This window comes from Bombus terrestris, chromosome 7 (assembly GCF_910591885.1).
Source record: "Bombus terrestris chromosome 7, iyBomTerr1.2, whole genome shotgun sequence".
In the NCBI taxonomy this organism is placed as follows: Eukaryota; Metazoa; Arthropoda; class Insecta; order Hymenoptera; family Apidae; genus Bombus; species Bombus terrestris.
In genome coordinates this window covers 5,240,992-5,313,080 of record NC_063275.1, presented here as the reverse complement: position 1 = coordinate 5,313,080, position 72,089 = coordinate 5,240,992, and positions in this window count along the sequence as shown.

The following is a 72,089-nucleotide window of genomic DNA, read 5'->3' as shown; positions in this document are numbered from 1 at the left end:
TCCAAGTTTTCTCAGCGATACTGGTACTCACGTTGCACTTTACTTCGTCGAACTATTACTCTTTGTGTAAAACTATTGATAACATGTAAACTTTGCTCAGTGGGCAATTCGATAAAAGCTTCCGGCTCCTCGGGCAGGTGCAAATATTTCTGTGTACCTACGTGCCAATCAATTGGTTTGAGATGCACGTTTAGGCATTGCTCGCTCGCTGCGCTCGCTCGAAAAACTATAGCCTAACCTAAAACCAATCCCACCTGCGTTCGTCCATCGATATGGAGGCGATTTACTTCAAATTTTCGAGCGAGCCGGATCGGTTGTGAGGTTGGACCATTTTTTTACGAGCGTGCGGAGCGAGCAACGATTACAATTCTATGCTACACACATTCTATATAATTCCTAACATATATTTTCATTAGTTTCAACTTCCTGGTTATACATATACTTTATATTTCCTTACATTTAGTTCCGGTTAGTTCCAAGTTTTCTCAGCGATACTGGCACTCACGTTGCACTGTACTTCGTCGAACTATTACTCTTTGTGTAAAACTATTGATAACATGTAAACTTTGCGCAGTGAGCAATTCGATAAAAGCTTCCGGCTCCTCGGGCAGGTGCAAATATTTCTGTGTACCTACGTGCTAATCAATTGGTTTGTGACGCACGTTTACGCATTGCTCGCTCGCTGCGCTCGCTCGAAAAACTATAGCCTAACCTAAAACCAATCCCACCTGCGTTCGTCCTTCGATATGGAGGCGATTTACTTCAAATTTGCGAGCGAGCCGGATCGGTTGTGAGGTTGGACCATTTTTTTACGAGCGTGCGGAGCGAGCAACGATTACAATTTTATGCTACACACATTCTATATAATTCCTAACATATATTTTCATTAGTTCCAACTTCCTGGTTATACATATACTTTATATTTCCTTACATTTAGTTCCGGCTAGTTCCAAGTTTTCTCAGCGATACTGGTACTCACGTTGCACTGTACTTCGTCGAACTATTACACTTTGTGTAAAACAATTGATAACATGTAAACTTTGCTCAGTGAGCAATTCGATAAAAGCTTCCGGCTCTTCGGGCAGGTGCAATTATTTCTATGTGCCTACGTGCCAATGAATTGGATTGAGACGCACGTTTAGGCATTGCTCGCTCGCTGCGCTCGCTCGAAAAACTAAAGCCTAACATAAAACCAATCCCACTGGCGTTCGACCTTCGATAAGAAGGCGATTTACTTCAAATTTGAGAGCGAGCCGCATCGGTTGTGAGGTTGGACTAGATTTTTACGAGCGCACGCTGCGAGCAAACAACGATTACAATTTTCATGCTACACACATACTTCATAGTTCCTAACATATATTTTCATTAGTTTCAACTTCCTGGTTATACATATACTTTATATTTCCTTACATTTAGTTCCGGTTAGTTCCAAGTTTTCTCAGCGATACTGGTACTCACGTTGCACTGTACTTCGTCGAACTATTACTCTTTGTGTAAAACAATTGATAACATGTAAACTTTGCACAGTGAGCAATTCGATAAAAGCTTCCGGCTCCTCGGGCAGGTGCAAATATTTCTGTGTACCTACGTGCTAATCAATTGGTTTGTGACGCACGTTTACGCATTGCTCGCTCGCTGCGCTCGCTCGAAAAACTATAGCCTAACCTAAAACCAATCCCACCTGCGTTCGTCCTTCGATATGGAGGCGATTTACTTCAAATTTGCGAGCGAGCCGGATCGGTTGTGAGGTTGGACCATTTTTTTACGAGCGTGCGGAGCGAGCAACGATTACAATTTTATGCTACACACATTCTATATAATTCCTAACATATATTTTCATTAGTTTCAACTTCCTGGTTATACATATACTTTATATTTCCTTACATTTAGTTCCGGTTATTTCCAAGTTTTCTCAGCGATACTGGTACTCACGTTGCACTGTACTTCGTCGAACTATTACTCTTTGTGTAAAACTATTGATAACATGTAAACTTTGCTCAGTGAGCAATTCGATAAAAGCTTCCGGCTCTTCGGGCAGGTGCAATTATTTCTATGTGCCTACGTGCCAATGAGTTGGATTGAGACGCACGTTTAGGCATTGCTCGCTCGCTGCGCTCGCTCGAAAAACTATAGCCTAACATAAAACCAATCCCACTGGCGTTCGACCTTCGATAAGAAGGCGATTTACTTCAAATTTGCGAGCGAGCCGGATCGGTTGTGAGGTTGGACCATTTTTTTACGAGCGTGCGGAGCGAGCAACGATTACAATTTTATGCTACACACATTCTATATAATTCCTAACATATATTTTCATTAGTTTCAACTTCCTGGTTATACATATACTTTATATTTCCTTACATATAGTTCCGGCTGGTTCCAAGTTTTCTCAGCGATACTGGTACTCACGTTGCACTGTACTTCGTCGAACTATTACACTTTGTGTAAAACAATTGATAACATGTAAACTTTGCTCAGTGAGCAATTCGATAAAAGCTTCCGGCTCCTCGGGCAGGTGCAAATATTTCTGTGTACCTACGTGCTAATCAATTGGTTTGTGACGCACGTTTACGCATTGCTCGCTCGCTGCGCTCGCTCGAAAAACTATAGCCTAACCTAAAACCAATCCCACCTGCGTTCGTCCTTCGATATGGAGGCGATTTACTTCAAATTTGCGAGCGAGCCGGATCGGTTGTGAGGTTGGACCATTTTTTTACGAGCGTGCGGAGCGAGCAACGATTACAATTTTATGCTACACACATTCTATATAATTCCTAACATATATTTTCATTAGTTCCAACTTCCTGGTTATACATATACTTTATATTTCCTTACATTTAGTTCCGGCTAGTTCCAAGTTTTCTCAGCGATACTGGTACTCACGTTGCACTGTACTTCGTCGAACTATTACACTTTGTGTAAAACAATTGATAACATGTAAACTTTGCTCAGTGAGCAATTCGATAAAAGCTTCCGGCTCTTCGGGCAGGTGCAATTATTTCTATGTGCCTACGTGCCAATGAATTGGATTGAGACGCACGTTTAGGCATTGCTCGCTCGCTGCGCTCGCTCGAAAAACTAAAGCCTAACATAAAACCAATCCCACTGGCGTTCGACCTTCGATAAGAAGGCGATTTACTTCAAATTTGAGAGCGAGCCGCATCGGTTGTGAGGTTGGACTAGATTTTTACGAGCGCACGCTGCGAGCAAACAACGATTACAATTTTCATGCTACACACATACTTCATAGTTCCTAACATATATTTTCATTAGTTTCAACTTCCTGGTTATACATATACTTTATATTTCCTTACATTTAGTTCCGGTTAGTTCCAAGTTTTCTCAGCGATACTGGTACTCACGTTGCACTGTACTTCGTCGAACTATTACTCTTTGTGTAAAACAATTGATAACATGTAAACTTTGCACAGTGAGCAATTCGATAAAAGCTTCCGGCTCCTCGGGCAGGTGCAAATATTTCTGTGTACCTACGTGCTAATCAATTGGTTTGTGACGCACGTTTACGCATTGCTCGCTCGCTGCGCTCGCTCGAAAAACTATAGCCTAACCTAAAACCAATCCCACCTGCGTTCGTCCTTCGATATGGAGGCGATTTACTTCAAATTTGCGAGCGAGCCGGATCGGTTGTGAGGTTGGACCATTTTTTTACGAGCGTGCGGAGCGAGCAACGATTACAATTTTATGCTACACACATTCTATATAATTCCTAACATATATTTTCATTAGTTTCAACTTCCTGGTTATACATATACTTTATATTTCCTTACATTTAGTTCCGGTTATTTCCAAGTTTCTCAGCGATACTGGTACTCACGTTGCACTGTACTTCGTCGAACTATTACTCTTTGTGTAAAACTATTGATAACATGTAAACTTTGCTCAGTGAGCAATTCGATAAAAGCTTCCGGCTCTTCGGGCAGGTGCAATTATTTCTATGTGCCTACGTGCCAATGAGTTGGATTGAGACGCACGTTTAGGCATTGCTCGCTCGCTGCGCTCGCTCGAAAAACTATAGCCTAACATAAAACCAATCCCACTGGCGTTCGACCTTCGATAAGAAGGCGATTTACTTCAAATTTGCGAGCGAGCCGGATCGGTTGTGAGGTTGGACCATTTTTTTACGAGCGTGCGGAGCGAGCAACGATTACAATTTTATGCTACACACATTCTATATAATTCCTAACATATATTTTCATTAGTTTCAACTTCCTGGTTATACATATACTTTATATTTCCTTACATATAGTTCCGGCTGGTTCCAAGTTTTCTCAGCGATACTGGTACTCACGTTGCACTGTACTTCGTCGAACTATTACACTTTGTGTAAAACAATTGATAACATGTAAACTTTGCTCAGTGAGCAATTCGATAAAAGCTTCCGGCTCCTCGGGCAGGTGCAAATATTTCTGTGTACCTACGTGCTAATCAATTGGTTTGTGACGCACGTTTACGCATTGCTCGCTCGCTGCGCTCGCTCGAAAAACTATAGCCTAACCTAAAACCAATCCCACCCGCGTTCGTCCTTCGATATGGAGGCGATTTACTTCAAATTTGCGAGCGAGCCGGATCGGTTGTGAGGTTGGACCATTTTTTTACGAGCGTGCGGAGCGAGCAACGATTACAATTTTATGCTACACACATTCTATATAATTCCTAACATATATTTTCATTAGTTCCAACTTCCTGGTTATACATATACTTTATATTTCCTTACATTTAGTTCCGGCTAGTTCCAAGTTTTCTCAGCGATACTGGTACTCACGTTGCACTGTACTTCGTCGAACTATTACACTTTGTGTAAAACAATTGATAACATGTAAACTTTGCTCAGTGAGCAATTCGATAAAAGCTTCCGGCTCTTCGGGCAGGTGCAATTATTTCTATGTGCCTACGTGCCAATGAATTGGATTGAGACGCACGTTTAGGCATTGCTCGCTCGCTGCGCTCGCTCGAAAAACTAAAGCCTAACATAAAACCAATCCCACTGGCGTTCGACCTTCGATAAGAAGGCGATTTACTTCAAATTTGAGAGCGAGCCGCATCGGTTGTGAGGTTGGACTAGATTTTTACGAGCGCACGCTGCGAGCAAACAACGATTACAATTTTCATGCTACACACATACTTCATAGTTCCTAACATATATTTTCATTAGTTTCAACTTCCTGGTTATACATATACTTTATATTTCCTTACATTTAGTTCCGGTTAGTTCCAAGTTTTCTCAGCGATACTGGTACTCACGTTGCACTGTACTTCGTCGAACTATTACTCTTTGTGTAAAACTATTGATAACATGTAAACTTTGCACAGTGAGCAATTCGATAAAAGCTTCCGGCTCCTCGGGCAGGTGCAAATATTTCTGTGTACCTACGTGCTAATCAATTGGTTTGTGACGCACGTTTACGCATTGCTCGCTCGCTGCGCTCGCTCGAAAAACTATAGCCTAACCTAAAACCAATCCCACCTGCGTTCGTCCTTCGATATGGAGGCGATTTACTTCAAATTTGCGAGCGAGCCGTATCGGTTGTGAGGTTGGACCATTTTTTTACGAGCGTGCGGAGCGAGCAACGATTACAATTTTATGCTACACACATTCTATATAATTCCTAACATATATTTTCATTAGTTTCAACTTCCTGGTTATACATATACTTTATATTTCCTTACATTTAGTTCCGGTTATTTCCAAGTTTTCTCAGCGATACTGGTACTCACGTTGCACTGTACTTCGTCGAACTATTACTCTTTGTGTAAAACTATTGATAACATGTAAACTTTGCTCAGTGAGCAATTCGATAAAAGCTTCCGGCTCTTCGGGCAGGTGCAATTATTTCTATGTGCCTACGTGCCAATGAGTTGGATTGAGACGCACGTTTAGGCATTGCTCGCTCGAAAAACTATAGCCTAACATAAAACCAATCCCACTGGCGTTCGACCTTCGATAAGAAGGCGATTTACTTCAAATTTGCGAGCGAGCCGGATCGGTTGTGAGGTTGGACCATTTTTTTACGAGCGTGCGGAGCGAGCAACGATTACAATTTTATGCTACACACATTCTATATAATTCCTAACATATATTTTCATTAGTTTCAACTTCCTGGTTATACATATACTTTATATTTCCTTACATATAGTTCCGGCTGGTTCCAAGTTTTCTCAGCGATACTGGTACTCACGTTGCACTGTACTTCGTCGAACTATTACTCTTTGTGTAAAACTATTGATAACATGTAAACTTTGCTCAGTGGGCAATTCGATAAAAGCTTCCGGCTCCTCGGGCAGGTGCAAATATTTCTGTGTACCTACGTGCTAATCAATTGGTTTGTGACGCACGTTTACGCATTGCTCGCTCGCTGCGCTCGCTCGAAAAACTATAGCCTAACCTAAAACCAATCCCACCTGCGTTCGTCCTTCGATATGGAGGCGATTTACTTCAAATTTGCGAGCGAGCCGGATCGGTTGTGAGGTTGGACCATTTTTTTACGAGCGTGCGGAGCGAGCAACGATTACAATTTTATGCTACACACATTCTATATAATTCCTAACATATATTTTCATTAGTTCCAACTTCCTGGTTATACATATACTTTATATTTCCTTACATTTAGTTCCGGCTAGTTCCAAGTTTTCTCAGCGATACTGGTACTCACGTTGCACTGTACTTCGTCGAACTATTACACTTTGTGTAAAACAATTGATAACATGTAAACTTTGCTCAGTGAGCAATTCGATAAAAGCTTCCGGCTCTTCGGGCAGGTGCAATTATTTCTATGTGCCTACGTGCCAATGAATTGGATTGAGACGCACGTTTAGGCATTGCTCGCTCGCTGCGCTCGCTCGAAAAACTATAGCCTAACATAAAACCAATCCCACTGGCGTTCGACCTTCGATAAGAAGGCGATTTACTTCAAATTTGAGAGCGAGCCGCATCGGTTGTGAGGTTGGACTAGATTTTTACGAGCGCACGCTGCGAGCAAGCAACGATTACAATTTTCATGCTACACACATACTTCATAGTTCCTAACATATATTTTCATTAGTTTCAACTTCCTGGTTATACATATACTTTATATTTCCTTACATTTAGTTCCGGTTAGTTCCAAGTTTTCTCAGCGATACTGGTACTCACGTTGCACTGTACTTCGTCGAACTATTACTCTTTGTGTAAAACTATTGATAACATGTAAACTTTGCACAGTGAGCAATTCGATAAAAGCTTCCGGCTCCTCGGGCAGGTGCAAATATTTCTGTGTACCTACGTGCTAATCAATTGGTTTGTGACGCACGTTTACGCATTGCTCGCTCGCTGCGCTCGCTCGAAAAACTATAGCCTAACCTAAAACCAATCCCACCTGCGTTCGTCCTTCGATAAGAAGGCGATTTACTTCAAATTTGCGAGCGAGCCGGATCGGTTGTGAGGTTGGACCATTTTTTTACGAGCGTGCGGAGCGAGCAACGATTACAATTTTATGCTACACACATTCTATATAATTCCTAACATATATTTTCATTAGTTTCAACTTCCTGGTTATACATATACTTTATATTTCCTTACATTTAGTTCCGGTTATTTCCAAGTTTTCTCAGCGATACTGGTACTCACGTTGCACTGTACTTCGTCGAACTATTACTCTTTGTGTAAAACTATTGATAACATGTAAACTTTGCTCAGTGAGCAATTCGATAAAAGCTTCCGGCTCTTCGGGCAGGTGCAATTATTTCTATGTGCCTACGTGCCAATGAGTTGGATTGAGACGCACGTTTAGGCATTGCTCGCTCGCTGCGCTCGCTCGAAAAACTATAGCCTAACATAAAACCAATCCCACTGGCGTTCGACCTTCGATAAGAAGGCGATTTACTTCAAATTTGCGAGCGAGCCGGATCGGTTGTGAGGTTGGACCATTTTTTTACGAGCGTGCGGAGCGAGCAACGATTACAATTTTATGCTACACACATTCTATATAATTCCTAACATATATTTTCATTAGTTTCAACTTCCTGGTTATACATATACTTTATATTTCCTTACATATAGTTCCGGCTGGTTCCAAGTTTTCTCAGCGATACTGGTACTCACGTTGCACTGTACTTCGTCGAACTATTACACTTTGTGTAAAACAATTGATAACATGTAAACTTTGCTCACTGAGCAATTCGATAAAAGCTTCCGGCTCCTCGGGCAGGTGCAAATATTTCTGTGTACCTACGTGCTAATCAATTGGTTTGTGACGCACGTTTACGCATTGCTCGCTCGCTGCGCTCGCTCGAAAAACTATAGCCTAACCTAAAACCAATCCCACCTGCGTTCGTCCTTCGATATGGAGGCGATTTACTTCAAATTTGCGAGCGAGCCGGATCGGTTGTGAGGTTGGACCATTTTTTTACGAGCGTGCGGAGCGAGCGACGATTACAATTTTATGCTACACACATTCTATATAATTCCTAACATATATTTTCATTAGTTCCAACTTCCTGGTTATACATATACTTTATATTTCCTTACATTTAGTTCCGGCTAGTTCCAAGTTTTCTCAGCGATACTGGTACTCACGTTGCACTGTACTTCGTCGAACTATTACACTTTGTGTAAAACAATTGATAACATGTAAACTTTGCTCAGTGAGCAATTCGATAAAAGCTTCCGGCTCTTCGGGCAGGTGCAATTATTTCTATGTGCCTACGTGCCAATGAATTGGATTGAGACGCACGTTTAGGCATTGCTCGCTCGCTGCGCTCGCTCGAAAAACTATAGCCTAACATAAAACCAATCCCACTGGCGTTCGACCTTCGATAAGAAGGCGATTTACTTCAAATTTGAGAGCGAGCCGCATCGGTTGTGAGGTTGGACTAGATTTTTACGAGCGCACGCTGCGAGCAAGCAACGATTACAATTTTCATGCTACACACATACTTCATAGTTCCTAACATATATTTTCATTAGTTTCAACTTCCTGGTTATACATATACTTTATATTTCCTTACATTTAGTTCCGGTTAGTTCCAAGTTTTCTCAGCGATACTGGTACTCACGTTGCACTGTACTTCGTCGAACTATTACTCTTTGTGTAAAACAATTGATAACATGTAAACTTTGCACAGTGAGCAATTCGATAAAAGCTTCCGGCTCCTCGGGCAGGTGCAAATATTTCTGTGTACCTACGTGCTAATCAATTGGTTTGTGACGCACGTTTACGCATTGCTCGCTCGCTGCGCTCGCTCGAAAAACTATAGCCTAACCTAAAACCAATCCCACCTGCGTTCGTCCTTCGATAAGAAGGCGATTTACTTCAAATTTGCGAGCGAGCCGGATCGGTTGTGAGGTTGGACCATTTTTTTACGAGCGTGCGGAGCGAGCAACGATTACAATTTTATGCTACACACATTCTATATAATTCCTAACATATATTTTCATTAGTTTCAACTTCCTGGTTATACATATACTTTATATTTCCTTACATTTAGTTCCGGTTATTTCCAAGTTTTCTCAGCGATACTGGTACTCACGTTGCACTGTACTTCGTCGAACTATTACTCTTTGTGTAAAACTATTGATAACATGTAAACTTTGCTCAGTGAGCAATTCGATAAAAGCTTCCGGCTCTTCGGGCAGGTGCAATTATTTCTATGTGCCTACGTGCCAATGAGTTGGATTGAGACGCACGTTTAGGCATTGCTCGCTCGCTGCGCTCGCTCGAAAAACTATAGCCTAACATAAAACCAATCCCACTGGCGTTCGACCTTCGATAAGAAGGCGATTTACTTCAAATTTGCGAGCGAGCCGGATCGGTTGTGAGGTTGGACCATTTTTTTACGAGCGTGCGGAGCGAGCAACGATTACAATTTTATGCTACACACATTCTATATAATTCCTAACATATATTTTCATTAGTTTCAACTTCCTGGTTATACATATACTTTATATTTCCTTACATATAGTTCCGGCTGGTTCCAAGTTTTCTCAGCGATACTGGTACTCACGTTGCACTGTACTTCGTCGAACTATTACACTTTGTGTAAAACAATTGATAACATGTAAACTTTGCTCACTGAGCAATTCGATAAAAGCTTCCGGCTCCTCGGGCAGGTGCAAATATTTCTGTGTACCTACGTGCTAATCAATTGGTTTGTGACGCACGTTTACGCATTGCTCGCTCGCTGCGCTCGCTCGAAAAACTATAGCCTAACCTAAAACCAATCCCACCTGCGTTCGTCCTTCGATATGGAGGCGATTTACTTCAAATTTGCGAGCGAGCCGGATCGGTTGTGAGGTTGGACCATTTTTTTACGAGCGTGCGGAGCGAGCAACGATTACAATTTTATGCTACACACATTCTATATAATTCCTAACATATATTTTCATTAGTTCCAACTTCCTGGTTATACATATACTTTATATTTCCTTACATTTAGTTCCGGCTAGTTCCAAGTTTTCTCAGCGATACTGGTACTCACGTTGCACTGTACTTCGTCGAACTATTACACTTTGTGTAAAACAATTGATAACATGTAAACTTTGCTCAGTGAGCAATTCGATAAAAGCTTCCGGCTCTTCGGGCAGGTGCAATTATTTCTATGTGCCTACGTGCCAATGAATTGGATTGAGACGCACGTTTAGGCATTGCTCGCTCGCTGCGCTCGCTCGAAAAACTATAGCCTAACATAAAACCAATCCCACTGGCGTTCGACCTTCGATAAGAAGGCGATTTACTTCAAATTTGAGAGCGAGCCGCATCGGTTGTGAGGTTGGACTAGATTTTTACGAGCGCACGCTGCGAGCAAGCAACGATTACAATTTTCATGCTACACACATACTTCATAGTTCCTAACATATATTTTCATTAGTTTCAACTTCCTGGTTATACATATACTTTATATTTCCTTACATTTAGTTCCGGTTATTTCCAAGTTTTCTCAGCGATACTGGTACTCACGTTGCACTTTACTTCGTCGAACTATTACTCTTTGTGTAAAACTATTGATAACATGTAAACTTTGCTCAGTGGGCAATTCGATAAAAGCTTCCGGCTCCTCGGGCAGGTGCAAATATTTCTGTGTACCTACGTGCCAATCAATTGGTTTGAGATGCACGTTTACGCATTGCTCGCTCGCTGCGCTCGCTCGAAAAACTATAGCCTAACCTAAAACCAATCCCACCTGCGTTCGTCCTTCGATATGGAGGCGATTTACTTCAAATTTGCGAGCGAGCCGGATCGGTTGTGAGGTTGGACCATTTTTTTACGAGCGTGCGGAGCGAGCAATGATTACAATTTTATGCTACACACATTCTATATAATTCCTAACATATATTTTCATTAGTTTCAACTTCCTGGTTATACATATACTTTATATTTCCTTACATTTAGTTCCGGTTATTTCCAAGTTTTCTCAGCGATACTGGTACTCACGTTGCACTGTACTTCGTCGAACTATTACTCTTTGTGTAAAACTATTGATAACATGTAAACTTTGCTCAGTGAGCAATTCGATAAAAGCTTCCGGCTCTTCGGGCAGGTGCAATTATTTCTATGTGCCTACGTGCCAATGAATTGGATTGAGACGCACGTTTAGGCATTGCTCGCTCGCTGCGCTCGCTCGAAAAACTAATGCCTAACATAAAACCAATCCCACTGGCGTTCGACCTTCGATAAGAAGGCGATTTACTTCAAATTTGAGAGCGAGCCGCATCGGTTGTGAGGTTGGACTAGATTTTTACGAGCGCACGCTGCGAGCAAGCAACGATTACAATTTTCATGCTACACACATACTTCATAGTTCCTAACATATATTTTCATTAGTTTCAACTTCCTGGTTATACATATACTTTATATTTCCTTACATTTAGTTCCGGTTAGTTCCAAGTTTTCTCAGCGATACTGGTACTCACGTTGCACTGTACTTCGTCGAACTATTACTCTTTGTGTAAAACAATTGATAACATGTAAACTTTGCTCAGTGAGCAATTCGATAAAAGCTTCCGGCTCCTCGGGCTGGTGCAAATATTTCTATGTACCTTCGTGCCAATCAATTGGTTTGTGACGCACGTTTACGCATTGCTCGCTCGCTGCGCTCGCTCGAAAAACTATAGCCTAACCTAAAACCAATCCCTCTTTCGTTCGTTTTTCGGTAAGGAGGCAATTCACTTCAAATTTGCGAACGTGCCGGATCGGTTGTGAGGTTGGACTATCTTTTTATGAGCGAGCGGAGCGAGCAACGATTACAATTTTATGCTACACACATTCTTTATAATTCCTAACATATATTTTCATTAGATTCAACTTCCTGGTCATACATATACTTTATATTTCCTTACATATATTTCCTGTTATTTCCATTTTTTCTCAGCGATATTGGTACTCACGTTGCACTGCACTTCGCCGAACTATTACTCCTTGTGTAAAACAATTGATAACATGTAAACTTTTCTCAGTGAGCAATTCGATAAAAGCTTCCGGCTCCTCGGGCAGGTGCAAATATTTCTGTGTACCTACGTGCTAATCAATTGGTTTGTGACGCACGTATACGCATTGCTCGCTCGCTGCGCTCGCTCGAAAAACTATAGCCTAACCTAAAACCAATCCCACCTGCGTTCGTCCTTCGATATGGAGGCGATTTACTTCAAATTTGCGAGCGAGCCGGATCGGTTGTGAGGTTGGACCATTTTTTTACGAGCGTGCGGAGCGAGCAACGATTACAATTTTATGCTACACACATTCTATATAATTCCTAACATATATTTTCATTAGTTTCAACTTCCTGGTTATACATATACTTTATATTTCCTTACATTTAGTTCCGGTTATTTCCAAGTTTTCTCAGCGATACTGGTACTCACGTTGCACTGTACTTCGTCGAACTATTACTCTTTGTGTAAAACTATTGATAACATGTAAACTTTGCTCAGTGAGCAATTCGATAAAATCTTCCGGCTCTTCGGGCAGGTGCAATTATTTCTATGTGCCTACGTGCCAATGAGTTGGATTGAGACGCACGTTTAGGCATTGCTCGCTCGCTGCGCTCGCTCGAAAAACTATAGCCTAACATAAAACCAATCCCACTGGCCTTCGACCTTCGATAAGAAGGCGATTTACTTCAAATTTGCGAGCGAGCCGGATCGGTTGTGAGGTTGGACCATTTTTTTACGAGCGTGCGGAGCGAGCAACGATTACAATTTTATGCTACACACATTCTATATAATTCCTAACATATATTTTCATTAGTTCCAACTTCCTGGTTATACATATACTTTATATTTCCTTACATTTAGTTCCGGCTAGTTCCAAGTTTTCTCAGCGATACTGGTACTCACGTTGCACTGTACTTCGTCGAACTATTACACTTTGTGTAAAACAATTGATAACATGTAAACTTTGCTCAGTGAGCAATTCGATAAAAGCTTCCGGCTCTTCGGGCAGGTGCAATTATTTCTATGTGCCTACGTGCCAATGAATTGGATTGAGACGCACGTTTAGGCATTGCTCGCTCGCTGCGCTCGCTCGAAAAACTATAGCCTAACATAAAACCAATCCCACTGGCGTTCGACCTTCGATAAGAAGGCGATTTACTTCAAATTTGAGAGCGAGCCGCATCGGTTGTGAGGTTGGACTAGATTTTTACGAGCGCACGCTGCGAGCAAGCAACGATTACAATTTTCATGCTACACACATACTTCATAGTTCCTAACATATATTTTCATTAGTTTCAACTTCCTGGTTATACATATACTTTATATTTCCTTACATTTAGTTCCGGTTATTTCCAAGTTTTCTCAGCGATACTGGTACTCACGTTGCACTTTACTTCGTCGAACTATTACTCTTTGTGTAAAACTATTGATAACATGTAAACTTTGCTCAGTGGGCAATTCGATAAAAGCTTCCGGCTCCTCGGGCTGGTGCAAATATTTCTATGTACCTTCGTGCCAATCAATTGGTTTGTGACGCACGTTTACGCATTGCTCGCTCGCTGCGCTCGCTCGAAAAACTATAGCCTAACCTAAAACCAATCCCACCTGCGTTCTTCCTTCGATATGGAGGCGATGTACTTCAAATTTGCGAGCGAGCCGGATCGGTTGTGAGGTTGGACCATTTTTTTACGAGCGTGCGGAGCGAGCAACGATTACAATTTTATGCTACACACATTCTATATAATTCCTAACATATATTTTCATTAGTTCCAACTTCCTGGTTATACATATACTTTATATTTCCTTACATTTAGTTCCGGCTAGTTCCAAGTTTTCTCAGCGATACTGGTACTCACGTTGCACTGTACTTCGTCGAACTATTACACTTTGTGTAAAACAATTGATAACATGTAAACTTTGCTCAGTGAGCAATTCGATAAAAGCTTCCGGCTCTTCGGGCAGGTGCAATTATTTCTATGTGCCTACGTGCCAATGAATTGGATTGAGACGCACGTTTAGGCATTGCTCGCTCGCTGCGCTCGCTCGAAAAACTATAGCCTAACATAAAACCAATCCCACTGGCGTTCGACCTTCGATAAGAAGGCGATTTACTTCAAATTTGAGAGCGAGCCGCATCGGTTGTGAGGTTGGACTAGATTTTTACGAGCGCACGCTGCGAGCAAGCAACGATTACAATTTTCATGCTACACACATACTTCATAGTTCCTAACATATATTTTCATTAGTTTCAACTTCCTGGTTATACATATACTTTATATTTCCTTACATTTAGTTCCGGTTATTTCCAAGTTTTCTCAGCGATACTGGTACTCACGTTGCACTTTACTTCGTCGAACTATTACTCTTTGTGTAAAACTATTGATAGCATGTAAACTTTGCTCAGTGGGCAATTCGATAAAAGCTTCCGGCTCCTCGGGCAGGTGCAAATATTTCTGTGTACCTACGTGCCAATCAATTGGTTTGAGATGCACGTTTACGCATTGCTCGCTCGCTGCGCTCGCTCGAAAAACTATAGCCTAACCTAAAACCAATCCCACCTGCGTTCGTCCTTCGATATGGAGGCGATTTACTTCAAATTTGCGAGCGAGCCGGATCGGTTGTGAGGTTGGACCATTTTTTTACGAGCGTGCGGAGCGAGCAATGATTACAATTTTATGCTACACACATTCTATATAATTCCTAACATATATTTTCATTAGTTTCAACTTCCTGGTTATACATATACTTTATATTTCCTTACATTTAGTTCCGGTTATTTCCAAGTTTTCTCAGCGATACTGGTACTCACGTTGCACTGTACTTCGTCGAACTATTACTCTTTGTGTAAAACTATTGATAACATGTAAACTTTGCTCAGTGAGCAATTCGATAAAAGCTTCCGGCTCTTCGGGCAGGTGCAATTATTTCTATGTGCCTACGTGCCAATGAATTGGATTGAGACGCACGTTTAGGCATTGCTCGCTCGCTGCGCTCGCTCGAAAAACTAATGCCTAACATAAAACCAATCCCACTGGCGTTCGACCTTCGATAAGAAGGCGATTTACTTCAAATTTGCGAGCGAGCCGCATCGGTTGTGAGGTTGGACTAGATTTTTACGAGCGCACGCTGCGAGCAAGCAACGATTACAATTTTCATGCTACACACATACTTCATAGTTCCTAACATATATTTTCATTAGTTTCAACTTCCTGGTTATACATATACTTTATATTTCCTTACATTTAGTTCCGGTTATTTCCAAGTTTTCTCAGCGATACTGGTACTCACGTTGCACTTTACTTCGTCGAACTATTACTCTTTGTGTAAAACTATTGATAACATGTAAACTTTGCTCAGTGGGCAATTCGATAAAAGCTTCCGGCTCCTCGGGCAGGTGCAAATATTTCTGTGTACCTACGTGCCAATCAATTGGTTTGAGATGCACGTTTACGCATTGCTCGCTCGCTGCGCTCGCTCGAAAAACTATAGCCTAACCTAAAACCAATCCCACCTGCGTTCGTCCTTCGATATGGAGGCGATTTACTTCAAATTTGCGAGCGAGCCGGATCGGTTGTGAGGTTGGACCATTTTTTTACGAGCGTGCGGAGCGAGCAATGATTACAATTTTATGCTACACACATTCTATATAATTCCTAACATATATTTTCATTAGTTTCAACTTCCTGGTTATACATATACTTTATATTTCCTTACATTTAGTTCCGGTTATTTCCAAGTTTTCTCAGCGATACTGGTACTCACGTTGCACTGTACTTCGTCGAACTATTACTCTTTGTGTAAAACTATTGATAACATGTGAACTTTGCTCAGTGAGCAATTCGATAAAAGCTTCCGGCTCTTCGGGCAGGTGCAATTATTTCTATGTGCCTACGTGCCAATGAATTGGATTGAGACGCACGTTTAGGCATTGCTCGCTCGCTGCGCTCGCTCGAAAAACTAATGCCTAACATAAAACCAATCCCACTGGCGTTCGACCTTCGATAAGAAGGCGATTTACTTCAAATTTGCGAGCGAGCCGGATCGGTTGTGAGGTTGGACCATTTTTTTACGAGCGTGCGGAGCGAGCAACGATTACAATTTTATGCTACACACATTCTATATAATTCCTAACATATATTTTCATTAGTTTCAACTTCCTGGTTATACATATACTTTATATTTCCTTACATTTAGTTCCGGTTATTTCCAAGTTTTCTCAGCGATACTGGTACTCACGTTGCACTGTACTTCGTCGAACTATTACTCTTTGTGTAAAACTATTGATAACATGTAAACTTTGCTCAGTGAGCAATTCGATAAAAGCTTCCGGCTCTTCGGGCAGGTGCAATTATTTCTATGTGCCTACGTGCCAATGAGTTGGTTTGAGACGCACGTTTAGGCATTGCTCGCTCGCTGCGCTCGCTCGAAAAACTATAGCCTAACATAAAACCAATCCCACTGGCCTTCGACCTTCGATAAGAAGGCGATTTACTTCAAATTTGCGAGCGAGCCGGATCGGTTGTGAGGTTGGACCATTTTTTTACGAGCGTGCGGAGCGAGCAACGATTACAATTTTAGGCTACACACATTCTATATAATTCCTAACATATATTTTCATTAGTTCCAACTTCCTGGTTATACATATACTTTATATTTCCTTACATTTAGTTCCGGCTAGTTCCAAGTTTTCTCAGCGATACTGGTACTCACGTTGCACTGTACTTCGTCGAACTATTACTCTTTGTGTAAAACTATTGATAACATGTAAACTTTGCTCAGTGAGCAATTCGATAAAAGCTTCCGGCTCTTCGGGCAGGTGCAATTATTTCTATGTGCCTACGTGCCAATGAATTGGATTGAGACGCACGTTTAGGCATTGCTCGCTCGCTGCGCCCGCTCGAAAAGCTATAGCCTAACATAAAACCAATCCCACTGGCGTTCGACCTTCGATAAGAAGGCGATTTACTTCAAATTTGAGAGCGAGCCGCATCGGTTGTGAGGTTGGACTAGATTTTTACGAGCGCACGCTGCGAGCAAGCAACGATTACAATTTTCATGCTACACACATACTTCATAGTTCCTAACATATATTTTCAATAGTTTCATCTTCCTGGTTATACATATACTTTATATTTCCTTACATTTAGTTCCGGTTATTTCCATGTTTTCTCAGCGATACTGGTACTCACGTTGCACTTTACTTCGTCGAACTATTACTCTTTGTGTAAAACTATTGATAACATGTAAACTTTGCTCAGTGAGCAATTCGATAAAAGCTTCCGGCTCCTCGGGCTGGTGCAAATATTTCTATGTACCTTCGTGCCAATCAATTGGTTTGTGACGTACGTTTACGCATTGCTCGCTCACTGCGCTCGCTCGAAAAACTATAGCCAAACCTAAAACCAATCCCTCTTTCGTTCGTTTTTCGGTAAGGAGGCAATTCACTTCAAATTTGCGAACGTGCCGGATCGGTTGTGAGGTTGGACTATCTTTTTATGAGCGAGCGGAGCGAGCAACGATTACAATTTTATGCAACACACATTCTTTATAATTCCTAACATATATTTTCATTAGATTCAACTTCCTGGTCATACATATACTTTATATTTCCTTACATATATTTCCTGTTATTTCCAAGTTTTCTCAGCGATATTGGTACTCACGTTGCACTGCACTTCGCCGAACTATTACTCTTTGTGTAAAACAATTGATAACATGTAAACTTTGCTCAGTGAGCAATTCGATAAAAGCTTCCGGCTCCTCGGGCTGGTGCAAATATTTCTATGTACCTTGGTGCCAATCAATTGGTTTGTGACGCACGTTTACGCATTGCTCGCTCGCTGCGCTCGCTCGAAAAACTATAGCCTAACCTAAAACCAATCCCACTGGCGTTCGACCTTCGAAAGAAGGCGATTTACTTCAAATTTGAGAGCGAGCCGCATCGGTTGCGAGGTTGGACTAGATTTTTACGAGCGCACGCTGCGAGCAAGCAACGATTACAATTTTCATGCTACACACATACTTCATAGTTCCTAACATATATTTTCATTAGTTTCAACTTCCTGGTTATACATATACTTTATATTTCCTTACATTTAGTTCCGGTTAGTTCCAAGTTTTCTCAGCGATACTGGTACTCACGTTGCACTGTACTTCGTCGAACTATTACTCTTTGTGTAAAACTATTGATAACATGTAAACTTTGCTCAGTGAGCAATTCGATAAAAGCTTCCGGCTCTTCGGGCAGGTGCAATTATTTCTATGTGCCTACGTGCCAATGAGTTGGATTGAGACGCACGTTTAGGCATTGCTCGCTCGCTGCGCTCGCTCGAAAAACTATAGCCTAACATAAAACCAATCCCACTGGCGTTCGACCTTCGATAAGAAGGCGATTTACTTCAAATTTGCGAGCGAGCCGGATCGGTTGTGACGTTGGACCATTTTTTTACGAGCGTGCGGAGCGAGCAACGATTACAATTTTATGCTACACACATTCTATATAATTCCTAACATATATTTTCATTAGTTTCAACTTCCTGGTTATACATATACTTTATATTTCCTTACATATAGTTCCGGCTGGTTCCAAGTTTTCTCAGCGATACTGGTACTCACGTTGCACTGTACTTCGTCGAACTATTACACTTTGTGTAAAACAATTGATAACATGTAAACTTTGCTCAGTGAGCAATTCGATAAAAGCTTCCGGCTCCTCGGGCAGGTGCAAATATTTCTGTGTACCTACGTGCTAATCAATTGGTTTGTGACGCACGTTTACGCATTGCTCGCTCGCTGCGCTCGCTCGAAAAACTATAGCCTAACCTAAAACCAATCCCACCTGCGTTCGTCCTTCGATATGGAGGCGATTTACTTCAAATTTGCGAGCGAGCCGGATCGGTTGTGAGGTTGGACCATTTTTTTACGAGCGTGCGGAGGGAGCAACGATTACAATTTTATGCTACACACATTCTATATAATTCCTAACATATATTTTCATTAGTTCCAACTTCCTGGTTATACATATACTTTATATTTCCTTACATTTAGTTCCGGCTAGTTCCAAGTTTTCTCAGCGATACTGGTACTCACGTTGCACTGTACTTCGTCGAACTATTACACTTTGTGTAAAACAATTGATAACATGTAAACTTTGCTCAGTGAGCAATTCGATAAAAGCTTCCGGCTCTTCGGGCAGGTGCAATTATTTCTATGTGCCTACGTGCCAATGAATTGGATTGAGACGCACGTTTAGGGATTGCTCGCTCGCTGCGCTCGCTCGAAAAGCTATAGCCTAACATAAAACCAATCCCACTGGCGTTCGACCTTCGATAAGAAGGCGATTTACTTCAAATTTGAGAGCGGGCCGCATCGGTTGTGAGGTTGGACTAGATTTTTACGAGCGCACGCTGCGAGCAAGCAACGATTACAATTTTCATGCTACACACATACTTCATAGTTCCTAACATATATTTTCATTAGTTTCAACTTCCTGGTTATACATATACTTTATATTTCCTTACATTTAGTTCCGGTTATTTCCAAGTTTTCTCAGCGATACTGGTACTCACGTTGCACTTTACTTCGTCGAACTATTACTCTTTGTGTAAAACTATTGATAACATGTAAACTTTGCTCAGTGGGCAATTCGATAAAAGCTTCCGGCTCCTCGGGCAGGTGCAAATATTTCTGTGTACCTACGTGCTAATCAATTGGTTTGTGACGCACGTTTACGCATTGCTCGCTCGCTGCGCTCGCTCGAAAAACTATAGCCTAACCTAAAACCAATCCCACCTGCGTTCGTCCTTCGATATGGAGGCGATTTACTTCAAATTTGCGAGCGAGCCGGATCGGTTGTGAGGTTGGACCATTTTTTTACGAGCGTGCGGAGCGAGCAATGATTACAATTTTATGCTACACACATTCTATATAATTCCTAACATATATTTTCATTAGTTTCAACTTCCTGGTTATACATATACTTTATATTTCCTTACATTTAGTTCCGGTTATTTCCAAGTTTTCTCAGCGATACTGGTACTCACGTTGCACTGTACTTCGTCGAACTATTACTCTTTGTGTAAAACTATTGATAACATGTAAACTTTGCTCAGTGAGCAATTCGATAAAAGCTTCCGGCTCTTCGGGCAGGTGCAATTATTTCTATGTGCCTACGTGCCAATGAATTGGATTGAGACGCACGTTTAGGCATTGCTCGCTCGCTGCGCTCGCTCGAAAAACTATAGCCTAACATAAAACCAATCCCACTGGCGTTCGACCTTCGATAAGAAGGCGATTTACTTCAAATTTGAGAGCGAGCCGCATCGGTTGTGAGGTTGGACTAGATTTTTACGAGCGCACGCTGCGAGCAAGGAACGATTACAATTTTCATGCTACACACATACTTCATAGTTCCTAACATATATTTTCATTAGTTTCAACTTCCTGGTTATACATATACTTTATATTTCCTTACATTTAGTTCCGGTTAGTTCCAAGTTTTCTCAGCGATACTGGTACTCACGTTGCACTGTACTTCGTCGAACTATTACTCTTTGTGTAAAACAATTGATAACATGTAAACTTTGCTCAGTGAGCAATTCGATAAAAGCTTCCGGCTCCTCGGGCAGGTGCAAATATTTCTGTGTACCTACGTGCTAATCAATTGGTTTGTGACGCACGTTTACGCATTGCTCGCTCGCTGCGCCCGCTCGAAAAACTAAAGCCTAACATAAAACCAATCCCACTGGCGTTCGACCTTCGATAAGAAGGCGATTTACTTCAAATTTGAGAGCGAGCCGCATCGGTTGTGAGGTTGGACTAGATTTTTACGAGCGCACGCTGCGAGCAAGCAACGATTACAATTTTCATGCTACACACATACTTCATAGTTCCTAACATATATTTTCAATAGTTTCATCTTCCTGGTTATACATATACTTTATATTTCCTTACATTTAGTTCCGGTTATTTCCATGTTTTCTCAGCGATACTGGTACTCACGTTGCACTTTACTTCGTCGAACTATTACTCTTTGTGTAAAACTATTGATAACATGTAAACTTTGCTCAGTGAGCAATTCGATAAAAGCTTCCGGCTCCTCGGGCTGGTGCAAATATTTCTATGTACCTTCGTGCCAATCAATTGGTTTGTGACGTACGTTTACGCATTGCTCGCTCACTGCGCTCGCTCGAAAAACTATAGCCAAACCTAAAACCAATCCCTCTTTCGTTCGTTTTTCGGTAAGGAGGCAATTCACTTCAAATTTGCGAACGTGCCGGATCGGTTGTGAGGTTGGACTATCTTTTTATGAGCGAGCGGAGCGAGCAACGATTACAATTTTATGCAACACACATTCTTTATAATTCCTAACATATATTTTCATTAGATTCAACTTCCTGGTCATACATATACTTTATATTTCCTTACATATATTTCCTGTTATTTCCAAGTTTTCTCAGCGATATTGGTACTCACGTTGCACTGCACTTCGCCGAACTATTACTCTTTGTGTAAAACAATTGATAACATGTAAACTTTGCTCAGTGAGCAATTCGATAAAAGCTTCCGGCTCCTCGGGCTGGTGCAAATATTTCTATGTACCTTGGTGCCAATCAATTGGTTTGTGACGCACGTTTACGCATTGCTCGCTCGCTGCGCTCGCTCGAAAAACTATAGCCTAACCTAAAACCAATCCCACTGGCGTTCGACCTTCGAAAGAAGGCGATTTACTTCAAATTTGAGAGCGAGCCGCATCGGTTGCGAGGTTGGACTAGATTTTTACGAGCGCACGCTGCGAGCAAGCAACGATTACAATTTTCATGCTACACACATACTTCATAGTTCCTAACATATATTTTCATTAGTTTCAACTTCCTGGTTATACATATACTTTATATTTCCTTACATTTAGTTCCGGTTAGTTCCAAGTTTTCTCAGCGATACTGGTACTCACGTTGCACTGTACTTCGTCGAACTATTACTCTTTGTGTAAAACTATTGATAACATGTAAACTTTGCTCAGTGAGCAATTCGATAAAAGCTTCCGGCTCTTCGGGCAGGTGCAATTATTTCTATGTGCCTACGTGCCAATGAGTTGGATTGAGACGCACGTTTAGGCATTGCTCGCTCGCTGCGCTCGCTCGAAAAACTATAGCCTAACATAAAACCAATCCCACTGGCGTTCGACCTTCGATAAGAAGGCGATTTACTTCAAATTTGCGAGCGAGCCGGATCGGTTGTGACGTTGGACCATTTTTTTACGAGCGTGCGGAGCGAGCAACGATTACAATTTTATGCTACACACATTCTATATAATTCCTAACATATATTTTCATTAGTTTCAACTTCCTGGTTATACATATACTTTATATTTCCTTACATATAGTTCCGGCTGGTTCCAAGTTTTCTCAGCGATACTGGTACTCACGTTGCACTGTACTTCGTCGAACTATTACACTTTGTGTAAAACAATTGATAACATGTAAACTTTGCTCAGTGAGCAATTCGATAAAAGCTTCCGGCTCCTCGGGCAGGTGCAAATATTTCTGTGTACCTACGTGCTAATCAATTGGTTTGTGACGCACGTTTACGCATTGCTCGCTCGCTGCGCTCGCTCGAAAAACTATAGCCTAACCTAAAACCAATCCCACCTGCGTTCGTCCTTCGATATGGAGGCGATTTACTTCAAATTTGCGAGCGAGCCGGATCGGTTGTGAGGTTGGACCATTTTTTTACGAGCGTGCGGAGGGAGCAACGATTACAATTTTATGCTACACACATTCTATATAATTCCTAACATATATTTTCATTAGTTCCAACTTCCTGGTTATACATATACTTTATATTTCCTTACATTTAGTTCCGGCTAGTTCCAAGTTTTCTCAGCGATACTGGTACTCACGTTGCACTGTACTTCGTCGAACTATTACACTTTGTGTAAAACAATTGATAACATGTAAACTTTGCTCAGTGAGCAATTCGATAAAAGCTTCCGGCTCTTCGGGCAGGTGCAATTATTTCTATGTGCCTACGTGCCAATGAATTGGATTGAGACGCACGTTTAGGGATTGCTCGCTCGCTGCGCTCGCTCGAAAAGCTATAGCCTAACATAAAACCAATCCCACTGGCGTTCGACCTTCGATAAGAAGGCGATTTACTTCAAATTTGAGAGCGGGCCGCATCGGTTGTGAGGTTGGACTAGATTTTTACGAGCGCACGCTGCGAGCAAGCAACGATTACAATTTTCATGCTACACACATACTTCATAGTTCCTAACATATATTTTCATTAGTTTCAACTTCCTGGTTATACATATACTTTATATTTCCTTACATTTAGTTCCGGTTATTTCCAAGTTTTCTCAGCGATACTGGTACTCACGTTGCACTTTACTTCGTCGAACTATTACTCTTTGTGTAAAACTATTGATAACATGTAAACTTTGCTCAGTGGGCAATTCGATAAAAGCTTCCGGCTCCTCGGGCAGGTGCAAATATTTCTGTGTACCTACGTGCTAATCAATTGGTTTGTGACGCACGTTTACGCATTGCTCGCTCGCTGCGCTCGCTCGAAAAACTATAGCCTAACCTAAAACCAATCCCACCTGCGTTCGTCCTTCGATATGGATGCGATTTACTTCAAATTTGCGAGCGAGCCGGATCGGTTGTGAGGTTGGACCATTTTTTTACGAGCGTGCGGAGCGAGCAATGATTACAATTTTATGCTACACACATTCTATATAATTCCTAACATATATTTTCATTAGTTTCAACTTCCTGGTTATACATATACTTTATATTTCCTTACATTTAGTTCCGGTTATTTCCAAGTTTTCTCAGCGATACTGGTACTCACGTTGCACTGTACTTCGTCGAACTATTACTCTTTGTGTAAAACTATTGATAACATGTAAACTTTGCTCAGTGAGCAATTCGATAAAAGCTTCCGGCTCTTCGGGCAGGTGCAATTATTTCTATGTGCCTACGTGCCAATGAATTGGATTGAGACGCACGTTTAGGCATTGCTCGCTCGCTGCGCTCGCTCGAAAAACTAATGTCTAACATAAAACCAATCCCACTGGCGTTCGACCTTCGATAAGAAGGCGATTTACTTCAAATTTGAGAGCGAGCCGCATCGGTTGTGAGGTTGGACTAGATTTTTACGAGCGCACGCTGCGAGCAAGGAACGATTACAATTTTCATGCTACACACATACTTCATAGTTCCTAACATATATTTTCATTAGTTTCAACTTCCTGGTTATACATATACTTTATATTTCCTTACATTTAGTTCCGGTTAGTTCCAAGTTTTCTCAGCGATACTGGTACTCACGTTGCACTGTACTTCGTCGAACTATTACTCTTTGTGTAAAACAATTGATAACATGTAATCTTTGCTCAGTGAGCAATTCGATAAAAGCTTCCGGCTCCTCGGGCAGGTGCAAATATTTCTGTGTACCTACGTGCTAATCAATTGGTTTGTGACGCACGTTTACGCATTGCTCGCTCGCTGCGCCCGCTCGAAAAACTATAGCCTAACCTAAAACCAATCCCACCTGCGTTCGTCCTTCGATATGGAGGCGATTTACTTCAAATTTGCGAGCGAGCCGGATCGGTTGTGAGGTTGGACCATTTTTTTACGAGCGTGCGGAGCGAGCAACGATTACAATTTTATGCTACACACATTCTATATAATTCCTAACATATATTTTCATTAGTTTCAACTTCCTGGTTATACATATACTTTATATTTCCTTACATTTAGTTCCGGTTATTTCCAAGTTTTCTCAGCGATACTGGTACTCACGTTGCACTGTACTTCGTCGAACTATTACTCTTTGTGTAAAACTATTGATAACATGTAAACTTTGCTCAGTGAGCAATTCGATAAAAGCTTCCGGCTCTTCGGGCAGGTGCAATTATTTCTATGTGCCTACGTGCCAATCAATTGGTTTGAGATGCACGTTTACGCATTGCTCGCTCGCTGCGCTCGCTCGAAAAACTATAGCCTAACCTAAAACCAATCCCACTGGCGTTCGACCTTCGATAAGAAGGCGATTTACTTCAAATTTGCGAGCGAGCCGGATCGGTTGTGAGGTTGGACCATTTTTTTACGAGCGTGCGGAGCGAGCAACGATTACAATTTTATGCTACACACATTCTATATAATTCCTAACATATATTTTCATTAGTTTCAACTTCCTGGTTATACATATACTTTATATTTCCTTACATTTAGTTCCGGTTATTTCCAAGTTTTCTCAGCGATACTGGTACTCACGTTGCACTGTACTTCGTCGAACTATTACTCTTTGTGTAAAACTATTGATAACATGTAAACTTTGCTCAGTGAGCAATTCGATAAAAGCTTCCGGCTCTTCGGGCAGGTGCAATTATTTCTATGTGCCTACGTGCCAATGAGTTGGATTGAGACGCACGTTTAGGCATTGCTCGCTCGCTGCGCTCGCTCGAAAAACTATAGCCTAACATAAAACCAATCCCACTGGCCTTCGACCTTCGATAAGAAGGCGATTTACTTCAAATTTGCGAGCGAGCCGGATCGGTTGTGAGGTTGGACCATTTTTTTACGAGCGTGCGGAGCGAGCAACGATTACAATTTTATGCTACACACATTCTATATAATTCCTAACATATATTTTCATTAGTTCCAACTTCCTGGTTATACATATACTTTATATTTCCTTACATTTAGTTCCGGCTAGTTCCAAGTTTTCTCAGCGATACTGGTACTCACGTTGCACTGTACTTCGTCGAACTATTACACTTTGTGTAAAACAATTGATAACATGTAAACTTTGCTCAGTGAGCAATTCGATAAAAGCTTCCGGCTCTTCGGGCAGGTGCAATTATTTCTATGTGCCTACGTGCCAATGAATTGGATTGAGACGCACGTTTAGGCATTGCTCGCTCGCTGCGCTCGCTCGAAAAACTATAGCCTAACATAAAACCAATCCCACTGGCGTTCGACCTTCGATAAGAAGGCGATTTACTTCAAATTTGAGAGCGAGCCGCATCGGTTGTGAGGTTGGACTAGATTTTTACGAGCGCACGCTGCGAGCAAGCAACGATTACAATTTTCATGCTACACACATACTTCATAGTTCCTAACATATATTTTCATTAGTTTCAACTTCCTGGTTATACATATACTTTATATTTCCTTACATTTAGTTCCGGTTATTTCCAAGTTTTCTCAGCGATACTGGTACTCACGTTGCACTTTACTTCGTCGAACTATTACTCTTTGTGTAAAACTATTGATAACATGTAAACTTTGCTCAGTGGGCAATTCGATAAAAGCTTCCGGCTCCTCGGGCTGGTGCAAATATTTCTATGTACCTTCGTGCCAATCAATTGGTTTGTGACGCACGTTTACGCATTGCTCGCTCGCTGCGCTCGCTCGAAAAACTATAGCCTAACCTAAAACCAATCCCACCTGCGTTCGTCCTTCGATATGGAGGCGATTTACTTCAAATTTGCGAGCGAGCCGGATCGGTTGTGAGGTTGGACCATTTTTTTACGAGCGTGCGGAGCGAGCAACGATTACAATTTTATGCTACACACATTCTATATAATTCCTAACATATATTTTCATTAGTTTCAACTTCCTGGTTATACATATACTTTATATTTCCTTACATTTAGTTCCGGCTAGTTCCAAGTTTTCTCAGCGATACTGGTACTCACGTTGCACTGTACTTCGTCGAACTATTACTCTTTGTGTAAAACTATTGATAACATGTAAACTTTGCTCAGTGAGCAATTCGATAAAAGCTTCCGGCTCCTCGGGCTGGTGCAAATATTTCTATGTACCTTGGTGCCAATCAATTGGTTTGTGACGCACGTTTACGCATTGCTCGCTCGCTGCGCTCGCTCGAAAAACTATAGCCTAACCTAAAACCAATCCCACTGGCGTTCGACCTTCGAAAGAAGGCGATTTACTTCAAATTTGAGAGCGAGCCGCATCGGTTGCGAGGTTGGACTAGATTTTTACGAGCGCACGCTGCGAGCAAGCAACGATTACAATTTTCATGCTACACACATACTTCATAGTTCCTAACATATATTTTCATTAGTTTCAACTTCCTGGTTATACATATACTTTATATTTCCTTACATTTAGTTCCGGTTAGTTCCAAGTTTTCTCAGCGATACTGGTACTCACGTTGCACTGTACTTCGTCGAACTATTACTCTTTGTGTAAAACTATTGATAACATGTAAACTTTGCTCAGTGAGCAATTCGATAAAAGCTTCCGGCTCTTCGGGCAGGTGCAATTATTTCTATGTGCCTACGTGCCAATGAGTTGGATTGAGACGCACGTTTAGGCATTGCTCGCTCGCTGCGCTCGCTCGAAAAACTATAGCCTAACATAAAACCAATCCCACTGGCGTTCGACCTTCGATAAGAAGGCGATTTACTTCAAATTTGCGAGCGAGCCGGATCGGTTGTGACGTTGGACCATTTTTTTACGAGCGTGCGGAGCGAGCAACGATTACAATTTTATGCTACACACATTCTATATAATTCCTAACATATATTTTCATTAGTTTCAACTTCCTGCTTATACATATACTTTATATTTCCTTACATATAGTTCCGGCTGGTTCCAAGTTTTCTCAGCGATACTGGTACTCACGTTGCACTGTACTTCGTCGAACTATTACACTTTGTGTAAAACAATTGATAACATGTAAACTTTGCTCAGTGAGCAATTCGATAAAAGCTTCCGGCTCCTCGGGCAGGTGCAAATATTTCTGTGTACCTACGTGCTAATCAATTGGTTTGTGACGCACGTTTACGCATTGCTCGCTCGCTGCGCTCGCTCGAAAAACTATAGCCTAACCTAAAACCAATCCCACCTGCGTTCGTCCTTCGATATGGAGGCGATTTACTTCAAATTTGCGAGCGAGCCGGATCGGTTGTGAGGTTGGACCATTTTTTTACGAGCGTGCGGAGGGAGCAACGATTACAATTTTATGCTACACACATTCTATATAATTCCTAACATATATTTTCATTAGTTCCAACTTCCTGGTTATACATATACTTTATATTTCCTTACATTTAGTTCCGGCTAGTTCCAAGTTTTCTCAGCGATACTGGTACTCACGTTGCACTGTACTTCGTCGAACTATTACACTTTGTGTAAAACAATTGATAACATGTAAACTTTGCTCAGTGAGCAATTCGATAAAAGCTTCCGGCTCTTCGGGCAGGTGCAATTTTTTCTATGTGCCTACGTGCCAATGAATTGGATTGAGACGCACGTTTAGGCATTGCTCGCTCGCTGCGCTCGCTCGAAAAGCTATAGCCTAACATAAAACCAATCCCACTGGCGTTCGACCTTCGATAAGAAGGCGATTTACTTCAAATTTGAGAGCGAGCCGCATCGGTTGTGAGGTTGGACTAGATTTTTACGAGCGCACGCTGCGAGCAAGCAACGATTACAATTTTCATGCTACACACATACTTCATAGTTCCTAACATATATTTTCATTAGTTTCAACTTCCTGGTTATACATATACTTTATATTTCCTTACATTTAGTTCCGGTTATTTCCAAGTTTTCTCAGCGATACTGGTACTCACGTTGCACTTTACTTCGTCGAACTATTACTCTTTGTGTAAAACTATTGATAACATGTAAACTTTGCTCAGTGGGCAATTCGATAAAAGCTTCCGGCTCCTCGGGCAGGTGCAAATATTTCTGTGTACCTACGTGCTAATCAATTGGTTTGTGACGCACGTTTACGCATTGCTCGCTCGCTGCGCTCGCTCGAAAAACTATAGCCTAACCTAAAACCAATCCCACCTGCGTTCGTCCTTCGATATGGATGCGATTTACTTCAAATTTGCGAGCGAGCCGGATCGGTTGTGAGGTTGGACCATTTTTTTACGAGCGTGCGGAGCGAGCAATGATTACAATTTTATGCTACACACATTCTATATAATTCCTAACATATATTTTCATTAGTTTCAACTTCCTGGTTATACATATACTTTATATTTCCTTACATTTAGTTCCGGTTATTTCCAAGTTTTCTCAGCGATACTGGTACTCACGTTGCACTGTACTTCGTCGAACTATTACTCTTTGTGTAAAACTATTGATAACATGTAAACTTTGCTCAGTGAGCAATTCGATAAAAGCTTCCGGCTCTTCGGGCAGGTGCAATTATTTCTATGTGCCTACGTGCCAATGAATTGGATTGAGACGCACGTTTAGGCATTGCTCGCTCGCTGCGCTCGCTCGAAAAACTAATGTCTAACATAAAACCAATCCCACTGGCGTTCGACCTTCGATAAGAAGGCGATTTACTTCAAATTTGAGAGCGAGCCGCATCGGTTGTGAGGTTGGACTAGATTTTTACGAGCGCACGCTGCGAGCAAGGAACGATTACAATTTTCATGCTACACACATACTTCATAGTTCCTAACATATATTTTCATTAGTTTCAACTTCCTGGTTATACATATACTTTATATTTCCTTACATTTAGTTCCGGTTAGTTCCAAGTTTTCTCAGCGATACTGGTACTCACGTTGCACTGTACTTCGTCGAACTATTACTCTTTGTGTAAAACAATTGATAACATGTAATCTTTGCTCAGTGAGCAATTCGATAAAAGCTTCCGGCTCCTCGGGCAGGTGCAAATATTTCTGTGTACCTACGTGCTAATCAATTGGTTTGTGACGCACGTTTACGCATTGCTCGCTCGCTGCGCCCGCTCGAAAAACTATAGCCTAACCTAAAACCAATCCCACCTGCGTTCGTCCTTCGATATGGAGGCGATTTACTTCAAATTTGCGAGCGAGCCGGATCGGTTGTGAGGTTGGACCATTTTTTTACGAGCGTGCGGAGCGAGCAACGATTACAATTTTATGCTACACACATTCTATATAATTCCTAACATATATTTTCATTAGTTTCAACTTCCTGGTTATACATATACTTTATATTTCCTTACATTTAGTTCCGGTTATTTCCAAGTTTTCTCAGCGATACTGGTACTCACGTTGCACTGTACTTCGTCGAACTATTACTCTTTGTGTAAAACTATTGATAACATGTAAACTTTGCTCAGTGAGCAATTCGATAAAAGCTTCCGGCTCTTCGGGCAGGTGCAATTATTTCTATGTGCCTACGTGCCAATCAATTGGTTTGTGACGCACGTTTACGCATTGCTCGCTCGCTGCGCTCGCTCGAAAAACTATAGCCTAACCTAAAACCAATCCCACTGGCGTTCGACCTTCGATAAGAAGGCGATTTACTTCAAATTTGCGAGCGAGCCGGATCGGTTGTGAGGTTGGACCATTTTTTTACGAGCGTGCGGAGCGAGCAACGATTACAATTTTATGCTACACACATTCTATATAATTCCTAACATATATTTTCATTAGTTTCAACTTCCTGGTTATACATATACTTTATATTTCCTTACATTTAGTTCCGGTTATTTCCAAGTTTTCTCAGCGATACTGGTACTCACGTTGCACTGTACTTCGTCGAACTATTACTCTTTGTGTAAAACTATTGATAACATGTAAACTTTGCTCAGTGAGCAATTCGATAAAAGCTTCCGGCTCTTCGGGCAGGTGCAATTATTTCTATGTGCCTACGTGCCAATGAGTTGGATTGAGACGCACGTTTAGGCATTGCTCGCTCGCTGCGCTCGCTCGAAAAACTATAGCCTAACATAAAACCAATCCCACTGGCCTTCGACCTTCGATAAGAAGGCGATTTACTTCAAATTTGCGAGCGAGCCGGATCGGTTGTGAGGTTGGACCATTTTTTTACGAGCGTGCGGAGCGAGCAACGATTACAATTTTATGCTACACACATTCTATATAATTCCTAACATATATTTTCATTAGTTCCAACTTCCTGGTTATACATATACTTTATATTTCCTTACATTTAGTTCCGGCTAGTTCCAAGTTTTCTCAGCGATACTGGTACTCACGTTGCACTGTACTTCGTCGAACTATTACACTTTGTGTAAAACAATTGATAACATGTAAACTTTGCTCAGTGAGCAATTCGATAAAAGCTTCCGGCTCCTCGGGCAGGTGCAATTATTTCTATGTGCCTACGTGCCAATGAATTGGATTGAGACGCACGTTTAGGCATTGCTCGCTCGCTGCGCTCGCTCGAAAAACTATAGCCTAACATAAAACCAATCCCACTGGCGTTCGACCTTCGATAAGAAGGCGATTTACTTCAAATTTGAGAGCGAGCCGCATCGGTTGTGAGGTTGGACTAGATTTTTACGAGCGCACGCTGCGAGCAAGCAACGATTACAATTTTCATGCTACACACATACTTCATAGTTCCTAACATATATTTTCATTAGTTTCAACTTCCTGGTTATACATATACTTTATATTTCCTTACATTTAGTTCCGGTTATTTCCAAGTTTTCTCAGCGATACTGGTACTCACGTTGCACTTTACTTCGTCGAACTATTACTCTTTGTGTAAAACTATTGATAACATGTAAACTTTGCTCAGTGGGCAATTCGATAAAAGCTTCCGGCTCCTCGGGCTGGTGCAAATATTTCTATGTACCTTCGTGCCAATCAATTGGTTTGTGACGCACGTTTACGCATTGCTCGCTCGCTGCGCTCGCTCGAAAAACTATAGCCTAACCTAAAACCAATCCCACCTGCGTTCGTCCTTCGATATGGAGGCGATTTACTTCAAATTTGCGAGCGAGCCGGATCGGTTGTGAGGTTGGACCATTTTTTTACGAGCGTGCGGAGCGAGCAACGATTACAATTTTATGCTACACACATTCTATATAATTCCTAACATATATTTTCATTAGTTTCAACTTCCTGGTTATACATATACTTTATATTTCCTTACATTTAGTTCCGGCTAGTTCCAAGTTTTCTCAGCGATACTGGTACTCACGTTGCACTGTACTTCGTCGAACTATTACTCTTTGTGTAAAACTATTGATAACATGTAAACTTTGCTCAGTGAGCAATTCGATAAAAGCTTCCGGCTCCTCGGGCTGGTGCAAATATTTCTATGTACCTTGGTGCCAATCAATTGGTTTGTGACGCACGTTTACGCATTGCTCGCTCGCTGCGCTCGCTCGAAAAACTATAGCCTAACCTAAAACCAATCCCACTGGCGTTCGACCTTCGAAAGAAGGCGATTTACTTCAAATTTGAGAGCGAGCCGCATCGGTTGCGAGGTTGGACTAGATTTTTACGAGCGCACGCTGCGAGCAAGCAACGATTACAATTTTCATGCTACACACATACTTCATAGTTCCTAACATATATTTTCATTAGTTTCAACTTCCTGGTTATACATATACTTTATATTTCCTTACATTTAGTTCCGGTTAGTTCCAAGTTTTCTCAGCGATACTGGTACTCACGTTGCACTGTACTTCGTCGAACTATTACTCTTTGTGTAAAACTATTGATAACATGTAAACTTTGCTCAGTGAGCAATTCGATAAAAGCTTCCGGCTCTTCGGGCAGGTGCAATTATTTCTATGTGCCTACGTGCCAATGAGTTGGATTGAGACGCACGTTTAGGCATTGCTCGCTCGCTGCGCTCGCTCGAAAAACTATAGCCTAACATAAAACCAATCCCACTGGCGTTCGACCTTCGATAAGAAGGCGATTTACTTCAAATTTGCGAGCGAGCCGGATCGGTTGTGACGTTGGACCATTTTTTTACGAGCGTGCGGAGCGAGCAACGATTACAATTTTATGCTACACACATTCTATATAATTCCTAACATATATTTTCATTAGTTTCAACTTCCTGCTTATACATATACTTTATATTTCCTTACATATAGTTCCGGCTGGTTCCAAGTTTTCTCAGCGATACTGGTACTCACGTTGCACTGTACTTCGTCGAACTATTACACTTTGTGTAAAACAATTGATAACATGTAAACTTTGCTCAGTGAGCAATTCGATAAAAGCTTCCGGCTCCTCGGGCAGGTGCAAATATTTCTGTGTACCTACGTGCTAATCAATTGGTTTGTGACGCACGTTTACGCATTGCTCGCTCGCTGCGCTCGCTCGAAAAACTATAGCCTAACCTAAAACCAATCCCACCTGCGTTCGTCCTTCGATATGGAGGCGATTTACTTCAAATTTGCGAGCGAGCCGGATCGGTTGTGAGGTTGGACCATTTTTTTACGAGCGTGCGGAGGGAGCAACGATTACAATTTTATGCTACACACATTCTATATAATTCCTAACATATATTTTCATTAGTTCCAACTTCCTGGTTATACATATACTTTATATTTCCTTACATTTAGTTCCGGCTAGTTCCAAGTTTTCTCAGCGATACTGGTACTCACGTTGCACTGTACTTCGTCGAACTATTACACTTTGTGTAAAACAATTGATAACATGTAAACTTTGCTCAGTGAGCAATTCGATAAAAGCTTCCGGCTCTTCGGGCAGGTGCAATTTTTTCTATGTGCCTACGTGCCAATGAATTGGATTGAGACGCACGTTTAGGCATTGCTCGCTCGCTGCGCTCGCTCGAAAAGCTATAGCCTAACATAAAACCAATCCCACTGGCGTTCGACCTTCGATAAGAAGGCGATTTACTTCAAATTTGAGAGCGAGCCGCATCGGTTGTGAGGTTGGACTAGATTTTTACGAGCGCACGCTGCGAGCAAGCAACGATTACAATTTTCATGCTACACACATACTTCATAGTTCCTAACATATATTTTCATTAGTTTCAACTTCCTGGTTATACATATACTTTATATTTCCTTACATTTAGTTCCGGTTATTTCCAAGTTTTCTCAGCGATACTGGTACTCACGTTGCACTTTACTTCGTCGAACTATTACTCTTTGTGTAAAACTATTGATAACATGTAAACTTTGCTCAGTGGGCAATTCGATAAAAGCTTCCGGCTCCTCGGGCTGGTGCAAATATTTCTATGTACCTTCGTGCCAATCAATTGGTTTGTGACGCACGTTTACGCATTGCTCGCTCGCTGCGCTCGCTCGAAAAACTATAGCCTAACCTAAAACCAATCCCACCTGCGTTCGTCCTTCGATATGGAGGCGATTTACTTCAAATTTGCGAGCGAGCCGGATCGGTTGTGAGGTTGGACCATTTTTTTACGAGCGTGCGGAGCGAGCAACGATTACAATTTTATGCTACACACATTCTATATAATTCCTAACATATATTTTCATTAGTTTCAACTTCCTGGTTATACATATACTTTATATTTCCTTACATTTAGTTCCGGTTATTTCCAAGTTTTCTCAGCGATACTGGTACCCACGTTGCACTGTACTTCGTCGAACTATTACTCTTTGTGTAAAACTATTGATAACATGCAAACTTTGCTCAGTGAGCAATTCGATAAAAGCTTCCGGCTCTTCGGGCAGGTGCAATTATTTCTATGTGCCTACGTGCCAATGAATTGGATTGAGACGCACGTTTAGGCATTGCTCGCTCGCTGCGCCCGCTCGAAAAACTAAAGCCTAACATAAAACCAATCCCACTGGCGTTCGACCTTCGATAAGAAGGCGATTTACTTCAAATTTGAGAGCGAGCCGCATCGGTTGTGAGGTTGGACTAGATTTTTACGAGCGCACGCTGCGAGCAAGCAACGATTACAATTTTCATGCTACACACATACTTCATAGTTCCTAACATATATTTTCATTAGTTTCAACTTCCTGGTTATACATATACTTTATATTTCCTTACATTTAGTTCCGGTTATTTCCAAGTTTTCTCAGCGATACTGGTACTCACGTTGCACTGTACTTCGTCGAACTATTACTCTTTGTGTAAAACTATTGATAACATGTAAACTTTGCTCACTGAGCAATTCGATAAAAGCTTCCGGCTCCTCGGGCTGGTGCAAATATTTCTATGTACCTACGTGCCAATCAATTGGTTTGAGATGCACGTTTAGGCATTGCTCGCTCGCTGCGCTCGCTCGAAAAACTATAGCCTAACCTAAAACCAATCCCACCTGCGTTCGTCCATCGATATGGAGGCGATTTACTTCAAATGTTCGAGCGAGCCGGATCGGTTGTGAGGTTGGACCATTTTTTTACGAGCGTGCGGAGCGAGCAACGATTACAATTCTATGCTACACACATTCTATATAATTCCTAACATATATTTTCATTAGTTTCAACTTCCTGGTTATACATATACTTTATATTTCCTTACATTTAGTTCCGGTTAGTTCCAAGTTTTCTCAGCGATACTGGTACTCACGTTGCACTGTACTTCGTCGAAATATTACTCTTTGTGTAAAACTATTGATAACATGTAAACTTTGCGCAGTGAGCAATTCGATAAAAGCTTCCGGCTCTTCGGGCAGGTGCAATTATTTCTATGTGCCTACGTGCCAATGAATTGGATTGAGACGCACGTTTAGGCATTGCTCGCTCGCTGCGCTCGCTCGAAAAACTAAAGCCTAACATAAAACCAATCCCACTGGCGTTCAACCTTCGATAAGAAGGCGATTTACTTCAAATTTGAGAGCGAGCCGCATCGGTTGTGAGGTTGGACTAGATTTTTACGAGCGCACGCTGCGAGCAAGCAACGATTACAATTTTCATGCTACACACATACTTCATAGTTCCTAACATATATTTTCAATAGTTTCATCTTCCTGGTTATACATATACTTTATATTTCCTTACATTTAGTTCCGGTTATTTCCAAGTTTTCTCAGCGATACTGGTACTCACGTTGCACTTTACTTCGTCGAACTATTACTCTTTGTGTAAAACTATTGATAACATGTAAACTTTGCTCAGTGAGCAATTCGATAAAAGCTTCCGGCTCCTCGGGCTGGTGCAAATATTTCTATGTACCTTCGTGCCAATCAATTGGTTTGTGACGTACGTTTACGCATTGCTCGCTCACTGCGCTCGCTCGAAAAACTATAGCCAAACCTAAAACCAATCCCTCTTTCGTTCGTTTTTCGGTAAGGAGGCAATTCACTTCAAATTTGCGAACGTGCCGGATCGGTTGTGAGGTTGGACTATCTTTTTATGAGCGAGCGGAGCGAGCAACGATTACAATTTTATGCTACACACATTCTTTATAATTCCTAACATATATTTTCATTAGATTCAACTTCCTGGTCATACATATACTTTATATTTCCTTACATATATTTCCTGTTATTTCCAAGTTTTCTCAGCGATATTGGTACTCACGTTGCACTGCACTTCGCCGAACTATTACTCTTTGTGTAAAACAATTGATAACATGTAAACTTTGCTCAGTGAGCAATTCGATAAAAGCTTCCGGCTCCTCGGGCTGGTGCAAATATTTCTATGTACCTTGGTGCCAATCAATTGGTTTGTGACGCACGTTTACGCATTGCTCGCTCGCTGCGCTCGCTCGAAAAACTATAGCCTAACCTAAAACCAATCCCACTGGCGTTCGACCTTCGAAAGAAGGCGATTTACTTCAAATTTGAGAGCGAGCCGCATCGGTTGCGAGGTTGGACTAGATTTTTACGAGCGCACGCTGCGAGCAAGCAACGATTACAATTTTCATGCTACACACATACTTCATAGTTCCTAACATATATTTTCATTAGTTTCAACTTCCTGGTTATACATATACTTTATATTTCCTTACATTTAGTTCCGATTATTTCCAAGTTTTCTCAGCGATACTGGTACTCACGTTGCACTTTACTTCGTCGAACTATTACTCTTTGTGTAAAACTATTGATAACATGGAAACTTTGCTCAGTGAGCAATTCGATAAAAGCTTCCGGCTCCTCGGGCAGGGGCAAATATTTCTGTGTACCTACGTGCTAATCAATTGGTTTGTGACGCACGTTTACGCATTGCTCGCTCGCTGCGCTCGCTCGAAAAACTATAGCCTAACCTAAAACCAATCCCACCTGCGTTCGTCCTTCGATATGGAGGCGATTTACTTCAAATTTGCGAGCGAGCCGGATCGGTTGTGAGGTTGGACCATTTTTTTACGAGCGTGCGGAGCGAGCAACGATTACAATTTTATGCTACACACGTTCTATATAATTCCTAACATATATTTTCATTAGTTTCAACTTCCTGGTTATACATATACTTTATATTTCCTTACATTTAGTTCCGGTTATTTCCAAGTTTTCTCAGCGATACTGGTACTCACGTTGCACTGTACTTCGTCTAACTATTACTCTTTGTGTAAAACTATTGATAACATGTAAACTTTCCCCCTTGAGCAATTCGATAAAAGCTTCCGGCTCTTCGGGCAGGTGCAATTATTTCTATGTGCCTACGTGCCAATGAATTGGATTGAGACGCACGTTTAGGCATTGCTCGCTCGCTGCGCTCGCTCGAAAAACTATAGCCTAACCTAAAACCAATCCCACCTGCGTTCGTCCTTCGATATGGAGGCGATTTACTTCAAATTTGCGAGCGAGCCGGATCGGTTGTGAGGTTGGACCATTTTTTTACGAGCGTGCGGAGCGAGCAACGATTACAATTTTATGCTACACGCATTCTATATAATTCCTAACATATATTTTCATTAGTTTCAACTTCCCGGTTATACATATACTTTATATTTCCTTACATTTAGTTCCGGTTATTTCCAAGTTTTCTCAGCGATAGTGGTACTCACGTTGCACTGTACTTCGTCGAACTATTACTCTTTGTGTAAAACTATTGATAACATGTAAACTTTGCTCAGTGAGCAATTCGATAAAAGCTTCCGGCTCCTCGGGCTGGTGCAAATATTTCTATGTACCTACGTGCCAATCAATTGGTTTGAGATGCACGTTTAGGCATTGCTCGCTCGCTGCGCTCGCTCGAAAAACTATAGCCTAACCTAAAACCAATCCCACCTGCGTTCGTCCTTCGATATGGAGGCGATTTACTTCAAATTTGCGAGCGAGCCGGATCGGTTGTGAGGTTGGACCATTTTTTTACGAGCGTGCGGAGCGAGCAACGATTACAATTTTATGCTACACACATTCTATATAATTCCTAACATATATTTTCATTAGTTTCAACTTCCTGGTTATACATATACTTTATATTTCCTTACATTTAGTTCCGGTTATTTCCATGTTTTCTCAGCGATACTGGTACTCACGTTGCACTGTACTTCGTCGAACTATTACTCTTTGTGTAAAACTATTGATAACATGTAAACTTTGCTCAGTGAGCAATTCGATAAAAGCTTCCGGCTCCTCGGGCTGGTGCAAATATTTCTATGTACCTACGTGCCAATCAATTGGTTTGAGATGCACGTTTAGGCATTGCTCGCTCGCTGCGCTCGCTCGAAAAACTATAGCCTAACCTAAAACCAATCCCACCTGCGTTCGTCCTTCGATATGGAGGCGATTTACTTCAAATTTGCGAGCGAGCCGGATCGGTTGTGAGGTTGGACCATTTTTTTACGAGCGTGCGGAGCGAGCAACGATTACAATTGTATGCTACTCACATTCTATATAATTCCTAACATATAATTTCATTAGTTTGAACTTCCTGGTTATACATATACTTTATATTTCCTTACATTTAGTTCCGGTTATTTTCAAGTTTTCTCAGCGATACTGGTACTCACGTTGCACTGTACTTCGTCGAACTATTACTCTTTGTGTAAAACTATTGATAACATGTAAACTTTGCGCAGTGAGCAAATCGATAAAAGCTTCCGGCTCTTCGGGCAGGTGCAATTATTTCTATGTGCCGACGTGCCAATGAATTGGATTGAGATGCACGTTTAGGCATTGCTCGCTCGCTGCGCTCGCTCGAAAAACTATAGCCTAACATAAAACCAATCCCACTGGCGTTCGACCTTCGATAAGAAGGCGATTTACTTCAAATTTGAGAGCGAGCCGCATCGGTTGTGAGGTTGGACTAGATTTTTACGAGCGCACGCTGCGAGCAAGCAACGATTACAATTTTCATGCTACACACATACTTCATAGTTCCTAACGTATATTTTCATTAGTTTCAACTTCCTGGTTATACATATACTTTATATTTCCTTACATTTAGTTCCGGTTATTTCCAAGTTTTCTCAGCGATACTGGTACTCACGTTGCACTTTACTTCGTCGAACTATTACTCTTTGTGTAAAACTATTGATAACATGTAAACTTTGCTCAGTGAGCAATTCGATAAAAGCTTCCGGCTCCTCGGGCTGGTGCAAATATTTCTATTTACCTTCGTGCCAATCAATTGGTTTGTGACGCACGTTTACGCATTGCTCGCTCGCTGCGCTCGCTCGAAAAACTATAGCCTAACCTAAAACCAATCCCACCTGCGTTCGTCCTTCGATATGGAGGCGATTTACTTCAAATTTGCGAGCGAGCCGGACCGTTTGTGAGGTTGGACCATTGTTTTACGAGCGTGCGGAGCGAGCAACGATTACAATTGTATGCTACACACATTCTATATAATTCCTAACATATAATTTCATTAGTTTCAACTTCCTGGTTATACATATACTTTATATTTCCTTACATTTAGTTCCGGTTATTTCCAAGTTTTCTCAGCGATACTGGTACTCACGTTGCACTGTACTTCGTCGAACTATTACTCTTTGTGTAAAACTATTGATAACATGTAAACTTTGTTCAGTGAGCAATTCGATAAAAGCTTGCGGCTCTTCGGGCAGGTGCAATTATTTCTATGTGCCTACGTGCCAATGAATTGGATTGAGACGCACGTTTAGGCATTGCTCGCTCGCTGCGCTCGCTCGAAAAACTAAAGCCTAACATAAAACCAATCCCACTGGCGTTCGACCTTCGATAAGAAGGCGATTTACTTCAAATTTGAGAGCGAGCCGCATCGGTTGTGAGGTTGGACTAGATTTTTACGAGCGCACGCTGCGAGCAAGCAAGGATTACAATTTTCATGCTACACACATACTTCATAGTTCCTAACATATATTTTCATTAGTTTCAACTTCCTGGTTATACATATACTTTATATTTCCTTACATTTAGTTCCGGTTAGTTCCAAGTTTTCTCAGCGATACTGGTACGCACGTTGCACTGTACTTCGTCGAACTATTACTCTTTGCGTAAAACAATTGATAACATGTAAACTTTGCTCAGTGAGCAATTCGATAAAAGCTTCCGGCTCCTCGGGCAGGTGCAAATATTTCTGTGTACCTACGTGCTAATCAATTGGTTTGTGACGCACGTTTACGCATTGCTCGCTCGCTGCGCTCGCTCGAAAAAATATAGCCTAACCTAAAACCAATCCCACCTGCGTTCGTCCTTCGATATGGAGGCGATTTACTTCAAATTTGCGAGCGAGCCGGATCGGTTGTGAGGTTGGACCATTTTTTTACGAGCGTGCGGAGCGAGCAACGATTACAATTTTATGCTACACGCATTCTATATAATTCCTAACATATATTTTCATTAGTTTCAACTTCCCGGTTATACATATACTTTATATTTCCTTACATTTAGTTCCGGTTATTTCCAAGTTTTCTCAGCGATACTGGTACTCACGTTGCACTGTACTTCGTCGAACTATTACTCTTTGTGTAAAACTATTGATAACATGTAAACTTTGCTCAGTGAGCAATTCGATAAAAGCTTCCGGCTCCTCGGGCTGGTGCAAATATTTCTATGTACCTACGTGCCAATCAATTGGTTTGAGATGCACGTTCAGGCATTGCTCGCTCGCTGCGGTCGCTCGAAAAACTATAGCCTAACCTAAAACCAATCCCACCTGCGTTCGTCCTTCGATATGGAGGCGATTGACTTCAAATTTGCGAGCGAGCCGGATCGGTTGTGAGGTTGGACCATTTTTTTACGAGCGTGCGGAGCGAGCAACGATTACAATTTTATGCTACACACATTCTATATAATTCCTAACATATAATTTCATTAGTTTCAACTTCCTGGTTATACATATACTTTATATTTCCTTACATTTAGTTCCGGTTATTTCCAAGTTTTCTCAGCGATACTGGTACTCACGTTGCACTGTACTTCGTCGAACTATTACTCTTTGTGTAAAACTATTGATAACATGTAAACTTTGTTCAGTGAGCAATTCGATAAAAGCTTGCGGCTCTTCGGGCAGGTGCAATTATTTCTATGTGCCTACGTGCCAATGAATTGGATTGAGACGCACTTTTAGGCATTGCTCGCTCGCTGCGCTCGCTCGAAAAACTATAGCCTAACATAAAACCAATCCCACTGGCGTTCGACCTTCGATAAGAAGGCGATTTACTTCAAATTTGAGAGCGAGCCGCATCGGTTGTGAGGTTGGACTAGATTTTTACGAGCGCACGCTGCGAGCAAGCAACGATTACAATTTTCATGCTACACACATACTTCATAGTTCCTAACATATATTTTCATTAGTTTCAACTTCCTGGTTATACATATACTTTATATTTCCTTACATTTAGTTCCGGTTATTTCCAAGTTTTCTCAGCGATACTGGTACTCACGTTGCACTGTACTTCGGCGAACTATTACTCTTTGTGTAAAACTATTGATAACATGTAAACTTTGCGCAGTGAGCAATTCGATAAAAGCTTCCGGCTCTTCGGGCAGGTGCAATTATTTCTATGTGCCTACGTGCCAATGAATTGGATTGAGACGCACGTTTAGGCATTGCTCGCTCGCTGCGCTCGCTCGAAAAACTATAGCCTAACATAAAACCAATCCCACTGGCGTTCGACCTTCGATAAGAAGGCGATTTACTTCAAATTTGAGAGCGAGCCGCATCGGTTGTGAGGTTGGACTAGATTTTTACGAGCGCACGCTGCGAGCAAGCAACGATTACAATTGTATGCTACACACATTCTATATAATTCCTAACATATAATTTCATTAGTTTCAACTTCCTGGTTATACATATACTTTATATTTCCTTACATTTAGTTCCGGTTATTTCCAAGTTTTCTCAGCGATACTGGTACTCACGTTGCACTGTACTTCGTCGAACTATTACTCTTTGTGTAAAACTATTGATAACATGTAAACTTTGTTCAGTGAGCAATTCGATAAAAGCTTGCGGCTCTTCGGGCAGGTGCAATTATTTCTATGTGCCTACGTGCCAATGAATTGGATTGAGACGCACTTTTAGGCATTGCTCGCTCGCTGCGCTCGCTCGAAAAACTATAGCCTAACATAAAACCAATCCCACTGGCGTTCGACCTTCGATAAGAAGGCGATTTACTTCAAATTTGAGAGCGAGCCGCATCGGTTGTGAGGTTGGACTAGATTTTTACGAGCGCACGCTGCGAGCAAGCAACGATTACAATTTTCATGCTACACACATACTTCATAGTTCCTAACATATATTTTCATTAGTTTCAACTTCCTGGTTATACATATACTTTATATTTCCTTACATTTAGTTCCGGTTATTTCCAAGTTTTCTCAGCGATACTGGTACTCACGTTGCACTGTACTTCGGCGAACTATTACTCTTTGTGTAAAACTATTGATAACATGTAAACTTTGCGCAGTGAGCAATTCGATAAAAGCTTCCGGCTCTTCGGGCAGGTGCAATTATTTCTATGTGCCTACGTGCCAATGAATTGGATTGAGACGCACGTTTAGGCATTGCTCGCTCGCTGCGCTCGCTCGAAAAACTATAGCCTAACATAAAACCAATCCCACTGGCGTTCGACCTTCGATAAGAAGGCGATTTACTTCAAATTTGAGAGCGAGCCGCATCGGTTGTGAGGTTGGACTAGATTTTTACGAGCGCACGCTGCGAGCAAGCAACGATTACAATTGTATGCTACACACATTCTATATAATTCCTAACATATAATTTCATTAGTTTCAACTTCCTGGTTATACATATACTTTATATTTCCTTACATTTAGTTCCGGTTATTTCCAAGTTTTCTCAGCGATACTGGTACTCACGTTGCACTGTACTTCGTCGAACTATTACTCTTTGTGTAAAACTATTGATAGCATGTAAACTTTGTTCAGTGAGCAATTCGATAAAAGCTTGCGGCTCTTCGGGCAGGTGCAATTATTTCTATGTGCCTACGTGCCAATGAATTGGATTGAGACGCACTTTTAGGCATTGCTCGCTCGCTGCGCTCGCTCGAAAAACTATAGCCTAACATAAAACCAATCCCACTGGCGTTCGACCTTCGATAAGAAGGCGATTTACTTCAAATTTGAGAGCGAGCCGCATCGGTTGTGAGGTTGGACCATTTTTTTACGAGCGTGCGGAGCGAGCAACGATTACAATTGTATGCTACACACATTCTATATAATTCCTAACATATAATTTCATTAGTTTCAACTTCCTGGTTATACATATACTTTATATTTCTTTACATTTAGTTCCGGTTATTTCCAAGTTTTCTCAGGGATACTGGTACTCACGTTGCACTGTACTTCGTCGAACTATTACTCTTTGTGTAAAACTATTGATAACATGTAAACTTTGTTCAGTGAGCAATTCGATAAAAGCTTGCGGCTCTTCGGGCAGGTGCAATTATTTCTATGTGCCTACGTGCCAATGAATTGGATTGAGACGCACTTTTAGGCATTGCTCGCTCGCTGCGCTCGCTCGAAAAACTATAGCCTAACATAAAACCAATCCCACTGGCGTTCGACCTTCGATAAGAAGGCGATTTACTTCAAATTTGAGAGCGAGCCGCATCGGTTGTGAGGTTGGACTAGATTTTTACGAGCGCACGCTGCGAGCAAGCAACGATTACAATTTTCATGCTACACACATACTTCATAGTTCCTAACATATATTTTCATTAGTTTCAACTTCCTGGTTATACATATACTTTATATTTCCTTACATTTAGTTCCGGTTATTTCCAAGTTTTCTCAGCGATACTGGTACTCACGTTGCATTGTACTTCGTCGAACTATTACTCTTTGTGTAAAACTATTGATAACATGTAAACTTTGTTCAGTGAGCAATTCGATAAAAGCTTCCGGCTCCTCGGGCTGGTGCAAATATTTCTATGTACCTACGTGCCAATCAATTGGTTTGAGATGCACGTTTAGGCATTGCTCGCTCGCTGCGCTCGATCGAAAAACTATAGCCTAACCTAAAACCAATCCCACCTGCGTTCGTCCTTCGATATGGAGGCGATTTACTTCAAATTTGCGAGCGAGCCGGATCGGTTGTGAGGTTGGACCATTTATTTATGAGCGTGCGGAGCTAGCAACGATTACAATTTTATGCTACACACATTCTATATAATTCCTAACATATATTTTCATTAGTTTCAACTTCCTGGTTATACATATACTTTATATTTCCTTACATTTACTTCCGGTTAGTTCCTAGTTTTCTCAGCGATACTGGTACTCACATTGCACTGTACTTCGTCGAACTATTACTCTTTGTGTAAAACAATTGATAACATGTAAACTTTGCTCAGTGAGCAATTCGATAAAAGCTTCCGGCTCCTCGGGCAGGTGCAAATATTTCTGTGTACCTACGTGCCAATCAATTGGTTTGAGATGCACGTTTAGGCATTGCTCGCTCGCTGCGCTCGATCGAAAAACTATAGCCTAACCTAAAACCAATCCCACCTGCGTTCGTTCTTCGATATGGAGGCGATTTACTTCAAATTTGCGAGCGAGCCGGATCGGTTGTGAGGTTGGACCATTTTTTTACGAGCGTGCGGAGCGAGCAACGATTACAATTTTATGCTACACACATTCTATATAATTCCTAACATATATTTTCATTAGTTTCAACTTCCTGGTTATACATATACTTTATATTTCCTTACATTTAGTTCCGGTTATTTCCAAGTTTTCTCAGCGATACTGGTACTCACGTTGCACTGTACTTCGTCGAACTATTACTCTTTGTGTAAAACTATTGATAACATGTAAACTTTGCTCAGTGGGCAATTCGATAAAAGCTTCCGGCTCTTCGGGCAGGTGCAATTATTTCTATGTGCCTACGTGCCAATGAATTGGATTGAGACGCACGTTTAGGCATTGCTCGCTCGCTGCGCTCGCTCGAAAAACTATAGCCTAACATAAATCCAATCCCACTGGCGTTCGACCTTCGATAAGAAGGCGATTTACTTCAAATTTGAGAGCGAGCCGCATCGGTTGTGAGGTTGGACTAGATTTTTACGAGCGCACGCTGCGAGCAAGCAACGATTACAATTTTCATGCTACACACATACTTCATAGTTCCTAACATATATTTTCATTAGCTTCAACTTCCTGGTTATACATATACTTTATATTTCCTTACATTTAGTTCCGGTTAGTTCCAAGTTTTCTCAGCGATACTGGTACTCACGTTGCACTGTACTTCGTCGAACTATTACTCTTTGTGTAAAACTATTGATAACATGTAAACTTTGCTCAGTAAGCAATTCGATAAAAGCTTCCGGCTCCTCGGGCTGGTGCAAATATTTCTATGTACCTTCGTGCCAATCAATTGGTTTGTGACGCACGTTTAGGCATTGCTCGCTCGCTGCGCTCGCTCGAAAAACTATAGCCTAACATAAAACCAATCCCACTGGCGTTCTACCTTCGATAAGAAGGCGATTTACTTCAAATTTGAGAGCGAGCCGCATCGGTTGTGAGGTTGGACTAGATTTTTACGAGCGCACGCTGCGAGCAAGCAACGATTACAATTTTCATGCTACACACATACTTCATAGTTCCTAACATATATTTTCATTAGTTTCAACTTCCTGGTTATACATATACTTTATATTTCCTTACATTTAGTTCCGGTTATTTCCAAGTTTTCTCAGCGATACTGGTACTCACGTTGCACTTTACTTCGTCGAACTATTACTCTTTGTGTAAAACTATTGATAACATGTAAACTTTGCTCAGTGAACAATTCGATAAAAGCTTCCGGCTCCTCGGGCTGGTGCAAATATTTCTATGTACCTTCGTGCCAATCAATTGGTTTGTGACGCACGTTTACGCATTGCTCGCTCGCTGCGCTCGCTCGAAAAACTATAGCCTAACCTAAAACCAATCCCACCTGCGTTCGTCCTTCGATATGGAGGCGATTTACTTCAAATTTGCGAGCGAGCCGGATCGGTTGTGAGGTTGGACCATTTTTTTACGAGCGTGCGGAGCGAGCAACGATTACAATTGTATGCTACACACATTCTATATAATTCCTAACATATAATTTCATTAGTTTCAACTTCCTGGTTATACATATACTTTATATTTCCTTACATTTAGTTCCGGTTATTTCCAAGTTTTCTCAGGGATACTGGTACTCACGTTGCACTGTACTTCGTCGAACTATTACTCTTTGTGTAAAACTATTGATAACATGTAAACTTTGCGCAGTGAGCAATTCGATAAAAGCTTCCGGCTCTTCGGGCAGGTGCATATTATTTCTATGTACCTACGTGCCAATCAATTGGTTTGAGATGCACGTTTAGGCATTGCTCGCTCGCTGCGCTCGCTCGAAAAACTATAGCCTAACATAAAACCAATCCCACTGGCGTTCGACCTTCGATAAGAAGGCGATTTACTTCAAATTTGAGAGCGAGCCGCATCGGTTGTGAGGTTGGACTAGATTTTTACGAGCGCACGCTGCGAGCAAGCAACGATTACAATTTTCATGCTACACACATACTTCATAGTTCCTAACATATATTTTCATTAGTTTCAACTTCCTGGTTATACATATACTTTATATTTCCTTACATTTAGTTCCGGTTATTTCCAAGTTTTCTCAGCGATACTGGTACTCACGTTGCATTGTACTTCGTCGAACTATTACTCTTTGTGTAAAACTATTGATAACATGTAAACTTTGCTCAGTGAGCAATTCGATAAAAGCTTCCGGCTCCTCGGGCTGGTGCAAATATTTCTATGTACCTTCGTGCCAATCAATTGGTTTGAGATGCACGTTTAGGCATTGCTCGCTCGCTGCGCTCGCTCGAAAAACTATAGCCTAACCTAAAACCAATCCCACCTGCGTTCGTCCTTCGATATGGAGGCGATTTACTTCAAATTTGCGAGCGAGCCGGATCGGTTGTGAGGTTGGACCATTTTTTTACGAGCGTGCGGAGCGAGCAACGATTACAATTTTATGCTACACACATTCTATATAATTCCTAACATATAATTTCATTAGTTTCAACTTCCTGGTTATACATATACTTTATATTTCCTTACATTTAGTTCCGGTTATTTCCAAGTTTTCTCAGCGATACTGGTACTCACGTTGCACTGTACTTCGTCGAACTATTACTCTTTGTGTAAAACTATTGATAACATGTAAACTTTGTTCAGTGAGCAATTCGATAAAAGCTTGCGGCTCTTCGGGCAGGTGCAATTATTTCTATGTGCCTACGTGCCAATGAATTGGATTGAGACGCACTTTTAGGCATTGCTCGCTCGCTGCGCTCGCTCGAAAAACTATAGCCTAACATAAAACCAATCCCACTGGCGTTCGACCTTCGATAAGAAGGCGATTTACTTCAAATTTGAGAGCGAGCCGCATCGGTTGTGAGGTTGGACTAGATTTTTACGAGCGCACGCTGCGAGCAAGCAACGATTACAATTTTCATGCTACACACATACTTCATAGTTCCTAACATATATTTTCATTAGTTTCAACTTCCTGGTTATACATATACTTTATATTTCCTTACATTTAGTTCCGGTTATTTCCAAGTTTTCTCAGCGATACTGGTACTCACGTTGCACTGTACTTCGGCGAACTATTACTCTTTGTGTAAAACTATTGATAACATGTAAACTTTGCGCAGTGAGCAATTCGATAAAAGCTTCCGGCTCTTCGGGCAGGTGCAATTATTTCTATGTGCCTACGTGCCAATGAATTGGATTGAGACGCACGTTTAGGCATTGCTCGCTCGCTGCGCTCGCTCGAAAAACTATAGCCTAACATAAAACCAATCCCACTGGCGTTCGACCTTCGATAAGAAGGCGATTTACTTCAAATTTGAGAGCGAGCCGCATCGGTTGTGAGGTTGGACTAGATTTTTACGAGCGCACGCTGCGAGCAAGCAACGATTACAATTGTATGCTACACACATTCTATATAATTCCTAACATATAATTTCATTAGTTTCAACTTCCTGGTTATACATATACTTTATATTTCCTTACATTTAGTTCCGGTTATTTCCAAGTTTTCTCAGCGATACTGGTACTCACGTTGCACTGTACTTCGTCGAACTATTACTCTTTGTGTAAAACTATTGATAGCATGTAAACTTTGTTCAGTGAGCAATTCGATAAAAGCTTGCGGCTCTTCGGGCAGGTGCAATTATTTCTATGTGCCTACGTGCCAATGAATTGGATTGAGACGCACTTTTAGGCATTGCTCGCTCGCTGCGCTCGCTCGAAAAACTATAGCCTAACCTAAAACCAATCCCACCTGCGTTCGTCCTTCGATATGGAGGCGATTTACTTCAAATTTGCGAGCGAGCCGGATCGGTTGTGAGGTTGGACCATTTTTTTACGAGCGTGCGGAGCGAGCAACGATTACAATTTTATGCTACACACATTCTATATAATTCCTAACATATAATTTCATTAGTTTCAACTTCCTGGTTATACATATACTTTATATTTCCTTACATTTAGTTCCGGTTATTTCCAAGTTTTCTCAGCGATACTGGTACTCACGTTGCACTGTACTTCGTCGAACTATTACTCTTTGTGTAAAACTATTGATAACATGTAAACTTTGTTCAGTGAGCAATTCGATAAAAGCTTGCGGCTCTTCGGGCAGGTGCAATTATTTCTATGTGCCTACGTGCCAATGAATTGGATTGAGACGCACTTTTAGGCATTGCTCGCTCGCTGCGCTCGCTCGAAAAACTATAGCCTAACATAAAACCAATCCCACTGGCGTTCGACCTTCGATAAGAAGGCGATTTACTTCAAATTTGAGAGCGAGCCGCATCGGTTGTGAGGTTGGACTAGATTTTTACGAGCGCACGCTGCGAGCAAGCAACGATTACAATTTTCATGCTACACACATACTTCATAGTTCCTAACATATATTTTCATTAGTTTCAACTTCCTGGTTATACATATACTTTATATTTCCTTACATTTAGTTCCGGTTATTTCCAAGTTTTCTCAGCGATACTGGTACTCACGTTGCACTGTACTTCGGCGAACTATTACTCTTTGTGTAAAACTATTGATAACATGTAAACTTTGCGCAGTGAGCAATTCGATAAAAGCTTCCGGCTCTTCGGGCAGGTGCAATTATTTCTATGTGCCTACGTGCCAATGAATTGGATTGAGACGCACGTTTAGGCATTGCTCGCTCGCTGCGCTCGCTCGAAAAACTATAGCCTAACATAAAACCAATCCCACTGGCGTTCGACCTTCGATAAGAAGGCGATTTACTTCAAATTTGAGAGCGAGCCGCATCGGTTGTGAGGTTGGACTAGATTTTTACGAGCGCACGCTGCGAGCAAGCAACGATTACAATTGTATGCTACACACATTCTATATAATTCCTAACATATAATTTCATTAGTTTCAACTTCCTGGTTATACATATACTTTATATTTCCTTACATTTAGTTCCGGTTATTTCCAAGTTTTCTCAGCGATACTGGTACTCACGTTGCACTGTACTTCGTCGAACTATTACTCTTTGTGTAAAACTATTGATAGCATGTAAACTTTGTTCAGTGAGCAATTCGATAAAAGCTTGCGGCTCTTCGGGCAGGTGCAATTATTTCTATGTGCCTACGTGCCAATGAATTGGATTGAGACGCACTTTTAGGCATTGCTCGCTCGCTGCGCTCGCTCGAAAAACTATAGCCTAACATAAAACCAATCCCACTGGCGTTCGACCTTCGATAAGAAGGCGATTTACTTCAAATTTGAGAGCGAGCCGCATCGGTTGTGAGGTTGGACTAGATTTTTACGAGCGCACGCTGCGAGCAAGCAACGATTACAATTTTCATGCTACACACATACTTCATAGTTCCTAACATATATTTTCATTAGTTTCAACTTCCTGGTTATACATATACTTTATATTTCCTTACATTTAGTTCCGGTTATTTCCAAGTTTTCTCAGCGATACTGGTACTCACGTTGCACTGTACTTCGTCGAACTATTACTCTTTGTGTAAAACTATTGATAACATGTAAACTTTGCGCAGTGAGCAATTCGATAAAAGCTTCCGGCTCTTCGGGCAGGTGCAATTATTTCTATGTGCCTACGTGCCAATGAATTGGATTGAGACGCACGTTTAGGCATTGCTCGCTCGCTGCGCTCGCTCGAAAAACTATAGCCTAACATAAAACCAATCCCACTGGCGTTCGACCTTCGATAAGAAGGCGATTTACTTCAAATTTGAGAGCGAGCCGCATCGGTTGTGAGGTTGGACTAGATTTTTACGAGCGCACGCTGCGAGCAAGCAACGATTACAATTTTCATGCTACACACATACTTCATAGTTCCTAACATATATTTTCATTAGTTTCAACTTCCTGGTTATACATATACTTTATATTTCCTTACATTTAGTTCCGGTTATTTCCAAGTTTTCTCAGCGATACTGGTACTCACGTTGCACTTTACTTCGTCGAACTATTACTCTTTGTGTAAAACTATTGATAACATGTAAACTTTGCTCAGTGAACAATTCGATAAAAGCTTCCGGCTCCTCGGGCTGGTGCAAATATTTCTATGTACCTTCGTGCCAATCAATTGGTTTGTGACGCACGTTTACGCATTGCTCGCTCGCTGCGCTCGCTCGAAAAACTATAGCCTAACCTAAAACCAATCCCACCTGTGTTCGTCCTTCGATATGGAGGCGATTTACTTCAAATTTGCGAGCGAGCCGGATCGGTTGTGAGGTTGGACCATTTTTTTACGAGCGTGCGGAGCGAGCAACGATTACAATTTTATGCTACACACATTCTATATAATTCCTAACATATATTTTCATTAGTTTCAACTTCCTGGTTATACATATACTTTATATTTCCTTACATTTAGTTCCGGTTATTTCCAAGTTTTCTCAGGGATACTGGTACTCACGTTGCACTGTACTTCGTCGAACTATTACTCTTTGTGTAAAACTATTGATAACATGTAAACTTTGTTCAGTGAGCAATTCGATAAAAGCTTGCGGCTCTTCGGGCAGGTGCAATTATTTCTATGTGCCTACGTGCCAATGAATTGGATTGAGACGCACTTTTAGGCATTGCTCGCTCGCTGCGCTCGCTCGAAAAACTATAGCCTAACATAAAACCAATCCCACTGGCGTTCGACCTTCGATAAGAAGGCGATTTACTTCAAATTTGAGAGCGAGCCGCATCGGTTGTGAGGTTGGACTAGATTTTTACGAGCGCACGCTGCGAGCAAGCAACGATTACAATTTTCATGCTACACACATACTTCATAGTTCCTAACATATATTTTCATTAGTTTCAACTTCCTGGTTATACATATACTTTATATTTCCTTACATTTAGTTCCGGTTATTTCCAAGTTTTCTCAGCGATACTGGTACTCACGTTGCATTGTACTTCGTCGAACTATTACTCTTTGTGTAAAACTATTGATAACATGTAAACTTTGTTCAGTGAGCAATTCGATAAAAGCTTCCGGCTCTTCGGGCTGGTGCAAATATTTCTATGTACCTACGTGCCAATCAATTGGTTTGAGATGCACGTTTAGGCATTGCTCGCTCGCTGCGCTCGATCGAAAAACTATAGCCTAACCTAAAACCAATCCCACCTGCGTTCGTCCTTCGATATGGAGGCGATTTACTTCAAATTTGCGAGCGAGCCGGATCGGTTGTGAGGTTGGACCATTTTTTTACGAGCGTGCGGAGCGAGCAACGATTACAATTTTATGCTACACACATTCTATATAATTCCTAACATATATTTTCATTAGTTTCAACTTCCTGGTTATACATATACTTTATATTTCCTTACATTTAGTTCCGGTTAGTTCCAAGTTTTCTCAGCGATACTGGTACTCACGTTGCACTGTACTTCGTCGAACTATTACTCTTTGTGTAAAACTATTGATAACATGTAAACTTTGCTCAGTGAGCAATTCGATAAAAGCTTCCGGCTCCTCGGGCTGGTGCAAATATTTCTATGTACCTACGTGCCAATCAATTGGTTTGAGATGCACGTTTAGGCATTGCTCGCTCGCTGCGCTCGCTCGAAAAACTATAGCCTATCCTAAAACCAATCCCACCTGCGTTCGTCCTTCGATATGGAGGCGATTTACTTCAAATTTGCGAGCGAGCCGGATCGGTTGTGAGGTTGGACCATTTTTTTACGAGCGTGCGGAGCGAGCAACGATTACAATTTTCATGCTACACACATACTTCATAGTTCCTAACATATATTTTCATTAGTTTCAACTTCCTGGTTATACATATACTTTATATTTCCTTACATTTAGTTCCGGTTATTTCCAAGTTTTCTCAGCGATACTGGTACTCACGTTGCACTTTACTTCGTCGAACTATTACTCTTTGTGTAAAACTATTGATAACATGTAAACTTTGCTCAGTGAACAATTCGATAAAAGCTTCCGGCTCCACGGGCTGGTGCAAATATTTCTATGTACCTTCGTGCCAATCAATTGGTTTGTGACGCACGTTTACGCATTGCTCGCTCGCTGCGCTCGCTCGAAAAACTATAGCCTAACCTAAAACCAATCCCACCTGCGTTCGTCCTTCGATATGGAGGCGATTTACTTCAAATTTGCGAGCGAGCCGGATCGGTTGTGAGGTTGGACCATTTTTTTACGAGCGTGCGGAGCGAGCAACGATTACAATTGTATGCTACACACATTCTATATAATTCCTAACATATAATTTCATTAGTTTCAACTTCCTGGTTATACATATACTTTATATTTCCTTACATTTAGTTCCGGTTATTTCCAAGTTTTCTCAGGGATACTGGTACTCACGTTGCACTGTACTTCGTCGAACTATTACTCTTTGTGTAAAACTATTGATAACATGTAAACTTTGTTCAGTGAGCAATTCGATAAAAGCTTGCGGGTCTTCGGGCAGGTGCAATTATTTCTATGTGCCTACGTGCCAATGAATTGGATTGAGACGCACTTTTAGGCATTGCTCGCTCGCTGCGCTCGCTCGAAAAACTATAGCCTAACATAAAACCAATCCCACTGGCGTTCGACCTTCGATAAGAAGGCGATTTACTTCAAATTTGAGAGCGAGCCGCATCGGTTGTGAGGTTGGACTAGATTTTTACGAGCGCACGCTGCGAGCAAGCAACGATTACAATTTTCATGCTACACACATACTTCATAGTTCCTAACATATATTTTCATTAGTTTCAACTTCCTGGTTATACATATACTTTATATTTCCTTACATTTAGTTCCGGTTATTTCCAAGTTTTCTCAGCGATACTGGTACTCACGTTGCATTGTACTTCGTCGAACTATTACTCTTTGTGTAAAACTATTGATAACATGTAAACTTTGTTCAGTGAGCAATTCGATAAAAGCTTCCGGCTCTTCGGGCTGGTGCAAATATTTCTATGTACCTACGTGCCAATCAATTGGTTTGAGATGCACGTTTAGGCATTGCTCGCTCGCTGCGCTCGATCGAAAAACTATAGCCTAACCTAAAACCAATCCCACCTGCGTTCGTCCTTCGATATGGAGGCGATTTACTTCAAATTTGCGAGCGAGCCGGATCGGTTGTGAGGTTGGACCATTTTTTTACGAGCGTGCGGAGCGAGCAACGATTCCAATTTTATGCTACACACATTCTATATAATTCCTAACATATATTTTCATTAGTTTCAACTTCCTGGTTATACATATACTTTATATTTCCTTACATTTAGTTCCGGTTAGTTCCAAGTTTTCTCAGCGATACTGGTACTCACGTTGCACTGTACTTCGTCGAACTATTACTCTTTGTGTAAAACTATTGATAACATGTAAACTTTGCTCAGTGAGCAATTCGATAAAAGCTTCCGGCTCCTCGGGCTGGTGCAAATATTTCTATGTACCTACGTGCCAATCAATTGGTTTGAGATGCACGTTTAGGCATTGCTCGCTCGCTGCGCTCGCTCGAAAAACTATAGCCTAACCTAAAACCAATCCCACCTGCGTTCGTCCTTCGATATGGAGGCGATTTACTTCAAATTTGCGAGCGAGCCGGATCGGTTGTGAGGTTGGACCATTTTTTTACGAGCGTGCGGAGCGAGCAACGATTACAATTTTATGCTACACACATTCTATGTAATTCCTAACATATATTTTCATTAGTTTCAACTTCCTGGTTATACATATACTTTATATTTCCTTACATTTAGTTCCGGTTATTTCCAAGTTTTCTCAGCGATACTGGTACTCACGTTGCACTGTACTTCGTCGAACTATTACTCTTTGTGTAAAACTATTGATAACATGTAAACTTTGCTCAGTGGGCAATTCGATAAAATCTTGCGGCTCTTCGGGCAGGTGCAATTATTTCTATGTGCCTACGTGCCAATGAATAGGATTGAGACGCACGTTTAGGCATTGCTCGCTCGCTGCGCTCGCTCGAAAAACTATAGCCTAACATAAAACCAATCCCACTGGCGTTCGACCTTCGATAAGAAGGCGATTTACTTCAAATATGAGAGCGAGCCGCATCGGTTGTGAGGTTGGACTAGATTTTTACGAGCGCACGCTGCGAGCAAGCAAACGATTACAATTTTCATGCTACACACATACTTCATAGTTCCTAACATATATTTTCATTAGTTTCAACTTCCTGGTTATACATATACTTTATATTTCCTTACATTTAGTTCCGGTTATTTCCAAGTTTTCTCAGCGATACTGGTACTCACGTTGCACAGTACTTCGTCGAACTATTACTCTTTGTGTAAAACTATTGATAACATGTAAACTTTGCTCAGTGAGCAATTCGATAAAAGCTTCCGGCTCCTCGGGCTGGTGCAAATATTTCTATGTACCTACGTGCCAATCAATTGGTTTGAGATGCACGTTTAGGCATTGCTCGCTCGCTGCGCTCGCTCGAAAAACTATAGCCTTACCTAAAACCAATCCCACCTGCGTTCGTCCTTCGATATGGAGGCGATTTACTTCAAATTTGCGAGCGAGCCGGATCGGTTGTGAGGTTGGACCATTTTTTTACGTGCGTGCGGAGCGAGCAACGATTACAATTTTATGCTACACACATTCTATATAATTCCTAACATATATTTTCATTAGTTTCAACTTCCTGGTTATACATATACTTTATATTTCCTTACATTTAGTTCCGGTTATTTCCAAGTTTTCTCAGGGATACTGGTACTCACGTTGCACTGTACTTCGTCGAACTATTACTCTTTGTGTAAAACTATTGATAACATGTAAACTTTGTTCAGTGAGCAATTCGATAAAAGCTTGCGGCTCTTCGGGCAGGTGCAATTATTTCTATGTGCCTACGTGCCAATGAATTGGATTGAGACGCACTTTTAGGCATTGCTCGCTCGCTGCGCTCGCTCGAAAAACTATAGCCTAACATAAAACCAATCCCACTGGCGTTCGACCTTCGATAAGAAGGCGATTTACTTCAAATTTGAGAGCGAGCCGCATCGGTTGTGAGGTTGGACTAGATTTTTACGAGCGCACGCTGCGAGCAAGCAACGATTACAATTTTCATGCTACACACATACTTCATAGTTCCTAACATATATTTTCATTAGTTTCAACTTCCTGGTTATACATATACTTTATATTTCCTTACATTTAGTTCCGGTTATTTCCAAGTTTTCTCAGCGATACTGGTACTCACGTTGCATTGTACTTCGTCGAACTATTACTCTTTGTGTAAAACTATTGATAACATGTAAACTTTGTTCAGTGAGCAATTCGATAAAAGCTTCCGGCTCTTCGGGCTGGTGCAAATATTTCTATGTACCTACGTGCCAATCAATTGGTTTGAGATGCACGTTTAGGCATTGCTCGCTCGCTGCGCTCGATCGAAAAACTATAGCCTAACCTAAAACCAATCCCACCTGCGTTCGTCCTTCGATATGGAGGCGATTTACTTCAAATTTGCGAGCGAGCCGGATCGGTTGTGAGGTTGGACCATTTTTTTACGAGCGTGCGGAACGAGCAACGATTACAATTTTATGCTACACACATTCTATATAATTCCTAACATATATTTTCATTAGTTTCAACTTCCTGGTTATACATATACTTTATATTTCCTTACATTTAGTTCCGGTTAGTTCCAAGTTTTCTCAGCGATACTGGTACTCACGTTGCACTGTACTTCGTCGAACTATTACTCTTTGTGTAAAACTATTGATAACATGTAAACTTTGCTCAGTGAGCAATTCGATAAAAGCTTCCGGCTCCTCGGGCTGGTGCAAATATTTCTATGTACCTACGTGCCAATCAATTGGTTTGAGATGCACGTTTAGGCATTGCTCGCTCGCTGCGCTCGCTCGAAAAACTATAGCCTATCCTAAAACCAATCCCACCTGCGTTCGTCCTTCGATATGGAGGCGATTTACTTCAAATTTGCGAGCGAGCCGGATCGGTTGTGAGGTTGGACCATTTTTTTACGAGCGTGCGGAGCGAGCAACGATTACAATTTTATGCTACACACATTCTATGTAATTCCTAACATATATTTTCATTAGTTTCAACTTCCTGGTTATACATATACTTTATATTTCCTTACATTTAGTTCCGGTTATTTCCAAGTTTTCTCAGCGATACTGGTACTCACGTTGCACTGTACTTCGTCGAACTATTACTCTTTGTGTAAAACTATTGATAACATGTAAACTTTGCACAGTGGGCAATTCGATAAAATCTTGCGGCTCTTCGGGCAGGTGCAATTATTTCTATGTGCCTACGTGCCAATGAATAGGATTGAGACGCACGTTTAGGCATTGCTCGCTCGCTGCGCTCGCTCGAAAAACTATAGCCTAACATAAAACCAATCCCACTGGCGTTCGACCTTCGATAAGAAGGCGATTTACTTCAAATATGAGAGCGAGCCGCATCGGTTGTGAGGTTGGACTAGATTTTTACGAGCGCACGCTGCGAGCAAGCAACGATTACAATTTTCATGCTACACACATACTTTATAGTTCCTAACATATATTTTCATTAGTTTCAACTTCCTGGTTATACATATACTTTATATTTCCTTACATTTAGTTCCGGTTAGTTCCAAGTTTTCTCAGCGATACTGGTACTCACGTTGCACTGTACTTCGTCGAACTATTACTCTTTGTGTAAAACTATTGATAACATGTAAACTTTGCTCAGAGAGCAATTCGATAAAAGCTTCCGGCTCCTCGGGCTGGTGCAAATATTTCTGTGTACCTACGTGCCAATCAATTGGTTTGAGATGCACGTTTAGGCATTGCTCGCTCGCTGCGCTCGATCGAAAAACTATAGCCTAACCTAAAACCAATCCCACCTGCGTTCGTCCTTCGATATGGAGGCGATTTACTTCAAATTTGCGAGCGAGCCGGATCGGTTGTGAGGTTGGACCATTTTTTTACGAGCGTGCGGAGCGAGCAACGATTACAATTTTATGCTACACACATTCTATATAATTCCTAACATATATTTTCATTAGTTTCAACTTCCTGGTTATACATATACTTTATATTTCCTTACATTTAGTTCCGGTTAGTTCCAAGTTTTCTCAGCGATACTGGTACTCACGTTGCACTGTACTTCGTCGAACTATTACTCTTTGTGTAAAACTATTGATAACATGTAAACTTTGCTCAGTGAGCAATTCGATAAAAGCTTGCGGCTCTTCGGGCAGGTGCAATTATTTCTATGTGCCTACGTGCCAATGAATTGGATTGAGACGCACGTTTAGGCATTGCTCGCTCGCTGCGCTCGCTCGAAAAACTATAGCCTAACATAAAACCAATCCCACTGGCGTTCGACCTTCGATAAGAAGGCGATTTACTTCAATTTTGAGAGCGAGCCGCATCGGTTGTGAGGTTGGACTAGATTTTTACGAGCGCACGCTGCGAGCAAGCAACGATTACAATTTTCATGCTACACACATACTTCATAGTTCCTAACATATATTTTCATTAGCTTCAACTTCCTGGTTATACATATACTTTATATTTCCTTACATTTAGTTCCGGTTATTTCCAAGTTTTCTCAGCGATACTGGTACTCACGTTGCACTGTACTTCGTCGAACTATTACTCTTTGTGTAAAACTATTGATAACATGTAAACTTTGCTCAGTGAGCAATTCGATAAAAGCTTCCGGCTCTTCGGGCAGGTGCAATTATTTCTATGTGCCTACGTGCCAATGAATTGGATTGAGACGCACGTTTAGGCATTGCTCGCTCGCTGCGCTCGCTCGAAAAACTATAGCCTAACATAAAACCAATCCCACTGGCGTTCGACCTTCGATAAGAAGGCGATTTACTTCAAATTTGATAGCGAGCCGCATCGGTTGTGAGGTTGGACTAGATTTTTACGAGCGCACGCTGCGAGCAAGCAACGATTACAATTTTCATGCTACACACATACTTCATAGTTCCTAACATATATTTTCATTAGTTTCAACTTCCTGGTTATACATATACTTTTTATTTCCTTACATTTAGTTCCGGTTAGTTCCAAGTTTTCTCAGCGATACTGGTACTCACGTTGCACTGTACTTCGTCGAACTATTACTCTTTGCGTAAAACAATTGATAACATGTAAACTTTGCTCAGTGAGCAATTCGATAAAAGCTTCCGGCTCCTCGGGCAGGTGCAAATATTTCTGTGTACCTACGTGCTAATCAATTGGTTTGTGACGCACGTTTACGCATTGCTCGCTCGCTGCGCTCGCTCGAAAAACTATAGCCTAACCTAAAACCAATCCCACCTGCGTTCGTCCTTCGATATGGAGGCGATTTACTTCAAATTTGCGAGCGAGCCGGATCGGTTGTGAGGTTGGACCATTTTTTTACGAGCGTGCGGAGCGAGCAACGATTACAATTTTATGCTACACACATTCTATATAATTCCTAACATATATTTTCATTAGCTTCAACTTCCTGGTTATACATATACTTTATATTTCCTTACATTTAGTTCCGGTTATTTCCAAGTTTTCTCAGCGATACTGGTACTCACGTTGCACTGTACTTCGTCGAACTATTACTCTTTGTGTAAAACTATTGATAACATGTAAACTTTGCTCAGTGAGCAATTCGATAAAAGCTTCCGGCTCTTCGGGCTTGTGCAATTATTTCTATGTGCCTACGTGCCAATGAATTGGATTGAGACGCACGTTTAGGCATTGCTCGCTCGCTGCGCTCGCTCGAAAAACTATAGCCTAACATAAAACCAATCCCACTGGCGTTCGACCTTCGATAAGAAGGCGATTTACTTCAAATTTGAGAGCGAGCCGCATCGGTTGTGAGGTTGGACTAGATTTTTACGAGCGCACGCTGCGAGCAAGCAACGATTACAATTTTCATGCTACACATATACTTCATAGTTCCTAACATATATTTTCATTAGTTTTAACTTCCTGGTTATACATATACTTTATATTTCCTTACATTTAGTTCCGGTTATTTCCAAGTTTTCTCAGCGATACTGGTACTCACGTTGCACTTTACTTCGTCGAACTATTACTCTTTGTGTAAAACTATTGATAACATGTAATCTTTGCTCAGTGAGCAATTCGATAAAAGCTTCCGGCTCCTCGGGCTGGTGCAAATATTTCTGTGTACCTACGTGCCAATCAATTGGTTTGAGATGCACGTTTAGGCATTGCTCGCTCGCTGCGCTCGATCGAAAAACTATAGCCTAACCTAAAACCAATCCCACCTGCGTTCGTCCTTCGATATGGAGGCGATTTACTTCAAATTTGCGAGCGAGCCGGATCGGTTGTGAGGGTGGACCATTTTTTTACGAGCGTGCGGAGCGAGCAACGATTACAATTTTATGCTACACACATTCTATATAATTCCTAACATATATTTTCATTAGTTTCAACTTCCTGGTTATACATATACTTTATATTTCCTTACATTTAGTTCCGGTTATTTCGAAGTTTTCTCAGCGATACTGGTACTCACGTTGCACTGTGCTTCGTCGAACTATTACTCTTTGTGTAAAACTATTGATAACATGTAAACTTTGCTCAGTGAGCAATTCGATAAAAGCTTCCGGCTCTTCGGGCAGGTGCAATTATTTCTATGTGCCTACGTGCCAATGAATTGGATTGAGACGCACGTTTAGGCATTGCTCGCTCGCTGCGCTCGCTCTAAAAACTATAGCCTAACATAAAACCAATCCCACTGGCGTTCGACCTTCGATAAGAAGCCGATTTACTTCAAATTTGAGAGCGAGCCGCATCGGTTGTGAGGTTGGACTAGATTTTTACAAGCGCACGCTGCGAGCAAGCAACGATTACAATTTTCATGCTACACACATACTTCATAGTTCCTAACATATATTTTCATTAGTTTCAACTTCCTGGTTATACATATACTTTATATTTCCTTACATTTAGTTCCGGTTAGTTCCAAGTTTTCTCAGCGATACTGGTACTCACGTTGCACTGTACTTCGTCGAATTATTACTCTTTGTGTAAAACTATTGACAACATGTAAACTTTGCTCAGTAAGCAATTCGATAAAAGCTTCCGGCTCCTCGGGCTGGTGCAAATATTTCTATGTACCTTCGTGCCAATCAATTGGTTTGTGACGCACGTTTACGCATTGCTCGCTCGCTGCGCTCGCTCGAAAAACTATAGCCTAACCTAAAACCAATCCCACCTGCGTTCGTCCTTCGATATGGAGGCGATTTACTTCAAATTTGCGAGCGAGCCGGATCGGTTGTGAGGTTGGACCATTTTTTTACGAGCGTGCGGAGCGAGCAACGGTTACAATTTCATGCTACACACATTCTATATAATTCCTAACATATATTTTCATTAGTTTCAACTTCCTGGTTATACATATACTTTATATTTCCTTACATTTAGTTCCGGTTATTTCCAAGTTTTCTCAGCGATACTGGTACTCACGTTGCACTGTACTTCGTCGAACTATTACTCTTTGTGTAAAACTATTGCTAACATGTAAACTTTGCTCAGTGAGCAATTCGATAAGAGCTTCCGGCTCCTCGGGCAGGTGCAATTATTTCTATGTGCCTACGTGCCAATGAATTGGATTGAGACGCACGTTTAGGCATTGCTCGCTCGCTGCGCTCGCTCGAAAAACTATAGCCTAACATAAAACCAATCCCACTGGCGTTCGACCTTCGATAAGAAGGCGATTTACTTCAAATTTGATAGCGAGCCGCATCGGTTGTGAGGTTGGACTAGATTTTTACGAGCGCACGCTGCGAGCAAGCAACGATTACAATTTTCATGCTACACACATACTTCATAGTTCCTAACATATATTTTCATTAGTTTCAACTTCCTGGTTATACATATACTTTATATTTCCTTACATTTAGTTCCGGTTATTTCCAAGTTTTCTCAGCGATACTGGTACTCACGTTGCACTGTACTTCGTCGAACTATTACTCTTTGTGTAAAACTATTGCTAACATGTAAACTTTGCTCAGTGAGCAATTCGATAAGAGCTTCCGGCTCCTCGGGCAGGTGCAAATATTTCTATGTGCCTACGTGCCAATGAATTGGATTGAGACGCACGTTTAGGCATTGCTCGCTCGCTGCGCTCGCTCGAACATAGCCTAACATAAAACCAATCCCACTGGCGTTCGACCTTCGATAAGAAGGCGATTTACTTCAAATTTATGAGCGAGCCGCATCGGTTGTGAGGTTGGACTAGATTTTTACGAGCGCACGCTGCGAGCAAGCAACGATTACAATTTTCATGCTACACACATACTTCATAGTTCCTAACATATATTTTCATTAGTTTCAACTTCCTGGTTATACATATACTTTATATTTCCTTACATTTAGTTCCGGTTAGTTCCAAGTTTTCTCAGCGATACTGGTACTCACGTTGCACTGTACTTCGTCGAACTATTACTCTTTGCGTAAAACAATTGATAACATGTAAACTTTGCTCAGTGAGCAATTCGATAAAAGCTTCCGGCTCCTCGGGCAGGTGCAAATATTTCTGTGTACCTACGTGCTAATCAATTGGTTTGTGACGCACGTTTACGCATTGCTCGCTCGCTGCGCTCGCTCGAAAAACTATAGCCTAACCTAAAACCAATCCCACCTGCGTTCGTCCTTCGATATGGAAGCGATTTACTTCAAATTTGCGAGCGAGCCGGATCGGTTGTGAGGTTGGACCATTTTTTTACGAGCGTGCGGAGCGAGTAACGATTACAATTTTATGCTACACACATTCTATATAATTCCTAACATATATTCTCATTAGTTTCAACTTCCTGGTTATACATATACTTTATATTTCCTTTCATTTAGTTCCGGTTATTTCCAAGTTTTCTCAGCGATACTGGTACTCACGTTGCACTGTGCTTCGTCGAACTATTACTCTTTGTGTAAAACTATTGATAACATGTAAACTTTGCTCAGTGAGCAATTCGATAAAAGCTTCCGGCTCTTCGGGCAGGTGCAATTATTTCTATGTGCCTACGTGCCAATGAATTGGATTGAGACGCACGTTTAGGCATTGCTCGCTCGCTGCGCTCGCTCGAAAAACTATAGCCTAACATAAAACCAATCCCACTGGCGTTCGACCTTCGATAAGAAGGCGATTTACTTCAAATTTGAGAGCGAGCCGCATCGGTTGTGAGGTTGGACTTGATTTTTACGAGCGCACGCTGCGAGCAAGCAACGATTACAATTTTCATGCTACACACATACTTCATAGTTCCTAACATATATTTTCATTAGTTTCAACTTCCTGGTTATACATATACTTTATATTTCCTTACATTTAGTTCCGGTTAGTTCCAAGTTTTCTCAGCGATACTGGTACTCACGTTGCACTGTACTTCGTCGAACTATTACTCTTTGTGTAAAACTATTGATAACATGTAAACTTTGCTCAGTGAGCAATTCGATAAAAGCTTCCGGCTCCTCGGGCTGGTGCAAATATTTCTCTGTACCTACGTGCCAATCAATTGGTTTGAGATGCACGTTTAGGCATTGCTCGCTCGCTGCGCTCGCTCGAAAAACTATAGCCTTACCTAAAACCAATCCCACCTGCGTTCGTCCTTCGATATGGAGGCGATTTACTTCAAATTTGCGAGCGAGCCGGATCGGTTGTGAGGTTGGACCATTTTTTTACGAGCGTGCGGAGCGAGCAACGATTACAATTTTGTGCTACACACATTCTATATAATTCCTAACATATATTTTCATTAGTTTCAACTTCCTGGTTATACATATACTTTATATTTCCTTACATTTAGTTCCGGTTATTTCCAAGTTTTCTCAGCGATACTGGTACTCACGTTGCACTGTACTTCGTCGAACTATTACTCTTTGTGTAAAACTATTGATAACATGTAAACTTTGCTCAGTGAGCAATTCGATAAAAGCTTGCGGCTCTTCGGGCAGGTGCAATTATTTCTATGTGCCTACGTGCCAATGAATTGGATTGAGACGCACGTTTAGGCATTGCTCGCTCGCTGCGCTCGCTCGAAAAACTATAGCCTAACATAAAACCAATCCCACTGGCGTTCGACCTTCGATAAGAAGGCGATTTACTTCAAATTTGAGAGCGAGCCGCATCGGTTGTGAGGTTGGACTAGATTTTTACGAGCGCACGCTGCGAGCAAGCAACGATTACAATTTTCATGCTACACACATACTTCATAGTTCCTAACATATATTTTCATTAGCTTCAACTTCCTGGTTATACATATACTTTATATTTCCTTACATTTAGTTCCGGTTAGTTCCAAGTTTTCTCAGCGATACTGGTACTCACGTTGCACTGTACTTCGTCGAACTATTACTCTTAGTGTAAAACTATTGATAACATGTAAACTTTGCTCAGTGAGCAATTCGATAAAAGCTTCCGGCTCCTCGGGCTGGTGCAAATATTTCTATGTACCTTCGTGCCAATCAATTGGTTTGTGACGCACGTTTACGCATTGCTCGCTCGCTGCGCTCGCTCGAAAAACTATAGCCTAACCTAAAACCAATCCCACCTGTGTTCGTCCTTCAATATGGAGGCGATTTACTTCAAATTTGCGAGCAAGCCGGATCGGTTGTGAGGTTGGACCATTTTTTTACGAGCGTGCGGAGCGAGCAACGATTACAATTTTATGCTACACACATTCTATATAATTCCTAACATATATTTTCATTAGTTTCAACTTCCTGGTTATACATATACTTTATATTTCCTTACATTTAGTTCCGGTTATTTCCAAGTTTTCTCAGCGATACTGGTACTCACGTTGCACTGTACTTCGTCGAACTATTACTCTTTGTGTAAAACTATTGATAACATGTAAACTTTGCTCAGTGAGCAATTCGATAAAAGCTTCCGGCTCTTCGGGCAGGTGCAATTATTTCTATGTGCCTACGTGCCAATGAATTGGATTGAGACGCACGTTTAGGCATTGCTCGCTCGCTGCGCTCGCTCGAAAAACTATAGCCTAACATAAAACCAATCCCACTGGCGTTCGACCTTCGATAAGAAGGCGATTTACTTCAAATTTGATAGCGAGCCGCATCGGTTGTGAGGTTGGACTAGATTTTTACGAGCGCACGCTGCGAGCAAGCAACGATTACAATTTTCATGCTACACACATACTTCATAGTTCCTAACATATATTTTCATTAGTTTCAACTTCCTGGTTATACATATACTTTTTATTTCCTTACATTTAGTTCCGGTTAGTTCCAAGTTTTCTCAGCGATACTGGTACTCACGTTGCACTGTACTTCGTCGAACTATTACTCTTTGCGTAAAACAATTGATAACATGTAAACTTTGCTCAGTGAGCAATTCGATAAAGCTTGCGGCTCCTCGGGCAGGTGCAAATATTTCTGTGTACCTACGTGCTAATCAATTGGTTTGTGACGCACGTTTACGCATTGCTCGCTCGCTGCGCTCGCTCGAAAAACTATAGCCTAACCTAAAACCAATCCCACCTGCGTTCGTCCTTCGATATGGAGGCGATTTACTTCAAATTTGCGAGCGAGCCGGATCGGTTGTGAGGTTGGACCATTTTTTTACGAGCGTGCGGAGCGAGCAACGATTACAATTTTATGCTACACACATTCTATATAATTCCTAACATATATTTTCATTAGTTTCAACTTCCTGGTTATACATATACTTTATATTTCCTTACATTTAGTTCCGGTTATTTCCAAGTTTTCTCAGCGATACTGGTACTCACGTTGCACTGTACTTCGTCGAACTATTACTCTTTGTGTAAAACTATTGATAACATGTAAACTTTGCTCAGTGAGCAATTCGATAAAAGCTTGCGGCTCTTCGGGCAGGTGCAATTATTTCTATGTGCCTACGTGCCAATGAATTGGATTGAGACGCACGTTTAGGCATTGCTCGCTCGCTGCGCTCGCTCGAAAAACTATAGCCTAACATAAAACCAATCCCACTGGCGTTCGACCTTCGATAAGAAGGCGATTTACTTCAAATTTGAGAGCGAGCCGCATCGGTTGTGAGGTTGGACTAGATTTTTACGAGCGCACGCTGCGAGCAAGCAACGATTACAATTTTCATGCTACACACATACTTCATAGTTCCTAACATATATTTTCATTAGCTTCAACTTCCTGGTTATACATATACTTTATATTTCCTTACATTTAGTTCCGGTTAGTTCCAAGTTTTCTCAGCGATACTGGTACTTACGTTGCACTGTACTTCGTCGAACTATTACTCTTAGTGTAAAACTATTGATAACATGTAAACTTTGCTCAGTGAGCAATTCGATAAAAGCTTCCGGCTCCTCGGGCTGGTGCAAATATTTCTATGTACCTTCGTGCCAATCAATTGGTTTGTGACGCACGTTTACGCATTGCTCGCTCGCTGCGCTCGCTCGAAAAACTATAGCCTAACCTAAAACCAATCCCACCTGTGTTCGTCCTTCAATATGGAGGCGATTTACTTCAAATTTGCGAGCAAGCCGGATCGGTTGTGAGGTTGGACCATTTTTTTACGAGCGTGCGGAGCGAGCAACGATTACAATTTTATGCTACACACATTCTATATAATTCCTAACATATATTTTCATTAGTTTCAACTTCCTGGTTATACATATACTTTATATTTCCTTACATTTAGTTCCGGTTATTTCCAAGTTTTCTCAGCGATACTGGTACTCACGTTGCACTGTACTTCGTCGAACTATTACTCTTTGTGTAAAACTATTGATAACATGTAAACTTTGCTCAGTGAGCAATTCGATAAAAGCTTCCGGCTCTTCGGGCAGGTGCAATTATTTCTATGTGCCTACGTGCCAATGAATTGGATTGAGACGCACGTTTAGGCATTGCTCGCTCGCTGCGCTCGCTCGAAAAACTATAGCCTAACATAAAACCAATCCCACTGGCGTTCGACCTTCGATAAGAAGGCGATTTACTTCAAATTTGATAGCGAGCCGCATCGGTTGTGAGGTTGGACTAGATTTTTACGAGCGCACGCTGCGAGCAAGCAACGATTACAATTTTCATGCTACACACATACTTCATAGTTCCTAACATATATTTTCATTAGTTTCAACTTCCTGGTTATACATATACTTTTTATTTCCTTACATTTAGTTCCGGTTAGTTCCAAGTTTTCTCAGCGATACTGGTACTCACGTTGCACTGTACTTCGTCGAACTATTACTCTTTGCGTAAAACAATTGATAACATGTAAACTTTGCTCAGTGAGCAATTCGATAAAGCTTGCGGCTCCTCGGGCAGGTGCAAATATTTCTGTGTACCTACGTGCTAATCAATTGGTTTGTGACGCACGTTTACGCATTGCTCGCTCGCTGCGCTCGCTCGAAAAACTATAGCCTAACCTAAAACCAATCCCACCTGCGTTCGTCCTTCGATATGGAGGCGATTTACTTCAAATTTGCGAGCGAGCCGGATCGGTTGTGAGGTTGGACCATTTTTTTACGAGCGTGCGGAGCGAGCAACGATTACAATTTTATGCTACACACATTCTATATAATTCCTAACATATATTTTCATTAGCTTCAACTTCCTGGTTATACATATACTTTATATTTCCTTACATTTAGTTCCGGTTATTTCCAAGTTTTCTCAGCGATACTGGTACTCACGTTGCACTGTACTTCGTCGAACTATTACTCTTTGTGTAAAACTATTGATAACATGTAAACTTTGCTCAGTGAGCAATTCGATAAAAGCTTCCGGCTCTTCGGGCTTGTGCAATTATTTCTATGTGCCTACGTGCCAATGAATTGGATTGAGACGCACGTTTAGGCATTGCTCGCTCGCTGCGCTCGCTCGAAAAACTATAGCCTAACATAAAACCAATCCCACTGGCGTTCGACCTTCGATAAGAAGGCGATTTACTTCAAATTTGAGAGCGAGCCGCATCGGTTGTGAGGTTGGACTAGATTTTTACGAGCGCACGCTGCGAGCAAGCAACGATTACAATTTTCATGCTACACATATACTTCATAGTTCCTAACATATATTTTCATTAGTTTTAACTTCCTGGTTATACATATACTTTATATTTCCTTACATTTAGTTCCGGTTATTTCCAAGTTTTCTCAGCGATACTGGTACTCACGTTGCACTTTACTTCGTCGAACTATTACTCTTTGTGTAAAACTATTGATAACATGTAATCTTTGCTCAGTGAGCAATTCGATAAAAGCTTCCGGCTCCTCGGGCTGGTGCAAATATTTCTGTGTACCTACGTGCCAATCAATTGGTTTGAGATGCACGTTTAGGCATTGCTCGCTCGCTGCGCTCGATCGAAAAACTATAGCCTAACCTAAAACCAATCCCACCTGCGTTCGTCCTTCGATATGGAGGCGATTTACTTCAAATTTGCGAGCGAGCCGGATCGGTTGTGAGGTTGGACCATTTTTTTACGAGCGTGCGGAGCGAGCAACGATTACAATTTTATGCTACACACATTCTATATAATTCCTAACATATATTTTCATTAGTTTCAACTTCCTGGTTATACATATACTTTATATTTCCTTACATTTAGTTCCGGTTATTTCGAAGTTTTCTCAGCGATACTGGTACTCACGTTGCACTGTGCTTCGTCGAACTATTACTCTTTGTGTAAAACTATTGATAACATGTAAACTTTGCTCAGTGAGCAATTCGATAAAAGCTTCCGGCTCTTCGGGCAGGTGCAATTATTTCTATGTGCCTACGTGCCAATGAATTGGATTGAGACGCACGTTTAGGCATTGCTCGCTCGCTGCGCTCGCTCTAAAAACTATAGCCTAACATAAAACCAATCCCACTGGCGTTCGACCTTCGATAAGAAGGCGATTTACTTCAAATTTATGAGCGAGCCGCATCGGTTGTGAGGTTGGACTAGATTTTTACGAGCGCACGCTGCGAGCAAGCAACGATTACAATTTTCATGCTACACACATACTTCATAGTTCCTAACATATATTTTCATTAGTTTCAACTTCCTGGTTATACATATACTTTATATTTCCTTACATTTAGTTCCGGTTAGTTCCAAGTTTTCTCAGCGATACTGGTACTCACGTTGCACTGTACTTCGTCGAACTATTACTCTTTGTGTAAAACTATTGATAACATGTAAACTTTGCTCTGTAAGCAATTCGATAAAAGCTTCCGGCTCCTCGGGCTGGTGCAAATATTTCTATGTACCTTCGTGCCAATCAATTGGTTTGTGACGCACGTTTACGCAATGCTCGCTCGCTGCGCTCGCTCGAAAAACTATAGCCTAACCTAAAACCAATCCCACCTGCGTTCGTCCTTCGATATGGAGGCGATTTACTTCAAATTTGCGATCGAGCCGGATCGGTTGTGAGGTTGGACCATTTTTTTACGAGCGTGCGGAGCGAGCAACGATTACAATTTTATGCTACGCACATTCTATATAATTCCTAACATATATTTTCATTAGTTTCAACTTCCTGGTTATACATATACTTTATATTTCCTTACATTTAGTTCCGGTTATTTCCAAGCTTTCTCAGCGATACTGGTACTCACGTTGCACTGTACTTCGTCGAGCTATTACTCTTTGTGTAAAACAATTGATAACATGTAATCTTTGCTCAGTGAGCAAGTCGATAAAAGCTTCCGGCTCCTCGGGCTGGTGCAAATATTTCTATGTACCTTCGTGCCAATCAATTGGTTTGTGACGCACGTTTACGCATTGCTCGCTCGCTGCGCTCGCTCGAAAAACTATAGCCTAACCTAAAACCAATCCCACCTGCGTTCGTCCTTCGATATGGAGGCGATTTACTTAAAATTTGCGAGCGAGCCGGATCGGTTGTGAGGTTGGACCATTTTTTTACGAGCGTGCGGAGCGAGCAACGATTACAATTTTATGCTACACACATTCTATATAATTCCTAACATATATTATCATTAGTTTCAACTTCCAGGTTATACATATACTTTATAGTTCCTTACATTTAGTTCCGGTTATTTCCAAGTTTTCTCAGCGATACTGGTACTCACGTTGCACTGTACTTCGTCGAACTATTACTCTTTGTGTAAAACTATTGCTAACATGTAAACTTTGCTCAGTGAGCAATTCGATAAGAGCTTCCGGCTCCTCGGGCAGGTGCAAATATTTCTATGTGCCTACGTGCCAATGAATTGGATTGAGACGCACGTTTAGGCATTGCTCGCTCGCTGCGCTCGCTCGAACATAGCCTAACATAAAACCAATCCCACTGGCGTTCGACCTTCGATAAGAAGGCGATTTACTTCAAATTTATGAGCGAGCCGCATCGGTTGTGAGGTTGGACTAGATTTTTACGAGCGCACGCTGCGAGCAAGCAACGATTACAATTTTCATGCTACACACATACTTCATAGTTCCTAACATATATTTTCATTAGTTTCAACTTCCTGGTTATACATATACTTTATATTTCCTTACATTTAGTTCCGGTTAGTTCCAAGTTTTCTCAGCGATACTGGTACTCACGTTGCACTGTACTTCGTCGAACTATTACTCTTTGTGTAAAACAATTGATAACATGTAAACTTTGCTCAGTGAGCAATTCGATAAAAGCTTCCGACTCCTCGGGCAGGGGCAAATATTTCTGTGTACCAACATGCTAATCAATTGGTTTGTGACGCACGTTTACGCATTGCTCGCTCGCTGCGCTCGCTCGAAAAACTATAGCCTAACCTAAAACCAATCCCACCTGCGTTCGTCCTTCGATATGGAGGCGATTTAATTCAAATTTGAGAGCGAGCCGGATCGGTTGTGAGGTTGGACCATTTTTTTACGAGCGTGCGGAGCGAGTAACGATTACAATTTTATGCTACACACATTCTATATAATTCCTAACATATATTCTCATTAGTTTCAACTTCCTGGTTATACATATACTTTATATTTCCTTTCATTTAGTTCCGGTTATTTCCAAGTTTTCACAGCGATACTGGTACTCACGTTGCACTGTACTTCGTCGAACTATTACTCTTTGTGTAAAACTATTGATAACATGTAAACTTTGCTCAGTGAGCAATTCGATAAAAGCTTCCGGCTCCTCGGGCAGGTGCAATTATTTCTATGTGCCTACGTGCCAATGAATTGGATTGAGACGCACGTTTAGGCATTGCTCGCTCGCTGCGCTCGCTCGAAAAACTATAGCCTAACATAAAACCAATCCCACTGGCGTTCGACCTTCGATAAGAAGCCGATTTACTTCAAATTTGAGAGCGAGCCGCATCGGTTGTGAGGTTGGACTAGATTTTTACAAGCGCACGCTGCGAGCAAGCAACGATTACAATTTTCATGCTACACACATACTTCATAGTTCCTAACATATATTTTCATTAGTTTCAACTTCCTGGTTATACATATACTTTATATTTCCTTACATTTAGTTCCGGTTAGTTCCAAGTTTTCTCAGCGATACTGGTACTCACGTTGCACTGTACTTCGTCGAACTATTACTCTTTGTGTAAAACTATTGATAACATGTAAACTTTGCTCAGTAAGCAATTCGATAAAAGCTTCCGGCTCCTCGGGCTGGTGCAAATATTTCTATGTACCTTCGTGCCATTCAATTGGTTTGTGACGCACGTTTACGCATTGCTCGCTCGCTGCGCTCGCTCGAAAAACTATAGCCTAACCTAAAACCAATCCCACCTGCGTTCGTCCTTTGATATGGAGGCGATTTACTTCAAATTTGCGAGCGAGCCGGATCGGTTGTGACGTTGGACCATTTTTTTACGAGCGTGCGGAGCGAGCAACGATTACAATTGTCTGCTACACACATTCTATATAATTCCTAACATATATTCTCATTAGTTTCAACTTCCTGGTTATACATATACTTTATATTTCCTTTCATTTAGTTCCGGTTATTTCCAAGTTTTCTCAGCGATACTGGTACTCACGTTGCACTGTGCTTCGTCGAACTATTACTCTTTGTGTAAAACTATTGATAACATGTAAACTTTGCTCAGTGAGCAATTCGATAAAAGCTTCCGGCTCTTCGGGCAGGTGCAATTATTTCTATGTGCCTACGTGCCAATGAATTGGATTGAGACGCACGTTTAGGCATTGCTCGCTCGCTGCGCTCGCTCGAAAA